The sequence below is a fragment of the Helianthus annuus genome, chromosome 13, assembly GCF_002127325.2.
Source record: "Helianthus annuus cultivar XRQ/B chromosome 13, HanXRQr2.0-SUNRISE, whole genome shotgun sequence".
Lineage (NCBI taxonomy): Eukaryota > Viridiplantae > Streptophyta > Magnoliopsida > Asterales > Asteraceae > Helianthus > Helianthus annuus.
The window spans coordinates 25,103,659-25,175,747 of NC_035445.2; the positions used below are offsets into that span (position 1 = coordinate 25,103,659).

Consider the following 72,089-nt stretch of genomic DNA (forward strand, 5'->3'; position numbering starts at 1 on the left):
CTTCATGGACCGTTTGTGGGTCCCGAGCCAAGATAATCTCCATACCTTGCTTATGGATGAAGCCCATAAGTCTCGTTATTCTATTCATCCTGGCTCAGATAAGATGTATAAGGATCTTCGTACTCAGTATTGGTGGCCTGGTATGAAGAAAGACATTGCCTTATACATATCCAAATGCCTTACTTGTCTTAAGGTTAAGGCAGAACATCAGCGTCCTTCTGGTTTATTGGAACAACCAGAGATCCCAGTTTGGAAATGGGAAAACATTACTATGGATCTCATTACTAAACTCCCGCGCACAAAGAAAGGTCACGATGCCATCTGGGTAATCGTTGATCGTCTTACCAAGTCAGCGCATTCCTTTGGTCAAGGTTCGTTGGGAATCTAAGCGTGGACCCGAGTTTACTTGGGAACGTGAAGATCAAATGAAGGCAAAATATCCGCATCTGTTTCCACGAGTTTCCTCTAAATAAATTTCGGGACGAAATTTCCACAAGTAGGGGAGACTGTAACATCTGTGCCTGTAATCATTGTGAACAGTTCAATTATCAATAAAATAATGTTATTTGATCCCAATGTTTGTTTCATTGTGTTTTACATTTTTCGTGTTTTGACTTTTGTTCAATTTCAAACTCTACATCGCTTTCTGGAGAGTTATACGTTAACTAGTGCGTAAACGTACTCAGTTTAATGCGACAAATACTCCGGAACATCAACATATACTCAACATACCTTAAATAACCTTTACATAACTTAGAAATAAGTTTTGAAGGCTTTGGTATAGCAAAAACAAGTTAATTCGCTTACAGGGACTAAACTTGACAAACTGCGAAAGTATGCCAATTTGAACTGTAACGGACATTCCGGAACATGTCCATAAGTTAAACATACCATAAATATCCTTTACATAGCTTAGAAATAGGCTTTGAGGGGTTTGGTATGCTAAAACAAACTTTTGGATCATTCAGGGACTAAAAGTGTCAAAAAGTGCATAAGTTTGCACTTTCGCGCATAACTTACGTTCTGAATACATCCGGACATCCAAAAATTTATGTAAGCATCCTTATATTATGCCTTAGTGTTTGGCATGAGAAAAATCCATTCGTCGCGTCATTTGGATCGTCTTTCACGCTTATGCGCATTTCGTCGTAATTAAGCGAACATCGCGATCGTACGGCCAAACGAACCGACATCCGACATATTTTTGGGCATGTTTCATGTACCCAATGTTTAGGCATCATTTTAGGGCCTTAAAGATGGCTTTACAGGTCTTAGAAGGGCTGGAAATAGCTTAAACACGCAACAGGGACCAAATGTGTAAATTCTGCAAGTGGTGCAGATCAGAGAGGGCCAGGCGGCCCGCGTGAGTTTTGCCCAAATGTGAGGCGGGCCGCGTGGGGATGTCTGACAGAAAGATTTTGTATTTAATGCAGAATCTGGCCTTTCGTTCGATCAAGGGGCAATGCCTTTTCACCCAATGAAGAGCCAAGAGTCAAGTTCACTGAACTTATCCACTGGACACATGTACGCACGTGATCAAGGCTCGATATTCGATAAAACGATCCTAACGGTTCCACTTTTCCTATAAATACCCCCCCCCTTTAGTGTAAAAATCACAAAATCAGATCCTAAAGCTCTAAGTTGAAACCATTGTTTCATACCTGAGCTGTTTGATCTTGATTTGCACTCGGGGACCCTCCGTAAGTCTTCTTTCGCTCTTTTATTCGCTTTTCGAGTCCGAAAGTCAACGTTTAGTTGACTTTCTGCATTGACCAGCTTATGGTCAATGCGAAGTTCATGGAACTTCATAACGTGAGCGTGATCACGATGGTTATGGTCCATAGTGACCATACCTACTGATCACCACGTTATCTAGGCTCAGTGACGAGTCGTAGTTTCGGCCAAAATGTGCATTCTTGCATATTTTGTAACCAAACTATTCGTGAGCATCAAAGCCGTTTGTTTTGATGTCAAACCTGTTTTCAAACTTAGTTAAGCATGTTCTAACATGCTTAGCTCGTCACTTTTAGTTTAGTGCTTATATAGGGTCGTAAGGTAAGCGATCTAAACCATCGCTTATGCTTTCGAACCCGACCCATTTTGTCGGTCATTAGGACCTGACCAAACACATTAAGTGACCATAGCTATAACCTTCCGAGGTTATACCTTGTGGTCACGATGTTAGGCGTTCCAGACGCGTTCTACGCGAACGACGCTTAAGGTGGCATAAGCTACCTAAACGGGTCGTGATGGACCGTAAGCACTTAGGTTAAGTTTCATTTTAGTATGTAGGCTTTGTTAAACCATATTACACGAGTCTCCATACTCGTTTGGTTTTCGAACCCGCGTACTGTCCGATCCTTCCGATTTGGTCCGGTATATTAACATAAGCTACCTATTAGGTGCCGTTGATATTCCGTGATCTTTAGCATTATCTGGTTATTATACAAGGAACTCAAAGCAATCTCAGGTGAGTACATAGAACCCCATCTTTTACTGTTTTCCAAACTGTTTTGGGGTGAAACATATGTGCCTATCTGTTACATTCATGCTTTCCATGTTTCCACATCATATGCCTGCTATGTTGTTAGTACATTATAGTACACGATTTCATTACATTTCATGCTATGTATGCCCATTGTGTGCGTACTTAGTACATTTGATTTACATTACATTTCTGTTGCATATGTTTACTCAGCATATGGACACATTGATTTACATGAACATTTCTGTTGCATATGTTTACTCAGCATATGGACACATTGATTTACATGAACATTTCCGTTGCATATGTTTACTCAGCATATGGACACATTGATTTACATGAACATTTCTGTTGCATATGTTTACTCAGCATATGGACACATTGATTTACATGAACATTTCTGCTTCGTATGTTTACTTAGCATACTTAGTACAATTGTTTACATCACATGCCTTCATTTTGTTATGACATTTGGTTTGTTTAACATGGGACAATACATTCATTAACATTGATCACGCCGTTCGTTAGTAGGTAGTGGTACCATAGGAATTGACAACTCCCATTCCTGAAGTCCTGGGTTTGATAGGACTGGAAGGAATGACCGAATTCGATATACATAACTTAGATAAACCTTTAATTTGTTTAAGGGTTTATCGCCGCAGTCTCAAGGCTTGGATGTATGCATAGTTTACAATACCACATAAATGTTAATATCAATAGAGCATGCATTTCCCGCAGAACATAACGCTGATTTAAACCACGTTTTACTTCAACGACTTGTTTTGTGCATATGGTTTAAGTTGATACATTTCGCTTACCATACATGATACATTTTGGGATTACACATTACATGATTTACATTGAACATAAACACGTCTACATTGACATATACATTTGGTGGTTTACACTTGAGCATAAACACTTGACATGGATTACAATAACACTTGACATTTGGTTTACACATGAACAATTTACATGGTGGATTGGTTTGGGTAAATGATTCAAGTAACGGGGCGTATGTAATATGATACAAACATGGTGGATACGCCGCTGGTACTTCCTATATATAAATGTTTGTATAATATTACATATCGTGGCGTTATCTAAGTCATTTCAGTTTAGACGCATTACATTTTACATAAATAACATATTCTTCACAAGACATTATTTTCACAAACAACTTATCTTATTCAACTCATTTTACTTGGTTATTCGTTTAACCTTGCACTTATCTATACATATCGTTTGATGTGATCGTTTTTCAAATGATTTACAAAGCAAAACAAATTACAAGGTTCATGACTGACTGTTATTAAACATTCTTTAAAACTCAAGTCATGAACCCCATTTTCACAAAACCTATGTATCTCACAGGCATTTTTATGCTGACGTACCTACTTTCACATGTGTTTTCAGGAGCTATTCCATAGGACGATGATCATGATTCTAGGGCGGACCTGTGCCTTAGAGCCTAAAAATGAAGTTTGAACTAGCTTAATTATGTTTTGAATATCCGTACTCTCTTTCCAAGACAATGTAACACCTTTGTTTATAAATAAAATACAACTTGTATGCCATGGTCATGAAACAATTTAATTCTGTCCACAACACTCCCCGGCGTTTCCGCCGCGGTTGCATGTTATACGCGGCCGGGGTGTGACACTTAATCCAGATTCCGTTTTGATGCATGACATTTTTAACTCATTTTTTGGTTCTGTGTCTTCTTTTGGGCCTGATGTTTTGGGCAAAACTATTAATGCTTGTGATGATCATTTAGATACTGTGCATGATGATGGTTGTTTTTCAGTTGATAATGATTGTGATGTTTCTAGTCCAACAGCTACTGAAACTGTATCAGCAGATGTCCCTGATGATACATCCAGTGGGACCACTGAAACACCTTCTCAAGAAGATCAAAACTGTTCTAATTACTCTTCTGAATCCATCTCAGCAGAGGTCCCTGAAGATGTATGTAGTGGGACGACTGAAACACTTTCTCAAAAGGATCGGGAGATTTCTTTGAAAAACGAAGCTGCCAATGAACCACTTTTGAACACACATGGTTCATGTGTTGATGAAATTTCTAAATCGTGTGAAGCTAAAATTGAACCTGATTTTGAAAAAGAAAAGGTGGGCAAATCAGAAATTAAGCCACAAAATGATTTTCCTGAGAAAGAAATTAAAATTGAATCGTCTTCTAAAGATAAACTCGAAAATGATATAAAAGACGATGATCATCATAGGTCTAAATCTCATACATGTGCTAGTTCTGATCAACAGGTACCTAAGAGCTTAGAACAGGCACATGGAAAACAAGCAAAGAAATCTAAACAAGCTCATTCTTTCAAACCCAAAAGATCAGCTTCTGCTACTAAATATCAGAATTTCCACACACTAAAATGACAAACATGTTTCAACTGTTGAATTGCTGGACATATTGCTAGAAACCGTGTTCATCACCCAAATGTGCAACAAAAGGACAAAAGTGCACAAGATTAGAAGGTCAAGCAGAACCGACAACGTTGTTTAGAGTCCGTGATGACCGCAAAGTCTGAGACTGTGAAGAATAACTCTCGCAAAGCTAAACCTTTTGATCAAGATTGGAATGCGGCTAAACAAAGAAACCAAAATCTACAAAAAGAGTTTCAAAGCAATTCAAATAAAGCTTTTGGTAAAAATGATTATAAATGGTCACATAAACATTGGAAACCTAAAGTTAATGCTGCTCAATCTTCTACATCTCCGCCGAAATCTGCCAATAATGAATTCTCAAAGTTTTTAAATAAAGAAAACTTGGTTTGGCAGAAAGTGTCATATATTGATGCTCAAGGAAAACCCAGGTCTACTATGGGCTGGGTTCCTAAATCTAACTAATCCTGCTACTCGTGCAGGAACAGCTGTGGAGGAATACCGTGCGACTTTGGTACATGCATAGTGGCTGTTCTAGGCACATGACAGGAGACTTATCCCAACTCATTAATGTCAAAGAATTTGATGGAGGATATGTCTCATTTGCGGGAGGAGAATCTAGTAGAATCACCTTAAAAGGAACAGTGCAAAAAGGAGTATTAAGCTTCGAGAATGTGAACTATGTTCCTAAACTGAAACATAATCTGTTGAGCATCTCGCAGATATGTGATAAAGGAAACGCGGTTCATTTTACAAAGAAGGGTTGCTACGTCTTGAAAGTGGGAATTGTGATACCGGAAGGTTGGTTTTTGATGACTGTTGAACGAAGAGGAAATGAATATGTCATCGACATGAACAAGAAGCCTACTGAGGAGATTACTTGCCTCTTCTCAAAGATTTCAGAACATGACGGTCTTTTGTGGCATCGCCGCCTTGGACACGTAAACATGAAAAATTTGAATCGTCATGCCAAAGGTCAAATGAGCTGTGATCTACCGATTAAGGATTTCATGTTGGTAGAGAAGTGTGTTACTTGTGTAAAAGGGAAGGCACATCGAAAGCCGCATAAACCCAAGTCAATGCCTTCGACCAAAGCTGTGCTCGAGCTACTTCACATGGATCTCTTCGGTCCAGTAAATGTACTGAGCATTGGAAAAAAGTCATACTGTCTAGTGATAGTGGATGACTATTCACGATACACCTGGGTATACTTTTTGAGTCACAAGAATGAGACTTCGGGTTTAGTCAAACAGTTTATCACTCTCGCTGAATATCAAGCGAGCAAAAAAGTTAAGGCTATTCGATCTGATAATGGAACAGAGTTCAAGAATATCACTTTGGATACATTCTACGTTGAAAAGGGAGTTGATAGACAGTACAGTACACCACGAACTCCGCAGCAGAATAGAGTGGCTGAGAGAAGAAATCGTACTCTTATTGAGGCTGCACGAACTATGCTGGCCGACTCGAAGCTTCCTAGTTTCTTTTGAGCTGAGGCAGTTAGCACGGATTGTTACGTCCAGAATCATGCTTTAGTCAATAAACGTCATACGAAAACTCTCTATGAGATTCTTGAAGGACGTAAACCCTCGGTATCACACTTTCGCATCTTTGGTTGACCACGTGTATTACTTCTTATGGACGCCAATGGAAAGTTTGAGGCCAAGGGGACAAATGTTTCTTAATTGGATACGCTAAAGGTTCCTCCTATAGAGTATACAATTAAGTGACTGAAAAGGTCATCGAGTCGTGCAACATTGACTGGCTTGAAGAGAATGCCACGGATGCTAGAGTTGGTCCAGACTGGTTATATGATTATGCAGATTTTTTTAAATCTTTTAACATTTTGTCTAGTGATCCTACAGATGCAGGTGTTTCCACTCCATAACAACCGTTACCATATGGTGATACTGAAGAAGACGAACTAGAAGATAGGAGCTTAAGAGCACACACCATAGATCCGCCGGGAATGTTCTTCTTTGAGCACCCTCCGTCTTCGTCTCAACAATCGTCTTAACAAGTGCCAGTAACTCACACTCGTGTTCAAACCCCTGAACGTGCATCACCAGGTGGTGTCATTTCTAATGGTTCAGGATCTGCATTGTTTCCTGACCCAATTCCTGAAGATTGCACAGTTACTGCTTCGGTAGTTAACAGTACCGCTGCACCTAATGAGGGGGAGACGAGCAACACGGCTGCTGATTGTTCAAACACCTCAACCCAAAGCGTGACCGTACCTGGTGTGGCAATTCCAACAAGTGTTCAACAAAATCATCCAATCGAGAACGTCATTGGTTCTGTCAATGTCGGGATTCTAACCAGGAGCCAATCAGGAACTATCAATACATGCTTATATTCTTGCTAGATTTCTGAAATAGAACCTAAAACTATTGATGTAGCTTTGCAGGAACCAGGCTGGGTAGATGTTATGCATGAAGAGCTGAACCAGTTTGAGAAGCTGGGAGTATGGAAGCTTGTTGAGTTACCAAAAGGAAAATGTACCCTTGGTACTCGATGGGTGTACAGAAACAAGCAAGATTCTGCAGGAGTTATTGTTCGTAACAAAGCAAGATTGGTAGTCCAAGGATTCAAACAGATAGAGGGTCTGGACTATGATGAAGTTTATGCCCCGGTTGCTCGACTTGAAGCCATCTGGATCTTCTTAGCCTATGTATCCTACATGGGGTTCACTGTTTATCAGATAGACGTCAAGACTGCGTTTTTGTATGGAGATGTGATGGAAGAAATCTACGTTGAGCAGCCACCAGGTATTGTCTATCCAGACCATCCAGGATATGCCTACAAGCTTGACAAGGCATTGTATGGATTGCACCAAGCAACACGAGCTTGGTATGCTACTCTGACTGAGCATCTTCTGGTTCATGGTTATACTCTTGACACAATTGATCAGATGATGTTTATCAAGAGAGTTGGCAAGGATTTAATCTTGGTTCAGATCTACGTTGATGATATTATTTTCAGATCAACGAGTGAGGATTTCTGTAGAGAGTTTGAAGGGGTGATGAAGAAGAAATTCGAGATGAGTGATCTTGGGGAGATGACTATGTTCTTGGGTCTGCAAGCTCGACAGGATTCTCGAGGCATTCTAATTCATCAAGGAAAATATGTGGATGATATGCTTGCCAAATTCAAGTTTACTAACGCAAAATCGGTCGAAACACCAATGGCAGAAAGACCTTTGCTGACTGAAGATGCAGACGGATCTCCTATCGATCAACGCCTATATCGGTCTATGATCAGATCTTTGATGTATCTGACTGCGAGCCGTCCAGACAACATGTTTGCTGTCTGTCAATGCGCGCGAAATCAGGCTATTCCTAAACTTTCTCATCTTACTGCTATTAAACAAATTTTTAGATAACTTAAAGGCAGACCTCGGTTTGGCTTGTGGTATCCAAGAGATTCAAACTTTAACCTGTTTGTGTTTTCTGATAGCAATTTTGGAGGAACTGACAGTGACAGGAAATCCACATCAGCTGGATGTCAATTTTGGATGACAGACTCATTTCTTGGCAACGCAAGAAACAGCAAACAGTGGCGATCTCCACAGCTAAGGCAGAATACGTTACTGCTTCTGCATCTTGCTCATAGGTGGTATCGATGCAACATCAATTGCAAGATTACGGTTTAACTTATCTCAACACTACTATTTACTGTGATAATGATGCTGCCATTCAAATTGTTAAAAACCCTGTCTTTCACTCCAAAACCAAGCACCTTGATATTAAAGTCCATTTTATCAGAGACCGCTTTGACAGAGGTCTTATTAAACTGGAACAAATCGACACAGATGCAAATGTTGCCGATTTGTTCACAAAACCTGTCAGCAGCTCAAAGTTTAAGGTGCTTGTGGATTTTCTCAAAATGATCCGTTATACTGACTGAGCATGTTTTTGTTTTCGTAGGTAAATTTGTTCATAAAGTTTTCTATTCTTAGATAGTTTTTTATGCACAAATTTAGGGGGAGAAAATTTGAAAAATACAAAAAAAACATTGAAAAATTCGAAAAATACAAAAACATTGAAAACATCGAAAAACACAAAAAGAGACATTGCATGACATAGGAAATGAAATGAATTTTCACTTTGTGGAATATGGCTGACTCATGTAAGACTAGTATTGAAATAGTTAACTCTAGAATGATATGTTGGTAGGCTCTATTGTTAAGGCTGGAAACTTTGGCTGCTTCTGTACAGAACTTAAAATTAGTCTATGACCTATGGAAAGAACGTCACTTGGAATTAGCTCATTTCTATTTGAATGCTTATGTCATGTCCCAATACACACAATTTTGTTCTAGTTCTGAAATCTTTTCTGACAAAATCGTGTATCTCTTTTGTTTTACGTGAGCAAAGACCTGGAGGTGCTAGGCAGCGCCAGCTTCTGTTTTGCGTTAGCAAAGACCTAGTTGTACGTCTGTCGCGCTATAGATCTAATTACACCTGAAAGAGGCCTCAAGTGCCCAAAAGAAACCCAAAAACCTATATCAAACTGAGAAAACTCACTTGATTTGTACATTATATCCATATCTCTGATTATGGTCTATTCTATTCTCTTCTCAATCAAGTCCCAGTCAAGGTTTCAGAATTCTAGGACAAACTTGTGGAAATATGTGGTAGGGAAACTGCTTGCATGATAGAGTGCGCTGATTATAGTTCCAGGATTTGATTAGTATTTGTTTGGGTGTTCATATTAAAATATCGAAAACATGATAATATTAGTTACATACAGTCACATGAAAAAGGTCTAGGGAGATAAGTTTTGATGGACAAATATACTGGCAATCATTCAGATCATTCAGTAGTAGATCGGTGTTGATAAGTGAAGTCTAGCCCGAAACACCGTGATTTGATCCCTGAGCAATAACTGTATTTCCTATCTTTATTTTTGTAAATAATAGTTAGATATTATTTACTTTTGTTTTATAGGTTTTTAGTCTCGTAAAACGTGCTCAGGTTGGTAAAGATTGTTTAAATGATAAAATGATTTTATCATAATTGGTAAACTTGAAAATAATTAAAAAAAATGGTGAGTCAAAATCAAGGAATGAGCCAAAACCAGGTTGCGAGTCGCAATGATGGTTTTGGCCCAAACTTCTTTGAAAACAATGGGCCTAAATCAAGCTGAATATTTGTCATCACTTTCATTCGAATTCTCTCATTTGTCTTGAATTTTTCTCTCGAATTCTATCTCGAAATCAGCCGGTTCCGACTGACAAAAACCACTAATTCAAGGATCATGGAGTTAAAGGTGATAGCTATAATCAAGCTGAATATTTGTCATCACCATCTGAAAAGCACAAGAAGATGTATGCTTCACTGATAAAAGATCTTAATAACTGCAAGATTGTTCACGCTCTCAGGGAGAACCCCATTGTCTACGAAGACCTAGTATTGGAGTTCTGGAAGACAACTAAGTTTGAAGAGCTGGGAGGTGAAGGAAAAGGATCGATAGTGGATGTTATACAAAAGAAGAATATTGTTGTTACAAAGCAAATCACCAGGGAAGTTTTATTATTTGGTGATAAAGAGACAGATCCAATAAATCACTCATCCGAAGTTATTGAAGTTGTATTGCCGCGATTGAGTTATGAAGGAACTTATCCTCCCCTAATAAAGAAGTTTGTTCATCCGTATTGGCGATTATTAATGCACATGTTTATCATGTGCATGACTAGAAAACAATGGAGGAACCGATCAGTTAAACATCACCAAGTCTGCAGCATTTATCTCGCTGATTACAAATCAAGATTACAACTATTCAAAGTACATTGTTGAATGGATGAAGAGGAACATCATTGGAGTACAAAAGGACAAGTTTATGATGTATCCAAGATTTTTACAGATTATTCTGAACGCTCGGTATCCTGATCTAGCGAAGAGTGGAAATACGTTGGAGTTGAAACCGATAGGACCAACTTGCTTTGGATCATTGACACCAAAGAAGAAATCAGATGATGAATCTAAAGGAAAAATACCGTTAGAAAAATTTGGCCAGTTTCCTGAAACTGAAGATGTGGAGGCTGCACCAGTGAATGCTCCAGTGAATGCTCCAGTAAATGCTGAGATTGCCAAAGAGCATGATGTTCAGATAGTCGATATGGAATAGCCTTAGAAAGAGTTTCAAAATCTCAACTCTGACGATGAAGGCATTTTGATTAGTTATGATGGAGATGATGAGCTTCCTCCTGAAGCTGAAGTTGATGCTACCGTGCTAGCTGCTCCTCCGGTGATTACAGCCGAAAATCTGGCTCTGCTTCTAAAGTCAGTTAATGAAAGGATTGGGAATCCTCCTCCTGCTTCTTCGTTACAAAATCAGGAGCCAGTAACCTAGGACCCACAGGATTCTGATTCTTAGCCGATAAAGCGAAAAAGAAGAGGTCCTCGACCTGGAGTCTATGTTGAACAAACACAAGATCAACCAGTTGATGATGAAGATGATGATGGATTGTATAACTTCGACTTCGAAACTGCTGCAACAACAATAGAAACAACATTTGATTTTGAAGCTGCCGATACGCGAATGGATGTGAGTTCCGAGTCTGCTAAAGTTTTTGTTTCTTCAGAGATTCCTATTAGTGTTTCAGTTCCACTAGAAACCCCTATTACCACATCAACTCCGCTAGAGATTCCTATTATTGGAAGCTCATCAGTTGCAGTGTGTGACAACCCATGCAGCTCAAGCAGTATATGTGACAACTCGAATTTCCAAGATTTCTATTTCGCATTTATTGCACATTCGTTGTTTGTTTAGTAGTTATTTGCACACTTAATTCGTTATGGAACGCTAACGTTTTGGTACCAAGAAGTATATTGTGTGAATGTGTTCGGTTACGTGTTATTTGTGAAAAGACTTGTCTAATGCATAAAATTGGTGGTGAAATTGTGAAATTGTTGTGAGATGGTGTGCTTGTGTAAAATGTAACAATTAAGGGTGTGTAGAGTAATTAGTGAAACTTATATGATACTTAACCCTAATTCTTCACTAAATCACACACAAGAAACAAGGCACGTACTTTCATTCTTTAGTCTTCTTTGGCAATCATCACATCATCATTGGCAAGCTATTCATCACTTTTGATTTTTGCATCTTCTCTAGAATCGACACAAGGTTGTGTGTTACGGACTTAGAGATTTATAAACCCTAGAAGCAATAGCATACCGAGCAAACCAAGGTGAGTTCACACAACCAAGGCATGGGGTTCCCAGGGTGGGAATGGGATTTGATTATTTATTGATACTTATCCGTACTGGAATGTAGTGATATGATTTGATGAACTATTGAACATACTCCGCTGTAGAACCACTACTAGACTAGTAACACTTATTGAACTGATCTTCGCACACCTGCCAAGGGTTGGCCGTGATATTATGACTGACTTCGCACACCTGCCTTTGGAAGGCCGCGAACTGTAATTTACTAATCTTCGCACACCTGCCTGGTAGGCCGCGATACGGATAAACCTAGTCTAGAATACTCGGGATGAACATCCCCAAATATCTTCGCATACCTGCCTGGGAGGCCGCGATGGAAACGAATACGATACACGACATAACGAACGAACATACTAATACTCACACTGTACTATTACTGAACTGTTAGCTGTGAACTCGCTCAACTAGTTTGTTGATCCTCTGTTACATGCCTTGCAGGTCGTTAGGTTTATGGAGCTTGCACATGGAGGAGCGGGTCGTTGTGGGCTTGGATCGTGATTATCTTATTAAACACTTATGACATTTCATACTTAATTATGTTGGGTTTTGATTATACGCTTCCGCTAAACGATGATAACTTACTTATGTTTTGGAAACACCTTTCATATGGATTTGGTTTGGTTTATATTACAATTACTTATACTTTGTATAATGTTCTATATGATTGGTGGCTTGATCCTGGTCAGTCACGCTCCCAAGCGGTGATACTCCGCATGTGGATTTTGGGGGTGTGACAGATTGGTATCAGAGCCATTGGTTATAGAGAACTTGGTTTTAATATGGGAAAACGTTTTTATTAAAACCAGACTATAACCAGAACAGTGCTCTCAACGATCCACAACGACGCTTCGCTCCACGTGCAAGACTCGACATCCTAGGTAATAAGGTTTATGTTTATTACCTGCTTACTAGAACTGCATAGAACTTTGCTCGTAGTATGCTTACATTACTTTGCTCACTACTTGTTATTGCTTGAGAACACCTACGTGCTTACACTTTTCTGTCATCACCCTACTCGCGAACCACTCTCACATACATTACTTTTACTATGAAGATCATGTCTGGAAGAATTAGCATGACACAAGCCCAGCTAGAGGCTTTCGTTCAAGCTCAAGTTGTTGCGGCAGTTGCAGCAGCTCAAGCAGGTCAACACGCGCAGCAGCCTGTCTGCACATTCAAGAACTTCATGGACTGTCGTCCAAGCTCATTCAGTGGCACCGAGGGGGCAGTGGGACTCCTCCATTGGTTTGAAAAGCTAGAGTCAGTATTCGAAATGTGCGAGTGCCCTGAGGCTCGCAAGGTCAAGTACGCCACTGGCACTTTGGAAGGAATCGCGTTGACTTGGTGGAACGCCCAAGTCCAGATCTTAGGGTTGGCAGCTGCTAACGCCACACCCTGGAACGATTTTAAGGAACTTATCAAAAGGGAATATTGCACGCGTGAAGATATTCACAAGTTGGAAGACGAGCTGTACAATTTGAAAATGGTTGGATCTGAGATCGAAGCGTATACTAAACGGTCAAACGAGCTGGCCGTGCTGTGTCCAACTATGGTAGACCCTCCATACAAGCGCATTGAGATGTATCTCAAGGGATTGGCGCCAGAGATCCAGAGCCATGTGACATCGGCTAATCTTGATAATATCCAGGCTATACAGCGCCTTGCTCACCGTATTACAGATCAGGCAGTGGATCAGAACAGACTGCCAAAACGTGTCAAGGCTACCCCTACTGCTGTCACTACTTCTGCTACTCCCAGTGACAACAAGAGAAAATGGGAAGGGGATTCCAGTAAGGGATCAGTTTCTGTTCAGTCTCAGCAGCGCAAGACAAATGACTACCAGAATTCGAGTCAGCAATCATCTGGCAGTCAGGGGCAGGGTGGATATCGGGGAATTCACCCACTGTGTAATAAGTGCAACAGACACCACAGCGGAAGATGTCGCAGGGAGCAATGTCAAAGATGCCTCAAGATGGGTCATGATGCTAAAGATTGTAGAAGCTCTCGGCCAGCAAATCAGAACCAGCAACTCCCACCGCCAGCTCCACAGAACCAGCAGCAGCAACCACAGCGTGGAAACCGGGGATGTTTCCAGTGTGGGGCAGAAGGTCATTACAAACGCGATTGTCCTCAGTTGAACCAGAATCAGAACCACAACAATAACCAGGGCAACGGGAACAACAACAACAACAACAACAACAGGGGAAACAACAACAACAATGGCAACGAGGCAAGAGGTCAAGCCTTCGTGTTAGGAGGAGGAGACGCACTGAACGCTAATTGAACTTATAACTTATTTTGGGTTTTCATTATTATGTTTTTCGCTACTCAAACAAAAATTTGGTTTGAACATCAATTGCATTGGGTTTTATGAATTATTTTAACTGCTATACTTTATGTTTGTTATGATGGATGGTTGATATTATTGAGCGCACCTGCCGTATTTATGGACCCCTTATGAACAGGGTGTGCAAACCTTATCTAGACAAGTTCAATCAGGAACTGGCCTGCACCGCGTACACCAACGGAAATACGCCAATTCTTGGGCTTGGCGGGGTACTACAGACGATTCATTAAAGACTTACCGAAGATCGCGCAGCCGCTTACTATGCTGACACAGAAAGGTGTCACCTACTGTTGGGGGAGATTCCCAATAGACCGCTTTTCAGTACCTTAAGGATAGGCTTTGCAGCGCACCTATCCTCTCACTGCCGAAGGGCACAGATGACTTCGTGGTTTATTGTGACACATCGATACAGGGGCTTGGTTGCGTATTGATGCAACGGGATAAGGTCATTGCTGACGCTTCGCGGCAACTCAAGATTCATGAACGGAACTACACGACGCACGATTTAGAGCTGGGAGCTGTTGTTTTCGCGCTTAAGATATGGCGACACTGCCTGTACGGTACCAGGTGCACGATTTACACCGATCACAGGAGTCTCGAGCATATTCGTAAGCAAAAGGTTTTGAACATGTGACAACGAAGATGAATTGAACTACTGAATGACTACGAATGCGCCATCAAGTTTCATCCAGGCCAGGCCAGTAGTGTGGCCGACGCCCTCAGTCGAAAGGACACCCTACCTAAGCGCGTGCGAGCGCTACAGCTTACTATTCAGTCCAGTTTTCCTGCACAGATACGAGATGCTCAGATAGAAGCATTGAAATCCGAGAACGTCATGGCTGAAGCCTTACGCGGTTCAAGGCAACGAATGGAACAAAAGTCTGCACACTTCCTGGCTATAAAGGAAACAGATAAGTTCTCAACTCTCGCAGGCATCTAGTTTAAAGAAGTTGTTTCGAGGCACGGGGTGCCCACCTCCATTATTTCGGATCGGGATGCACGATTCACGTCAGAACTATGGCAGGCGATGCACAAATCTTCTGGCTCACGATTAGACATGAGCACAACATATCATCCTCAGACGGATGGACAGTCTGAGCGAACGATCCAGACTCTTGAAGACATGCTTCAGGCATGTGTTATCGATTTCGGCAACGGCTGGGGAAAAGCATCTCCCGTTAGTGGAGTTTTCGTATGATAGCAGTTATCACACCAGCATTCAAGCCGCTCCATTCGAGGCATTGTACGGACGTAAATGCCGGTCACCTCTCGGTTGGGCAGAGGTGGGGGATAGTTAGATTACAGGCCCAGAAATGGTAGTTGACACTACTGAACGAATTGCACAGATACGACAACGCATGGCGGCAGCACGCGACCGCCAAAAAGCCTACGCGGATAAGCGTAAGAAGCCACTGAAATTTCAGGTCGGGGACCGGGTTTTACTCAAAGTTTCACCCTGAAAAGGGGTGTGGTTAGATTTGGTAAACGAGGCAAGCTCAATCCACGGTGTGTTGGACCGTTCGAAATCACTGAAAGAATAGGCCAAGTAGCCTATAGACTGAAACTACCAGCTGAACTCGGTGCAGTTCACAATGTATTTCACGTGTCAAATCTGAAGAAATGTCTATCAGATGAGACCCTCATAGTTCCTTTTAAGTTGGGGATAATGTGACAACTCGAATTTCCAAGATTTCTATTTCGCATTTATTGCACATTCGTTGTTTGTTTAGTAGTTATTTGCACACTTAATTCGTTATGGAACGCTAACGTTTTGGTACCAAGAAGTATATTGTGTGAATGTGTTCGGTTACGTGTTATTTGTGAAAAGACTTGTCTAATGCATAAAATTGGTGGTGAAATTGTGAAATTGTTGTGAGATGGTGTGCTTGTGTAAAATGTAACAATTAAGGGTGTGTAGAGTAATTAGTGAAACTTATATGATACTTAACCCTAATTCTTCACTAAATCACACACAAGAAACAAGGCACGTACTTTCATTCTTTAGTCTTCTTTGGCAATCATCACATCATCATTGGCAAGCTATTCATCACTTTTGATTTTTGCATCTTCTCTAGAATCGACACAAGGTTGTGTGTTACGGACTTAGAGATTTATAAACCCTAGAAGCAATAGCATACCGAGCAAACCAAGGTGAGTTCACACAGCCAAGGCATGGGGTTCCCAGGGTGGGAATGGGATTTGATTATTTATTGATACTTATCCGTACTGGAATGTAGTGATATGATTTGATGAACTATTGAACATACTCCGCTGTAGAACCACTACTAGACTAGTAACACTTATTGAACTGATCTTCGCACACCTGCCAAGGGTTGGCCGCGATATTATGACTGACTTCGCACACCTGCCTTTGGAAGGCCGCGAACTGTAATTTACTAATCTTCGCACACCTGCCTGGTAGGCCGCGATACGGATAAACCTAGTCTAGAATACTCGGGATGAACATCCCCAAATATCTTCGCATACCTGCCTGGGAGGCCGCGATGGAAACGAATACGATACACGACATAACGAACGAACATACTAATACTCACACTGTACTATTACTGAACTGTTAGCTGTGAACTCGCTCAACTAGTTTGTTGATCCTCTGTTACATGCCTTGCAGGTCGTTAGGTTTATGGAGCTTGCACATGGAGGAGCGGGTCGTTGTGGGCTTGGATCGTGATTATCTTATTAAACACTTATGACATTTCATACTTAATTATGTTGGGTTTTGATTATACGCTTCCGCTAAACGATGATAACTTACTTATGTTTTGGAAACACCTTTCATATGGATTTGGTTTGGTTTATATTACAATTACTTATACTTTGTACAATGTTCTATATGATTGGTGGCTTGATCCTGGTCAGTCACGCTCCCAAGCGGTGATACTCCGCATGTGGATTTTGGGGGTGTGACAGTATAAGGCATGAAGAATCAAGGTTTATGCATTCGAAGTTGCCTTTCGTTGATGATTCAAGTGATGATGATGAGTTTATAAGTGTTCGGGAGCTGAAGAAAAGGACTGTGGTTCTTGATCAAGATTCCATTCACAAAGATGCAAAGATTATTCAGCTACAAGACACAATTGTTCAGAAGAATCAGCAGATTGATCAACTACAAGGAGATGTTGGTCTTTTATTCTCCATTGTATATGATCTTCGTGGAAAGTTGGAGAAGAAATTTGGACAAGAGTTTGCTGATCCAACCGATACTAAAAAATATGAGAAAGCTGCTGAGGATAGAGCTCGAGCTTATGCCAAAGATGACGCTGAGCAAGCAGCTGCTATGGATCTGTACTTCAGAACTCCAGTTGACAAAAAGAAAGATAAAGAGAAAGCAAAGAGGTTTAAATAGAAAAGGGAACTGGTAGTGGTGAAGAACAAAAATTTGAATCCTGATGTTCAAGCTACTCATCATCTGATGGATGTTGGTACTAGTCACTTTGACAAGGTTGGCAATAAATCAGGGAATGTGAGTTGGGATTATAATCACGATCAAAAGATGTGGTGGATAAAGCGAAAGATCGATCCAGTGGAATATTACTTGAAGCAAGGCCAATTTCAGTCATTAACCAAGGTGGATTTGTCCATGCTCGTGAATGCACCATACACTGATGATAAGCTAAATGGTAGAGGATGCATGTTCTTTGAGGGACTCAAACAAGAGGTTGAAAGAGGATTTTTTGTCTATGAAGACTGTGGAATCTATTTTGAGACCGGCTCCAGGAGTACGTGATCCGAGAACCCATAGGCGAATGAAGACTGTGGTTTGGCCGCCTACAGATAAAGAAAAGACAATTCCACTAGTGAAGAAAATACCAGAGGGTGGTCTGAAGAAATTGCATTTATGAGTATATGATGAGTTTGTGGGATAGGTTTTGATGGTTTGGGATGATGATGTGCAGTACAGAATGATAGATCAAATTGATTTGTTGAATGTCAGTCTACAAGATTTGGAAGTGCTGGCACAAAATTAGATACGATCCCCTGAGAAGTATGAAGCGATTGCCAAAGAATGGACTGTTGCTGTGGCTGGTGCTTTGCAAGTCAGAAAACAAGGATTCACTGGGTTGAGAAACATTTCTGGTAGCGGCAGAAGCAGTTGATGATTGAAGTGCCCCTATGCTATAAACCTAGGGGGAGATTGTTGGAACCTGAAGGTTTATGCATAGTGGGTTAATATAGTTAACTGGATTAGGCTTGACATGTGTTTTGATTAGTTGTTTTGGGTCGAGTTATGTAGTGGGTCAAGGTGTTTTTGGCTGGGCTAGTATAGGGGCTTTAGGCCCAAGTGTGATAGTATATATATAAACCTCTTAGTTTGTTTTGAGGTTGATTAGTTGTTCGATAGCTAGAGCCAGCCGAAACCCTTGTTTCTTTCTTGTATCAGACATCAATCGGTGTATGCAAGATAAGTATTTTGGCTATTCTTTGTTTGTGGTTTGTTTATCTTGAATCGTCTTATGTTTGGATTCCGCACAAACATAAGATACGAGTTGATATCATTGAAAGATCCATTTACGGGACTTACACGCAGTATCAGACTTAGTTTAGCTTATGAGTACATATGTATTATATGATTCGATATTTGATATTTTTCAGTTATTGTGTCTTAGTTTATTATATGATTTTGTGATATTGTCTTAGATGATTACTACTTACTTGAGCCTATTATTCTGTACTAGGCATTCAGTTTATTCCGTAAATCTTTTGTTCATTTCAAGTTCACCGGTTACTACTCTGAATCTAAATACACATATATGTTTAATTTTTTTTGTCAATATTCTGACCGAACAAATGATGAGCAGTAACTCGACAACACCGACCGAATAATATCGGTAATAGTGTCAATTGTTAGGATCTGAGTTTGGTTTTGATTGTGTTTTACGTTTGAATTAAGATGAAGATGAATGAGTTGTGCAGCGGAATTATAATGGAAACAAACTTTGTACACAATCAAACAGGAGAATTACTTTGATCAAACATTTTCAACAAAGAACCGAAAGATTGAATTTATTTCAATAACGATTACAATGCATGAATGAATACAAACTCCCCCTCAGCCCGAGCTCATAGTATTTGTTCGTGTAGGAAGAAGATGGTGAAAGAGCTAATAGAACAGTACAGAGCACTGTTCTATTTATAGGCACGAACAAACTACTAAAGCATCTAAGCTGACGTCACCATGAAAGTGACATCTAACCTCCTAACAAACTCTAACCTCTGATCTATACAACCTCTACTATACTAACTACTGTTATTACAATTCATTACATAAAGTAAACAAAACTACTGCTGCATCCTTCCACTGCTGTGAACGCAGCAGTACTTGTCATGATCAGCAGTGCTTGACTCAAGGCAGTAGATTGGGCAGCAGGGCTTTAGTTCTTCATCAGTCTTTGACTTGATCAGTAGTTGTAGGTCAGCAGTTTGTATGATCAGTAGATAGGAGGTCAGCAGATGTTGAAACCACTTTCAAGGGGAGAGACTTGTATGCATAACATCTGCTTATTCTGGATCCACTGACCTGGTCCAGTTTTGGCTCTAATTATATGTTCCTCTGGTAGGGTTCAATCCCAATAATCTCCCCCCGGAACAGATAAGCCAAAACTCTTCATTATTGTAGATCTTTATTGCCTCATCAGTAGTTTCCTTATTTGCCCTTTGAGTTGAAGTTCAAAGGCTGAGGCATCTGTGTCATCATCATCCCTGCTAAGTGGAAGATCAAGGAGATCCTACAAATCTTCAAGACTCAGGCCAAGAGCTTGTTCCCTTGATATATTCTTCACTTCTCCACTAGACTTGAGCAATGTCAGTACGTGGGTCTGTTTGTCAGTTTTCCACTTTAGTACCTTTGAGTCTGATGGGTTTCTTGGGAGATTTTTATTGGATGAGGTGTTTGGTGATGCAGGCCTATTCATGACTGTCTGAGCAGTGTTTACAGATTGTTCCAATTCAAGATCTTCTTTGATCATTATCTTAATGCCCTCTTTTACAAGGTCATCACCAGCTATTAGATCTTGGATTGTTTCAGTGCCCAACTGTTTTTGTGGCCTTCTTTTAAAGATGGCTGCACCAGCTGGAGCAGTGGATCTCCTGATTTGCAGCTTTGATGGTCTTTTTGAAACCTCTGCTTCAGGATAGTCAGGCTTTTGTTGAACTGTTGGATCTTTCTTTCTAAGTTCTTCCAACTTTTTGTAGGTGGCCCTGACCCTATCTTCTCCCCACTTTGACACAGAGTTCTTTGACCCATAATCAGCTGCTATCAGCTCCTCTTTCATTCTCTTCAACTCTATAGCTTTGTCAGTTTCAAACTTCTTGAATTTTTCAGGAGGAGTATGTTTGACCTTATTTTTAATCATTTCTTGAATCCTGGCTGCTTCATTTTCAAGCTCAGAAATGGTCCAGTCTTTGTACATATATTTCTCTCCTTTGTATTTCTTGTAGGCCATGATGTTATCTATGTAGTCTTTTCTCAAGGACTCATCTACCCTTTCTGAGATTTGCTGACATACATTTTTAGCAAATTGCTCCAAAGATCTGACCTGTGTGAGTAGAAACTGATAATTTTGCTGAAATTCTCTATCAGATTTCCCTTGTTTATTCTTATTTGATATATCCTCTGCTTGCTTAGCCTTGATTTTCAAATATTCTTTAATATTGTTTGGCCTAGGGTATCCTTCAACTGATGGCAAACTCCTTTTAGCAGGGTCATCCTCATAATAGAAAGATTTGATTTCTTCCCTAATTGCTATGAGTTCCAAAGGAAATAAAACACCTGCAGGAGGTAGTGGCCTTTGAATTTGAGCTGAAGAGAGAGGAATGGGATTTGGAATTGTGACAAGTGCTAGAGATTTTGAAGATGTTGGTGGTGGTGATGGAGAATCATCATCTGGTATGATAATCCTTCTCCTTTTTATTTTAGGAGAGGCAGATGATGTTTTGGGTGGAACAGTGGTGGTGACTTGAGTGGCAGTGGTTTGTGATTGACTAACAGCTGTTGAAACAACTGGTGTTTCAACCACTGTTGTCATTACAACAGATGTTGTAACATCTGCTGTCTTCTGCTTATTGACAGGAGGTGATGGTGGAGATGTTGTTTTAAGTGGTGATGGTGGTGGTGGTAAGGCAGTGGTTGTAGTGTGTGTTGAAGTGGTGTGTGTTGTAGTGATAGCAGTTGTTGAAACAACTGAAGTACCAGCAGATGTTGATACAGCAGGAGTTTCAGCAGCTATTTGGGTGGAGGTTTGATGTTGGTGGCTTTTGGATGGTGGTTTTGGAGTATGCTTTGTGAGTCTGGATGGTGTGGACTTGGGTTCCCTTACTTTTCTAGTAGGATTTCTTTGGCACAGGATTTTGAACATCCTTTAGCCCAGAACAACCCTGCGCATTCAGCTCTATGTAAGCTCTTTTCTCCTCATTCCACCTTGATATATCCTTTGCCGCTCTATCCCTTTTTACACTTATTACTATTTCATCAAGTGCATTTTGGGTAACATCAACCTTCTTGCTACCATCTGGCAAGGGAATTTTTCCGAGCATAGCATCATTTTCTGGCTCAACATATAGACCATCATCAATCCCTTTCTTCCTCTACACCTGGATTTTCTCCCCCTTTTTGGCATTATCTGGGGGAAGTTGATCAATGAATAGAACTGTTGGAGGAGCAGTGCCAGTGGTTGTCAACAGATGGGCCTTTATAGCCTTGATGTCAGCTTGTGTGTTCTTGAACCTAGACTCCATTGTGTTTCTCAGCTCTTGGACATGTTTTTCATGTTGCTGATCAGCCAGTTGTTGTTGTTGTTGTTGTTGTTGAAGAAAAGGTTGAAAGAAGTTCCAGAGCTCATTTGCAACAGATGCTTGTGGAACAGATGTTTGAAGTGGAACAACTGTTGTATCAGCAGGGGATTGCACCTTTTGTACTGTTAACAACTGTTGCAGCATTTCTTTGATTTCTGCAACCGAAGTATCCAGTTTTTCAACACGTTTCGTCAATTCTTGGTACTTTAAACCATCACCCAATTTAATGGGATCATCTGATTTCCCACTAGCAGTGGTTTTATCAAAGGTTGAGGTAGGGAGTGTACTCCAAAGATCAACAACTGATGCCCCTTTTTCTTGGTACTGGGGTCTTCTTCCTTCAACACTTGATAATCTTTTGATGGAACCAGTGGTCAGAACAAACTCACTAGCAGATATCAGAGGTGTTATAGAAGGAATTGCCTCCAAGGAAGTCTTATTGATGTAACCACTGTCCAAGTGTAAACCAGTGGGTTCAACACTTGTAGTGGCTGCTTCACTTGGAATACCACCAAGAGTTACTTGTAACTCAAGGGGTGTAACCTCCTCAGGTTGTGTTGGTGGGTTAGCAAAGATTGATGCATCAGGCCCAGTCTGTTGTTGAGGCATATTCTCATGAACAGGTGATTGAGAAGGACTGGGTTGTGCCTGGTTCAAATCAATTGCATCCAACAAAATTTTTGTATTTGGTGGAATTGTGGATGTGAGGTTGGGTGTAGAAAGAGAATTTGCCCCGGGTAATGGGCTGTGGATGATGGAAACGAGTGATTCCAGAGCATCATAGAGTGGTGTCCCTTGTTGTACAACCTGTTCTTTTTGAGAAGAGACAGGAGGAGTTTCAGCTATGGTTTGAGATATTTGTACCAACTGCTGTGAGGAAGTAGCAGCAGTGGTTTGTTGTGACTTTTGTGTTGTCACGGGCAGTTGCTCTGGTATCTCATCCTCCAGAGTTGCCTTTTTGATGGGTTTGGGGGGTTTTTGAGTTTTCTTTTTCTGTGGCTTTTTGGTGATTGTAGGTGTGGGTTTCAAAGCAGTTGTTTTGCCACTTTGATCACCTTGAGCAGTGGGCTCAGCAACAGATACCTAAGGAGCAGTGTTTGCTGCTAAATTCTGCTCAGGCACCTCTGCTTGTGTTTTGCAAGGTGTTGACATTCTTGTAAAAGTTTCAGCAGTTAAGCTGTGCATTTGAAAAGAGTCACCTTGGTTTATTAAAGAAAGATCATCCTTACTGAATTTCTTTTCAAAATAGTAGCTTAGAAATCTTGGAAACAGTAAAAATGATTTTGTTTCAACATTTTTAACCATATCATTAAAGATTACCTGGGAATAATTAAAATTTTCTTCTTGAAGAATAGCATACCCCATGTTTTGAATCTTTAATGGTATTTCATTAAAAGCAGTGGTTTTGTTTGAAACACACATAAGGAGGGTATGGAATAAAAACCTTGTTGCAGGAGGGAAGAAACCTTTTTGTAAGGTATCCCTCTTCATCATTGTGTTTGCATACCCTCTTTCAATGAAGTCAACTTTTAACTCATTTTTAGGAAAATAATTTTTACCTTCCTGATCGTTGAGTTGAAAGACCTCCGAGATGGATTGTGGTGTTATTACAACAGCTTTTCCCTGTAGAGTAGAGTTAATGGCTTTGACATCTTCGCCTTGTTTGTCAAGGGTACAATTTTTTCAAAACTCTCTCTGGGTTTCCAGGTAGATGGGAGCATCTTCTATAAGCAAAGTTTTGTACTTTGACGCAGTGATCATATCGAAGATGGAATCAAAGGTATCGATGGTGCCGGGTTTTGTGAGAAGACCCAGAAGATTATGAGAGGGTTTGTGTGGAATTTCTGTGGGTGTAGCCTTTTGAGAGGCCTCTTTTGAAGATGAAGTGGATTTTGCGGAGGACTTCGATTTAGTCATTTTTGAAGAAGGCAATTAAAGAAATTTGTGAAGAAATTTGATGGAAAGTGATGGAAAACTGCTTTGAGAAGAGAATTTTTATGAATTCAATTCGACAGTAGGAACCCTGTGTGGGGTTTGAAAGGGGGTTTTATGGAGAAAAAGTGAATGCTGACGTGGCAGCGGTTACAAAAGGACTGACCACTATGTACTGTCCACGTACCATCCCCTGATGAAGTGAAGGACAGTACTTTCATGAAAGTTATTGATGAAGGCAGTGGATGTAACGGTTCTGAAGGCAGTGGATGATATTTGCTATCAGTGGATACAGCACTGCTTTTGAACAACAGTGTTTATCAAAGAAATGAGAGAGCAGAGGATGATTTTCAGCAGTGGACAGACTTTTGAAGTAGAACAGACTTTTGAACTCATCAGTGGTTATGGCAGACATTTAAGGATTTTAATGAAAACTTCATTTTTAGCTATTTTTAAGGATGGATTTTTGATTTTCTGAAAACATTTTAATGCTTTTATTCATAGAAAAACAGGATTTTGCCTGTTATTCCATGTTTAGCATGCCAATCCTAGAGATCAAGCTTTCAAAGGTGGATGTGTCTAATGCTTTGGTTAGCACATCTGCCAGCTGATCCTTAGTTGGAACATGATGCAGAGAAATCAAACCTTTTTCATAGCAATCCCTCACAAAGTGATGTCTGATGTCGATGTGTTTGGTGGTAGAATGAGAAACTGGATTTTTGATGATTTTTCTGCTGCCTGGCTATCCAAATGAGTGGTGTCTTCAAGGCAGTGATACCAAAATCCAGCAACTGATTTTGAAGCTAAAGCAGTTGGGCTGTACAGCTTGCAACAGCTATATATTCTGCCTCAGTAGTGGATGTGGAAACAGCTGCTTGCTTTTTGCTTTGCCAAGACACTAAGCAATTGCCTAGGAATTGGCACCCTCCTGAAGTGGACTTCCTTGTCTTGTCACATCTAGCAAAGTCACTATCTGAGAAACCTGAAAGCTCAATTTTACCATCAGCTGGATACCAGATGCCAAGTGTGGGAGCACCTTTGATGTATCTGAATATCCTTTTTACAGCAATAAGGTTTGACTTTCTAGGGGCTGATTGGGATCTTGCACAGACACATGTTGCAAACATGATGTCTGGTCTAGATGCAGTTAGGTACAATAAAGACCCAATCATGCTTCTATATAAGGTCTGATCAACCAATTCATCCTTCTCATCAGACATGACTAGTTTATTGGTTGCAATGGGTGTACTGCATGGCTTACAATCATCCATATCAATTTTTTTAAAAGTTCTTTGGCATATTTGCCTTGATGGATAAAAGTGCCATTTTGCAGTTGTTTTACTTGGAGACCAAGAAAACACTGGAGTCCACCCATTGCACTCATTTCAAACTCAGCTGTCAAGAGTTGCTTAAACTCTTCACACATTTTGTTACATGTGCTTCCAAAAATGATGTCATCCACATAAATTTGGACAATCATCAAGTCCTTCCCTCTCCATTTTAAAAACAGTGTTTTATCAATTCTGCCTCTGGTGAAACCAATGGAAAGTAGAAAGGTGGAAAGAGTTTCATACCAGGCCCTTGGTGCTTGTTTCAGGCCATACAAAGCTTTATTCAGCTTGTAGACATAATTTGGATTAAATGGATCCTCAAAATCTGGAGGTTGACAGACATAAACCTCTTCTTGAATCTTACCATAGAGGAATGCACATTTGATATCCATTTGATACACCTTGATGTTGTGGTTGACAGCAAAGGCCAGAAATAATCTGATAGCTTCAAGTCTTGCTACAGGGGCAAATGTTTCATCATAGTCAATTCCCTCTTCTTGTCTGTAACCTTGAACCACAAGCCTGGCTTTATTCTTGACAACAATGCCCCTTTCATCAGTTTTGTTTTTGAAGACCCACTTTGTGCCAATAGGACTTACACCCTCTGGCAGTGGTACAAGCTCCCATACTTGTTGTCTTTTGAACTGTTGGAGCTCCTCTTGCATGGCTTCTACCCAGCTATTGTCTTTCAGTGCCTCTTGGTACTTGACTGGCTGATGGAGAGATAGAAAACCAGCAAAAAGACAAATGTTTTGGGTTTGGCTTCTTGTGAGCACCCCTTCATTGATGTTGCCAATGATTTGGTCAGGTGGATGAGATCTCAAGAAGATTAAATATCCTTGGTATGGTATGATGGCATTTGTTGGTGAAGGCTGCAGATGTGTATCATCTGAGCTAACCACTGCTGGTGACTTTGATGATCCAGCAGTGGCTTCAAAAGGTGGTGGAATAGGAGGTAAAGGTGTGGACACATGTTGACTTTGATCCACTGTTTGAGGACTTTTATGAACAGTGTTTGATGATGTGGAAGCAGGGGTTAAGGGGCTACTTTGGTCAACAACTGTTGAGGTAGCAGTGGTTGAGCTTTGACAGCTGTTCTGAACATCTGCTGCTCTTCCCATTTTGACAGACTTTTGAGGGATGATGATTTCATGCCCATAATCTGGTGTTGAATCCTCTGATGGACCTGCACTGTTAGTCTTGACAGCAGTGTTTTCAAAAGTGAATTTATCAAGATCAAACAAATCAGCAGGATTTGCTGGGATCTTCCTTGATGAAAGTTCATTGAACTTTACATTCAAAGTCTCCTCCACTGCTTTGGTCTGTGTATTAAAGACTTTGTAGGCCTTAGCAGTGGTTGAGTATCCAGGTGATAACCACAGTCTACTTTGGCTGCAAATTTTTAGATGGAATCTTTTAAATTCAAAATAAAACATGGGCAGCCAAATACTTTAAAGTATGAGATCAGTGGTTTGATTTTATACAGAATTTCATAAGCAGTCTTTTTGTGCCTGGGGTTGATTAAAACTCTGTTTTGGACATAGCAAGCAGTGTTTACTGCCTCTGCCCAAAAAGTTAATGGCAAACCTGAATCTGCAAGCATGGTTCTGGCAGCCTCAATCAAAGTTCTGTTCTTTCTTTCAACAACCCCATTTTGCTCTGGTGTTCTAGGGATGCTGTAGTGCCTTACAATCCCTTTCTTCACACCGAAGGCATCCAACTCCTTATTTTTGAATTCTGTGCCATTGTCACTCCTGAAGACTTTCACTGGAAGGTCAAATTGCTTTTCAACCTGTGTCACAAAGTCTTGCAAAATGCCTGCAGTCTCATCTTTTGAGTGTAAAAAGAAAGTCCATGTAGACCTAGAGAAGTCATCAATAATAACCAAACAATATCTCTTCTTTTTGAGACTCATGACTTGAACTGGGCCAAACAAATCCATGTGCAGCATTTGCAAACACTGGGTTGTTTTGGACTCTTCAATGGACTTAAAGGAGCTTTTATGTTGTTTACCTTTTAAATAGGAAACACAATGCTCAGGACATGAAAACAGTTTTTGTGGTAGGCCTCTTACTAGGCCATTTTTTGAAATTTCAGTGATTGTCTTGAGATTTGTGTGCCCCACAATCCTGTGCCAAAGTTCTGTCTCTTTGTTAGAGGCAGCTGAGAACAGACAGGCATCAGTTCTGGGACACTCTTTTGACATATCAACAACATAAACATTGTCACTTCTTTGGGCAACAAGTTTTGTTTTTCCAGATTTTATTATTGCTTAAATCTTTTCAACCATTTCTGGTCCAACAATCCTACAACACTCCTTTGTGAAGAATGACCCATACCCCTTATCACTCATTTGTGAGACACTTAGGAGGTTGAATTTCATATTGTCTATCAGATTGACATTTTCAAATTTTACATTTCCAGACTGAACTGTACCAGACCCCAGAACTTTCCCTTTACTATTATTCCCAAAGGATATATCACCCCCTCCATGGATTTTAAAATCTTTGAGTAGGGCTTTACATCCTGTCATGTGCCCGGAGCCTCCACTATCTACATACCAAAGACTATCTAAGCATGCAGAAGCTCCCTGCACATGAAGTAAAAGGATTAGTTCATTAAGGTCTCCAAAGCCAATAAGGCTTTGGATGGGGTCTCAACAGTGTCTGGGATGGTGACAGATGCATGGACAGTGGTTAGCTCAAGGGTTTGAACATTTTTGGGAATGTTTTTCTCTAACCACCATTGGGGGTCTTGGCCAATCACCTGTTGATAACCAAAAGGATGCCTGTTCACTCTTGGTTTAGAGGGCTTTTTGTAAGCCTCATAAACATGTGGGATCCTTTGGTATGATGGTTGTCCTTTGCCTCTCCTGAATTGATTTGCAGGAGGTGCATCAGTCACTTGAACATCTCTTTGAACAGATGTTTGATTCAGCTGTTTTGTGACAGCTGTTTGGACAGGGACAAACAGTGGTTGTTTCTTGGTGAATTTGACAGATGATGCTGATGAACTTAAGGATGTTTTTGCAATGTACTCATTCTTTTTCTCATCAAAGTTTTTGAGATACACACATTCCTTAGTTTTGTGGTTATTTTTTACCACAGATGGTGCAGCTCTCAGCAGGTACAATGACACTTGTTTTGTTTAGATCATGTGCTTTTAGATGAAAACAGTCTTTTGTTAGATGATTCCTAGGGCTGTAAATGAACCGAACGTTCAGCGAACAGTTCGTGAACCGTTCGGCGGGAAATTCATTTATGTTCGTTCGATTAGCTTAACGAACGAACACGAACAAAAAAATTCGTTTGGTTAGCTTAGCGAACGAACACGAACACAGGTCTCGTTCGTTCGACTGCGTTCATGAACGTTCGGTAATATGTCCGTCTGATTATATTAAAAAAATAATAAATAATAAACATTTTATCTAAACATACTGAAAACTTGAAACCCTATTTTTTCTAAGTTAGCTAAAATTTGGACATTCTAAGACATTTTTTGGGATAATTATGTCTAAGTTAGTTAAACTTTATTCATCGTTTGGTTGTGTGGTATACTTCTTGTGTTTTGATTTATCATTTGATAGTTGTATTTAACTACTTATATACAATGTTTAAGGATAACAATGTTTTCATTTTTTATTTTCAAGTTAAATGTTCGTTTGGCTTCATTTTTATTTGCTTGCGTTTGTTTGTGTTCGAGACCGGTGTTCACGAACTGTTCGTGAACAACTGAATTTCCTTAACGAACGAACACGAACATAAATTTATGTTCGGTATGCGTTCGTGAACAGTTCGCGAACATGCTAATTTCCTTAACGAACGAACACGAACATGGCCTTGTTCGTGTTCGTTCGGTTCGTTTACAGCCCTAATGATTCCTTTTTTCACAAAAATACAAAACAGGTTTTTAATCTTTTCTCTCTTCTTCCTTTTTTCAGATTCCTTTGCAACAGAGTTTTGAACCACTGTTGGGATATATTTGATAGGAATGATCTTTGCTTTTGGAGCTTTAACACCATCAGTGGTTATGAAATCCATTGGTTTGAAGTTTTCCAGGATGTCACACTCATCAGACCATGTGGGTTTAAATTGATATTTCTCAATCTCCTCAAAAGTTGAGGATCCCACAGATCTTTCCAGAGTAATTTTGTGACCAAGTTTGTCAGTTATTTTAACCTCTTGGCCATTTTTGTTGGTTGGTATTATTTCAGTTGAACCAGCTTGATTTTCAGCAGTGTTTACAAGATCATCATATTTTCTATGTCCTATACCAAACTTGACATTGCTTTCAAGCTGTTTTGCAAGCATAACCTCATACCCTTTACAAGATTCCACCCATCTTTCACATGTGATCTGGGTGGACTCCAACTCCTTTTTGCAAACTTGGTATTTTTCTACCATAGTTTGGAGTTGAGTTTTGGTTATGCTCTGCTCTTCTTTGAGACTGCTGATCACTTTATCTTTTTCAGCCAATTTGTTTTTAAGTTCTTTTAATGACTTTTCAAATTTGACTTCATCATACAAGACTTTATCCCTAAGGTTTTCATTTACCTCTTTAATGTTAGCAAATGCAATAATACATTTGTCTGAACACAGTTTTTCAAGAACTTGAGGTGTTACCTTGGCAGCATCCATCATGGCATAATTACATTGATGATCACTTTCTTCATCAGCTCTCCCTTCTTCCTCACCAGCTTTCTTCACTTCTTCTTTCTCTTTGTCTTCTTTGGACCAAGGGTCAGACAGTGGTTCAATCAGGGTTTTTGAATTTTCTCCCAGCAGTAGTTCACCAGCAACAGCACTAACCTCTGCTTCAGCAACTTCATCCACTATTTCAGCACTTAGCTGTTCACCTTCAGTTTCTACCCCTTCTGGTATTGACTCTAATGCCATCAAACAAAAGTTATTATCAAAAGTATCATTAGAGGCATAGAGAGCAAAATTTTCATCACCAAGTTCATCAGGCATGCTGCTCCAATCAACAAAGCCTTGTGTGAAAAAGCTTTGCTGATCTGGTTGTGCCACTGTTGGAGCAGCTTGTTGAGGTGCAACAGGTTGCACTTGTGCCTGAGGAACAGGGGCCTGAACATACTGAATTTGTGGAACAGTGGTTTGAACATAATGCACAGGCACAGGGGTTGCAGCATAGTGAGCAGTGTTAACATGTGCTGCAGGGGTATATTGGGTATAGTGCACAGTGTTTTGTTGTTGTGGTCTAGGGTTTGAGCTAGGATGAGTAATTATTTGACCAGTGGTTTGACTCCTGCATTCCCTAGCAAAATGACCTAGCCTATTACACTTGTAACACTTAATTTTTGACTTATCCAACCCCACCTTTAAATTCCCATGAAGCCCTAGGAATTTTCTTCCTGTTCTTTTGTAGAATTTGCTTGTTCCAACACTAAGCAAAGCCAATTGATGCAAAATATCCATCTCTTCTAAGTCAGTGGGATCAAAATGTTGCAAATCATTGAGTTCAAAACACAGATTATCTGACATCTGGTTTTCACAGTTTGCAGTGAAAGCATAATTTGAAGAGTGAGGATCAGAGTTGTTAAAACCAGCAGTTATGTCAATAAAATGATCAAAACTCTGATCCTTGCTGCTGCTACCAGATTCTTCCTGACCAAAAAGAGCTGTGCTACCAAATGAATAGTCATCTGCAACTTTTCCAGACTCTTGCAACCTCCTTTTATGGTTTATCTCCCTTTCATATGTCAAGAGTCTACCATGGAGTTGGGTCAGGGTCAGATCCTTGAACTCAGCTGAATTTCTAGTAACAAATGCAATTGTGTCCCATTTTTCAGGTAGTGATTTAAGGAATCTGCTATTTTGAGTTGCATTTGAAAATGTAACTTTAACAAGCCTTAGTTCACTAATGAGACAGCTAAAACGTTCAAACTGTTGGGTTAATGATTCACCCTTGATGTGACAAAATGTTTCATACTGCTGATTCAGAATTTCCCTGTTGTTTTCAATAACCTCTTCTGTTCCCCCAAATTGTTCCTTCAATGCATCCCACAATTCTTTGGCACTGTTACAATGTAACAGTCCAGCATAGATTTCATTGGCTAATGCAGAAGCTATGATGCTAAATGCTTTGGCATCGAGTTCGAACTTTTGAAAATCAGTTTCAGTATAGTTTTCAGTTGGTTTAGGGACGAACTTCTTTGAATCCTCAGCACTTGGCACCATAGGAACATGGGGACCAAAGACAACAGACCTCCAACATCCAGTATTCTGTTGAGCAAGGATGTGACCCATCCTTCTCTCCCAGATGTTGTACTCATTACGTTTAGGAAAAATTACAAGTTTTGTCCTTTATCTTTATACCACTTTTCAGGCGGTGTCCTTTTTAACGAATATCGACAGACCGTCCTTTACTAGGTATTTTGTTGCAAGTTTAGTCCTTTACACCCAACCCAGTTAAAAACCCCTGTTAATTGTTGGGTGTAAAGGACTAAACTTGCAACAAAATACCTAGGTAAAGGACTAAACTTGCAACAAAATACCTAGTAAAGGACACCGCCTGTCAATAATTAACAGGGTTTTTTAACTGGGTTGGGTGTAAAGGACTAAACTTGCAACAAAATACCTGGTAAAGGATACCGCCTGTCAACATTCGTTAAAAAGGACACCGCCTGAAAAGTGGTATAAAGATAAAGGACAAAACTTGTAATTTTTCCTTACGTTTAAGCATGGGAGGTTTGAAAAGAGAGCCAATGTTATTCTTATCATCTTGTGATTGTGACGTCATCCTGGTTGTTTTACAGGCACTGATTAATCAACTTTAATGGTGATTAAACCTTGCTCTGTTTTTCAACAAAACGAACAAACTATCAGTATCAACGATTGTGAGCTGAACTATTTATGTCAAAATGATTGTTAAATCAAATTTGACTGTCCAAGCTCTGATACCAATTGTTAGGATCTGAGTTTGGTTTTGATTGTGTTTTACGTTTGAATTAAGATGAAGGTGAATGAGTTGTGCAGCGGAATTATAATGGAAACAAACTTTGTACACAATCAAACAGGAGAATTGCTTTGATCAGACATTTTCAACAAAGAACCGAAAGATTGAATTTATTTCAATAACGATTACAATGCATGAATGGATACAAACTCCCCCTCAGCCCGAGCTCACAGTATTTGTTCGTGCAGGAAGAACATGGTGAAAGAGCTAATAGAACAGTACAGAGCACTGTTCTATTTATAGGCACGAACAAACTACTGAAGCATCTAAGCTGACGTCACCATGAAAGTGACATCTAACCTCCTAACAAACTCTAACCTCTGATCTATACAACCTCTGCTATACTAACTACTGTTATTACAATTCATTACATAAAGTAAACAAAACTACTGCTGCATCCTTCCACTGCTGTGAACCCAGCAGTACTTGTCATGATCATCAGTGCTTGACTCAAGGTAGTAGATTGGGCAGCAGGGCTTTAGTTCTTCATCAGTCTTTGACTTGATCAATAGTTGTAGGTCAGCAGTTTGTATGATCAGTAGATAGGAGGTCAGCAGATGTTGAAACCACTTTCAAGGGGAGAGACTTGTATGCATAACATCTGCTTATTCTGGATCCACTGACCTGATCCAGTTTTGGCTCTAATTATCTGTTCCTCTGGTAGGGTTCAATCCCAACATCAATATTGTTTATTATGGGTTTCGATCGATGTAAACACGTGTTGATATCATTTTAGAGATGTCATGACTTTATTTTATGGTTACATGATACAACTTTTATGCAATTAAACTTAATATCATTGTAATTCTTTTTTTAATTTTGTGATACATATATGTTTCTTTTTGTTTCACGCGAGGAAATATCCACTAATCAATAACAAATGAAAGAGTTTAATTGAAAGTGTGGTTGATTATTTTTCTACTACTTCGATCCATTAATAATTCATATAATCTTAAAATGTAATGTCCGTGAAATTTTCAATTTCACCTCCAACTTTTGTCAAATCTCATTTTTACTCCATGTTAGCCCTTAAGTTTAGTAATTGTCATTTTCAACACCTTAACTTTTATGAACTTTGTAAAATGTCACTTTAACCCTCTTGAGAATATAGATAAGATTTTCTGAATACCTTCGTTCGAATAACTTGTTGCATGCATATTTTTATATACGTGTTGATATAAATTCGAGTTCGTCTATGTCTCGATACAAATTTTGTTTGGAAACGAGTAGGTTCAAATATACTACGTTTTCATGCTTACTTTTTGTGTGCGTTTTGACCTAAATTTTGTTTTTATTTATAATACATTTTCATGCTTACTTTTTTATATACGTTTCAACATAAATTTTGTTAGAAAGCGAACCGTGTTGAATATAATACATTTTGATTCACCAGTTAAATTCAAGTTGGTCTACGTTTTAATGTATAGGGGCGATAATAATTTATACATAGTCATGCCGCATAGTTGGTATAAAATTCGAGTTTGTCTACATTCAACATAACTTTGGTATACTTTTTCTTATAAATTCGAGTTTGTTTGCGTTTCGACGTATTGGTGTACGCTTTCATATTTTGTATGTATCCTACGTGTGAGTCGAGTCGCATATAATACGTTTTGACTTAACGGTATAAATTCGAGTTAGTCTACGTTTTGAGCGGTCACTAATACGTTTTTATTCGATGGTATAAATTGGAGTTATTGTATGTTTTGACGCCGCTAACTCTTGATGCAAAGGTATACTACTTCGATCCATTAGTTACCCTTAAAATTATAATAAACTGATAATGCATTTAACCAACCCTTATACATAACAATAGGTTACTTATTTAGGCAAGACAATACTGAAAGATATATTATTGAAAATACAAAGCACATATATAATGCATAAACTCAAAAACTAGATGTTTATTAACTGGGTGGTTATTCTGTACGGTTGAAGATAAGTTGAAGAGGATTTTCTTTTTGTAAAGTCACACCAAATTTTTCAGTCATGTCAAGTTTTGCTGGATCCTCATCATTTGGAAGAGTCCAATCATATCCAAGAATCAAAGATCCTAATATGGACTGCAAACTCTTAACAGCGGACGGTAAACCAGGACACATCCTCCTCCCACCACCAAAGGGTATGAACTCATAGTCACGGCCTGCAAAATCAATGTTTGAGCCAAGAAACCTTTCGGGTTTAAAAGTATTCGGGTCTTCCCAAACTGTTGGGTCATGACTAATTGCCCAAACGTTCACCCACACTTGAGCATTTTGAGGAATTGTATAGTTCATAACTACACACGCTTCAATGGCACGTCGAGGAATTAGGACGGGGACAACAGGATGCAATCTTAAAGTTTCTTTGATACAAGCATTGAAATAAGTCAATTTAGAAAGGTCGGATGTCATGATAGTGCTATAATTGACTTCTCTTTTTAGCTCATCTTTTACTTTGTGCATGATATTTTGGTTCTTTAACAATTCGGCCATAGCCCACTCAATGGTTGTTACCACAGTATCTACACCTGCTATAAATAATTCCTGCATGCACCAAAAATTAAAAAATGAAAATACAAGGGTTTACCCTAATATCTTGAAGCATTTTTTTTTGGGTAGCGGCGCAACTTGTTGCTCGTCTACCTGCCATTAGTCTGTAATCGTCTCTGTTTTAAATAATTTGATATAAAAAAAAAATACAGACCCGTTTGGTTATAAAGAAAAGAATTAGTTTTGAAAAGTTTAGAGATCTTATATTACAAACACATGTATCTCATAGTGAATAAAAAAATATGTGAATGTGATCTTCCCAGGAGAAAATTGGAAATATAAAAGAATGTTTGTTCTTAATCAAGGGGATGTGTATAAAAGACTTACAGTAACCAATATGTTAATCTGAGAAGTCGTGAAATTATTTTCAAGCAAACGATCCAAGAAATCTTTTTCGTGGTCTGCCACGACCACATTTTTGGCAATTCGAGCTCTCCTTTCTTCAACTATAGCGTCTGAAAAGCTAGCCAACTCCTCAAGATGATACAAGCTGTCCTTCCTTAATCCTTGAAGATCTAGGCCCCCAAGTATGGGGAAAAAATCACTCACATTTGGTGTAATAGTATTTTCTAGTATTTTAAGGAGTCCAGATTTCAACCTGTGAGCAGTTTCATCATCTTTCAAATCAAGAAAATCTTTGCTAAACAAAATGTTGCTTAAGGTGTTTATCAATGTAGTAAAAACTAATTCTTCAATTTTCACAACTTTTCCTTGTGTGTTATTTAAGAAATCTAGCATATGAGCCAACTTTTCATTTCTTAAGTTGGTTTGGGCCTCGATCGCTTTAGCCAAGAACAACTCAGCTCGACACAATGTTCTACATGATTTCCAGTGTTCGTTGCAGTCCCTAGCCCATACAAAGTAGTAGTCTATGAAAGTTTGCTGAAATGCATCGGGTATGGAGCGACCAGAAAGACGACGGTCTTGAGTCTTGAGAATTTCCTTGGCTGCCTCTGGGGAAGAGGCTACCACAAGAAGTCTGGTACCTAAGCGAAGAGAGATGAGTGGGCCATATTTTTTAGCGAGGTTGGCAGCTACGATATGAGGGTTCTTGACCATCTGGTGCATATTCCCAATGATCGGCCATGGTCGTGGCCCTGGTGGAATATTTTTATTGACGGATTTTGGATATTTGCGAGCCACAAACAACAAGAAGAGAGATGTTGCGAAAAGGAAAAGAGACGCTAAGAGATTGAACTCCATAATGTGAATTCTATTCAGATGTTTGGTGTGGCTTCCTTTGTGCATGGGCATGTGTTTTTATAGGCTTTAGGTCCTAGTTAACAAGAATTAGCATCGTTATGAATCGTACTTCTTAAAAATAATTAAATAATTAAATAAATAGCTATGTGTTTTTGTAAACATTTCGATATATATTTTATTGTAAAATTTGTATTCAAATTGGAGTGTGTTCGTTTGGCGTCGTAAACTGCATGTACTATACTGAGTGCTGCTAGCGTATAGATACTATACCGCTACCATAGCAGACTGAACTAATACTGACCTTTTGAATAAATCTATATAATTGTAAATGGCCGATTTAATGTTATAATATATATAAATGTTTCTCGCTACATTGCAAGGAGAATTTCCACCAACTAGCAACAAATAAATAGGGACATGCCTTATATACCCAATAATATGAACCCATATAATTATGTTTGGGCTAATTCGGGTCTGTAGCATAATTGTTTTTCTTGTCAAACTGAGTCGTATGTATTCTTCTCACGGATCATACTCACCGGAAAACAAAGTATAACTACAATGAGTAAAAATAGGCAAAAGTTGTCCACCTACTTTACCACCACTTTTCGATCATAGACACCATCAACCGGTGGTCGTCTCCATCACTACTAGTGGCAGCGTTGTCACCGCTAGTCACCACAAGAAAAAAAAAATATATATATATATACAGGGGGCGAAATTATTATGACTGAACCCGTTTTGACCAGTTACACAATTCAAATCCAACCTAACCAACTAATTTTCCACTCATATACCATAGGGGCCATTGGTTAACTAACTTTTATTAGAGACAAGTTTTTTTTTATGTTTTATAATAATCAACATGATGTTGCCATAACACAAATATGTAATGAAGCTTAACATCCCAACCGTCTTTGTCTTCATCTTTTGCATTTCTACTAGCCTTTTGTATATTATCTGACTCACCAACCCATCACCTGTTTTATACTCCACTCTACAAACAAATCATAAATCATTTCTAATAAAAAATCATAAAAATGAATGTATCACAACATCCTATGGTTGATGTTTCACAGTACAAAGAAAACCCTAACCATTGAATGTTTCGCTATCCATAGTACTGGCCGTGGTCCTAGTAGTGAAAACTTCGTACGCTGCCATCAATTCGTCTATACAACTAAACATTCCTCAACCTATACCAGTTGAAACATTTTTAACGAATGCAAATGACGAGAAGAATTAATCAAAGACGAGCCTTGTTAGTACCTTGTATCCTAAGTCGTGTGCAATACGAATGATGCTCTTTCTAGTAATTCCATCAAGAAAAGTAATTACCGTTGAAGGTTTAGAAATAACATCACCCTGTACGTATAAGACCATGTGTAGTGGGGCATTATGGGGCATTATAGGGCAAAAAAAACGCCCCCTTCTCCATTACATAGGGCATTATAGGGCAAAGAAAAATGGGTTTGGCGTTTTAATGAAAACGCCTAAATGAATTGTGGAAGGTTTGAATGGGTTTGACTAGCCAATGAGAAAATAGTTTTTTTTTTTTTTGTTTAATGATTGGTAGGGCATTATAGGGCATTATGCCCACTACACCACTTTTGTTATAATGCCCAAGTGTGACTAGGATGCCACATGTCAGATAATGCCCCATGGTGAGGGCATTATAAATTGCTACCACTACACATGGTCTAAGAAGAACTAATTATATATATATGCTTACGATAGGTCTGGTTCTTAAAAACTTTAAATTAGTTGGAATTGGTTAAAGGCATTAAAATTTCAAAAAGAAAAATAATAATAAAAATAAAAAAAAACATGAATTTGAAGGAACTGGAATCTGTAAATGGAATCAGAATCTTTTGGTTGACAGTTTGATGGAATTTTAAGAAATTATATAATCTGAAACTGTAAAGGAAAATTAAGCTCTATCCTGTCTTGACATGTCGAATGACCCGGCCCACACGGCTTAGTTCCAATGAATCATGTAAACTAACTAAACGAGGCTTACATTTCTTGGAGAAAAAGTACCTAAACAAGGAAAATAATACAACAACTAACTTCTTAGACGTACTTGCTATGGACTGCACCAAGGTACACTGCATCTGAGAACCCTTGTTTCTTTGCATGTCACACGTGTTCAGTTTCAATGTTTTTCATCACATGTATTTTGTGCGCTAAGGATCATACTGGCGCATAATTTGTAATGCTCTGCCATGAGTTGCACGATGGAACTCAATGTTAACATACAAGTTCAACATTGCACTACTCTTATATACTTTTGTCAATATTAACTAAACCTTTTTTAAAACAAAAAGAAATAAAAACCTTGACGGTTTTTAAGTAAAACTATAAGCCAAACCATTAGCAAAGATTTTTAATCGTAAAAAACAGAAACATAATTGTTGAAAATTAAAATCAAACCAGGCGAACCGTTACTAACTGCTTGATTTTTTGGGCTTTTGTAATACACCAACTTTAAATGCGAACTAAAATTCAACTCCACCTCGACTTGCTCGTATATTTGTTTCGTAAAAGAAGGAAATAATTTTTAATTTCTTTTATAGATAAAGTTTGGTGTAAATTCACCAAATGTAGTGTTGACTTATACTTATGTTTTTTTTTTGTTTTTTTTTTTTAGATGTTTATGTCCGGTTCGATAAGTCAACGCTGCCGACCGGGTCTTGACTCGTTAAAGTTACACCGTGGGCAATAAACTAAAATCCACTTAACTAATTTAACTGGTAATTACGAACGATACGCGGGTATTAAATTGAGAGACGGGTACATGGACCAGGTGAGACAAGAGCACTCTGCTACGCCACTTGTCGCGCATGCACTCTTGCATCGCCACTTGTCGCGCACCTAGATCTCGGCCAATGGCATTACATGCACTATGCATGTCCGCCACTTGACAAACATGCATAGATCTTCATCCCCTATTTATGTGATGGTTGGTCTTGCATTTTGGGGGTTGAAAAAACAAGCAAAGTTCTCATAACACACACACCGCCGGCCAGAACTTCCGGGTGTCACCGCCGCCAGAACCACCAGCAACCTCCGCCGCTACCCGACCCATTCCCGCGTTTCGATAGTTCGTATAACTAGCACTTGTTCGTTGAACCTCGGTGTCTCAACCGGTTACTTACTAACCGAAGGTATATCTAAACCCCCTATGGTTGATGTTTTATTTCGTGTTTGCATGTTGGTGATCTTGTTCCATTACGGGTGTTCCTTGGTATAAAAGTGTTCATGTTATTTTGCTACATACGCTTCCGTTGCTTAAAAATGTATATATAATTTTAACTAGCTAAAGTTTATTTTAAACAACATATATATACATGTACTCTTAATTGTCAAAAGTGTTTTGACTAATCTTTGTAACAAATAAACACATACATATATGAACTGGGTTCATAAAATAAAAGTAAAATTATGCCACGGACATCCTTCAGTGGTATCAGAGCCGATGCTCACCACATGCAAATCGAAACCGGTCTTTTTCACCGGAATAATAAGTCACAAACTTTAAAAGTGTAAAGTTTTTGATTTATTTTATCTTTAGGTTTTATATAATTTTGGTCATATTTTAATTGTTAAATATTTGGTTGACCAAAACTTGCCCAAAGAAACTTTTGGTTATGTTGAATATGCAAATCGGGTCCGACCTTGTGGTTGTGTTTATGTTTGGTTTTGTTCATGGTTTTGGCCCACTTTGCGGCTCAAAGTTGTAATTGACTAGTTTATGGTTTTGGCCCATTTTGTGGTTCAAGGTTGTAATAGATAGGCTTTTTGTCTTTGTTATATTTACTTGTTAAGTATTGTTGATATGAAGACCCGAAGCAAAACCAAATGCCAAAAGGAGTCTTGGAGTTAGTGGGAGTTGCTCAAGACAACAAGATGCACTCAAGTCTATCCTTGTGGTTGTTTTGTGTGTTGTGAATGTGACCCCTTTGATCTTGTTACTTGGCTCTAGCAAGATCATAATCATGCCCATATGATTTACATTTTCATTTTTGCTATTATGGTTGCCTTTTAATAAATGTTATTACACTTCAACCTAATACCAAAACGCATTCTTAAAAAAAAAGTTTTTCTTTTAAATGAAATCGGGAAAAAGCAAGTTCTAGCAACTTGCATATTTTTATAACCACTAGAGTTTTATAACATATTTTTTCTCACATCTTTAAAACTCATAAACTTAATAGTATTCACAATTAACTTTAATTGGTTATTCCAAGTCGCGACAAACTTAGTTTTATAGGTTATCTAAAATTAATTGTCCCGAGAGGTGAAAGGGTCTTTTGATTATGTCGCAAATTTAATATCTAAATTAAAACCGACTATAACGAACCTATTTGGTAAAAATTAAAATCCAAGATTTTGAACAAATTATAGGGACCATTTTTGTAATTTACTCAAAATAAAAAACTCTCAGAGGCCCATTTCAATTAATCCGTACGAAAAATGGATCAACTTAACTCACTTAGTCCGATATGAACTAAGCCTAACATGTGTATAAATAATATTTAAAGAATCTAAGCGGGTGTTTAGGATTGAGTTTTGAAAATAGATTATGCGTTTTGAATAATCAGAATCAGATAATTAACTGTAACAAAACGTGATGTTGAAAGATACTGTTTGGATTTGATTATGTTGCTTGATATCACAATAATTAGATAATCAACTATTTGAATGTTTGGCAAATATATATTTAAAAAAATAAACAAGTGAAAATCCTTTTCTAGACGCAAATAATCAATTTTTGAAAAACTGCGTTTTGTTGCAGTAGGGGGGAGCTGCTTTTAGAAAACTGCGTTTTGTAACTTTCCAAACGCAAATAATCAATTTTTTAATTTTTTTACCCAAACAATCAAAACTGATTATTTACAATTTCAAAACTCAGTAATCTAAAAATCTTCTTCAAAACTCAACCCCAAACACCCTCTAAGTAACACAGCTTTATGGTCCGATCCGTTTTATACGGATTGTTTCCATGTAAAACACAAATCAAACTAATTGCTACAGTTTAATAATTTGGAAAATAGCTGGCCAAAAAATAAAACAACAAACCAACCATGAAATCAAACAAAAAATCAATTTTGATGGTTTTGCGGTTTCAAACCGAACCGTGAACACCCCTACTCATGAGTGTGAGATAAGCCCAATATAGGCCAGTAGGGCTGTAATCGAAGGGAACGAAAACGAACAAGGCCATGTTCATGTTCATTCGTTAAGGAAATTAACATGTTCGCGAACTGGTCACGACGCATATCAAACATAAGTTTATGTTTGTGTTCGTTCGTTAAGGAAATTCAGTTCGCGAACAGTTCGTGAACACTGGTCTCGAACACAAACGAATAAAATCGAACATTTAACTTGAAAATAAAAAATAAAACATTGTTAACCTTAAATAAACATTTGACAAAAGTAGTTAAATACAATAATCAAATGATAAATCAAAACTTTGGACAAAAGAAGTCTACTACAACCACCAAATGATGAATCAAGTTTAACACTCTGTCCCTGGGTCTCATTTAACAGGGGGTGGGAAAGAAAAGAGATGAAAATATGAAAAAAAAAATTCTCGAGATTTTTTAAGGATAGAATGGGAGGGGAAAGGAGGGAAAAATGGAAGAAAATTTGTTAGTATATTCATCCACCCAAATCAGAGAGATTAGGAGAGAAAATCTTATTAATTACTAAATTACCCTCATATCTAATTAAAATGTTTTATGTTTAAACAGTATAGTGGGTGTTTAGTTTTTTTTAGATTTTTTTTTAGGTTTTTAGGGGGTGTGGGGTTAGGTTTTTTGGAGGTTTATTTGGTGAGGTATAGTTTTTTTTTTTTTTTTTTTTTTTTTTACCGTGGGGGAGGGTTAGGTTTTTGGGTGTGTGTGTGTGTGGGGGGGGGGGGGGGGGGGGGGTTTAGGTTTTTGGGTGGGGGTGGGTGTTTATGTTTTGGGTGGTGATGTAGTGGGTTTAATTTTAGGTTATTGGACACTTGTCACTCTATAAATCTTTCTTACACTTCTTACAATTAGGAGCCTTTGTAGAATAACTTGACCCCTAAAACATAATTATCCCAAAGAAATGTCTTGAATGTCAAAATTTTAGTTAACTTAGAAAAAAATAGGGTTACAAATTCAGTATGTTTAGATAAAAGTTTTATTATTTATTATCTTTTAATATAATCAAACGAACATGAACGAACGTAACCAAACATATTACCGAATACACTCGAACGAAAGAGACCTTTGTTCGTGTTCACTTGCTAAGCTAACCGAATGAAATTTTTTGTTCGTGTTCGTTCGTTAAGCTAATCAAATGAACATAAACGAACTTCCCGTTGAATGGTTCACGAAATGTTCGCTGAACATTCGGTTCATTTACAGATAGGTCAGTTCTAAACATCTATTGAATAAAGGCCCAATGTAAAGTGACCCTTTGAGTCTTTGACTGTGAGTGGCCTTTTCTCGGGGGTAGAATCTGGCAAAGCCCAAAACTTAAAATAAAGTCCAAAACAAATTGGATCACATTTTACCACATGGGCCAACGTCAATAACGAGTTGGTTCATTTTAAAGTGACAAAACATGGGTTTTTCTAAAGTTTAGTACACTTTTTAAAACCACCTTTAAAATAGGTGAAACTGTGAAAGTGTACACCTACGTGCCGGTCTTAGTCTCCAACACCACTGCCACCATTACTAGTGGCACTTTCGGCACTTTCACCAACGTTGTGGCGGCTAGCCGTCATACAAACAAATATAAGTATAGCGGGTGAAATCACTATGACGGAACCCGTTTTGACCCATTACACAATCCAACCCGACCCACTCATTTTGTCACTCATATATTGTATAATTAACTCTGAAAATCATTAGAGAGAAGTACTTTTTTCTTTTTATTTTACAAATCAAACATTACATTACCATTGCACATATCTTTATTAAATATCAACTATCCAGTTGTATTTGTCTTCAACTTTCCCAACTTGAATTCCTACTAGCCTTTTGAATAAATTCTGACTCACCAACCCATCACCTGTTCTATACGCCACTCTGCAAGTAAATCATAATCATTTAAGTCATTATATTAATGAGTCACAACATACTACGAATCTACGATTGATGTTTGACAGTACAAAGAACAACCTTCGACCATTGTATGTTATGCTACCAACAGTGGCAACAGTAACCGCGGTTCCAGTAGTGAAAACTTCGTCGGCTTCCATCAATTCATCTACTGCAACTAAACGTTCTTCAACCTATCACAATTGAAACGTTTTTTGAGGAAACGAAAGAATATAATGAGAAGAATTAATCAAACACAAGCCTTGTTAATACCTTGTATCCTAAGTCACGTGCAATATCAATGATGCTCTTTCTGGTGATTCCTTCGAGGATAGTACCTACCGTTGAAGGCGTTGAAATAACATCACCCTAAGAGTACAACAAAAATTAATTACATGAATATGATCAGTGACGAAGCTTGAGATTTCCGACGAGGGGTCGAAAACGTATATACCTAAAAAAGTTATAAAACCGGGGGGTCGAAAACGTATATACCTAAAAGATTCTATACAAAAACTACATACCGGACACTACTGAGCGAAAAGTTCAGGGGGTCGCCCCCCCCCCCCCCCCCCCCCCGGCCCCTTCTATCCTGCGCCCCTGAATATGATCACTAAACGTCTACACGTTGAGTTCATAGAATTCTTTTAAGAAGCTGGAATTCGTAAGAGGTACTAAAAAAATAAAATTCTAAGGAAATGGAATTTGTAAAGAGGATCAGAATCGTTTAGTCGACAATTTGAAGGAATTGGATTTGCAACTTTTCATATATTGCTCTGAACCCTTTTGACTTAAACTTAGACCCAAGCCGACCTGCTCGTTTTGCTAGGCTTAGTTTAAACGAACGCCAATGAATAATCTAAACTAGAACGAGGCCTTACATTCCTCGAAGGGAAAGTACCTTAACAATGAAAATATTACAAGAACTAACTTCCTCGATGTACTTTTTATGGACCGAATCAAGGTACACTACATCTGAGAACCCTTGTTCCTTTGCTCTTAATAACGGTTTCAATACCTACACATCATAAATCACGTGTTAAATTTTCGTCACATGTATTTCATGCACTAATGATCATATGGAGCTAGCAATAGAGTTATCCTAATACCGGGGCATAATTTGTAATGCTTTTGACCCCTCCCGCTCCACCACGAGTTGTACGATGAAACTCGTTGTTAACGTATAAGTTTAACGGTGCCGTACCTTCCTGCATTTTTACCATACAGATTGTATAAATGTAAAGTGACTACTATGCATTCAAAACAAGTGATTAATTAAACATTAAATTAAATAAAACCTTGAAATAGTTGCCAACTGGGGAGGCATATACTAAAAATGTGTACTCATGAGCAGGAGATAAGCCCAATATAGGCCCAGTTCCAATGAGCAAAGGCCTGATGTAAAGCGACCCTTTTCCTGGAGGTGGAATCTGGACATAGGCCCAATAAGTTAAAACGAAGACCCAAAATTTAATTGTATTTTTTTTTTTTTAACGGCAAATTTGGATCACTGACAGACTACTGGGGTATTATCGTGTCACCAGCGGAACCACCCGATCATATCCATCTCCACTAGGCATAATGCCTATATACCAATTCAGAAGGAAACCCAATAAGTTTGTTACAATTGTATAGTTGTAACCAGGGACGAAGCATAGTGGAAACCCGGGGGTGCATCCCCCCTCCCCCCGAATATTTCGGTTAAAAGTGTAAAATTTTCGATTTTTCGTTCGAAAATTTTAAAATTATAAAGGATCCCCCCCCCCTCACCCCAAATTATTTTGCCTAAATATTTATATAATATATAAAATTGGGTCCCATGAATCCCCCACCGCGGGAACTTTTAGTCAAGCTCCGCCACTGGTTGTAACAAACTTTACTTTATGGCGCATTACCGTTGGGTTAGATCATTTTTGATGTGGCAATATGTACTGTACTTTTCAAAACAATCTTTAAAAACTTATGTAATGTAATTCTTTTAATTTTTAAATGTGTAGTAACGGGAAATGAAATATTATTTCTAAAGAAAAACTATATTAATGTTTAAAAATTAAAATTACATATTTATATTTAAAATTATACATTAAAAATTATAAAACTAAACTATATATATTAAATGAAAATACAAATGTATTCCACTTCAAATTATGTAAACCCACTTTGAAAAAAAAAACAAAAGGGATTTTAATATATATTATTTTAAAACATACTACTTTAAAAAAAAAGCTGATTCTAAACACACCCCCCTCCCCTCCTGATTATACCCCCCTTGGCCCCTTGTGAGAGGAAAACTGCCGGTTCCACGCGGGCCCCACCTATAAGTATGTGAGAGGAGGGGGTGTAAAAAGTAATTAGGTGTGTAGAAAGTAGCACTCTAAAAAAAAAGTTTGTGGAAATAATAAAAAATAAATAAATTCACCCATTATAATGCAATTTAGTTTTCTATTTTTGAGATATACCCAACGTTTATTGGCTAAAGCTGTTTGTTTAACTGCATCTACAAACTGTTCTATAGATGGGGATTGCATGCACATTCGCTCGGCTCCGATTTGCATTCGGATGGCGTTTTGATCGGGTCGAAAAAGCAAAAGGCGACCGTCTTCTCCCCTCACAGCTTTTGTACCTTCGAAGAGTCCCTGCACGAATAATACCCTCTTTAATTGTGAATCTAAAGTAGATTTAGACAAGAAGAATTAAGTGTTGAAAGAAAGAAAGAAAGAAAGAAAGAAAGAAAGACCTGGCCGTAGTTTAAAACTCCAGCAGCCGGGCTCAATTCTAAGTTTCCATAATTAACTAGTTGTCCTTGCTCAAAAGTGTTGTTCTTTGTGCATTTAGACTTGTACATGTAATCGGTTTGTCTTAGACCAAAACCCAAGTTGTTCCAATCAATATCAGCAGCATATTCCTCGTGTCTGAAAACCAAAACATCTAAAACTTTAACAGAACAATTATATCAAAATACGACATTGCAAGAGCTCATATATTTTGTTCCATTTTTGTTTTGTACGACATATCACAAAGAACTGAGACATTTAAGGTTCGTTCAACGTTAGATCATCTCAATTCTCAACAACGCCTAAAATTAGGCCTTATTCCTTAATCCATTATGTTTGTTTATTGATTTGGGTCAAGTCATTAATCTATTACACACTAAAACAGTTAAGGCTTCTGAATTTGATAGGCAAAACCAGTTGGTCTTCGAAACATTTGGGCTTCTAAAAAGTTGGACTTTAACGTTCTTGGTTCATAAATCCAGACCCTTTAAGTTTTTTCTTTAAAAACATACAGATTTATTATATATATATATATATATATATATAAATTTATTAATTTTTTTCGGGCTCTATTTTGATTTGGGCCTTGCTCTGGGCCGGCCATGCACCAAACCCCGACATATGTGTAGTTTTGGCGGTTTTAATGAATAAATGTTCCGAATGGCGATTTAAAACTTTTGAACCAGCCGTGTAAGAGCATTCACATCCATTCCACTATATTTTCACCCTAAATTACATTAAAAAACACTACATTTTCTCTCTCCCTTTCAATTAAATAATGTTTTTTATACCTTTATCATTACGTTTTCTCTCTCCTCCACTCACAACCACTTTCAAAATATATTAAAAAATTATAGGGGGTGAACAGTGTCCCCCTAAATATACAGATGAACAGTAACATTTTCTCTCTCCTCCACTCACAACCACTTTTTATACTTTTTATATTTTAAAAACACCCCACAGAATTTGGTTCTTTGGATGTGAATGCTCTAATATATCGAACCAGTCATTTAACCTTTTATATAATATGTATGTATTTTATTTAAAACCATCTTTACCATAATTTTTTAGGACATGTTAATTGATTTGAATTAAAAAAAAAACAAACAAACAGGGGCGGACCTACTGTGTATGGTGGGGGTGCGGGCGCACCCTTTGAGAAAAAAATAATTAGTGTTATACGTACAAGAAAATCCTGAGCGCACCCCATAAAATTTTGTAGTCGCACCCCTTAAATCTTCAAATCCGACCCCAAGCATTTAAGGAAAGAAAGGATAAAGCATACCGGATTTTTTTCCGGTCAGCGGCAACTGTATGCATATACAGTTATAATATGAAGAAGATAAAGATTTATCCTATTTATTTTATATTTTATTGTTAGGTGGCCTATTCTAACTGTAAGGCTAAAGGCCTATTCTAACTTTCTTTAGCAGAGTAACTTTATTAGGTATTTCAAACAATTTACTCATTTGGATGTTTGTTTTATTTTGTTTTAACATTTGAACCCGTAAACCTAAGTTTAATAATAAGTTTACTTATCACATTATTTGATTTATTATATACATTTCCAGATCTTTTCTTATTTAATTTTAGCTTTATTTAATGGCTTATTATTTTATAACATTTATCCTATTAATTGCTAATTATTTTATAACATTTATTCTATTATTTTCTAAAATTTTAAATAACATAGGTAATAGTTTTTATTATGTAATTATGTGATTTTTAAAAGGATATTTCAGTAAAATAAAACCAACCATATATTAAATTAAAATTCCATTATATTCGCTAAATACTAGTAATAGTTGTAGTTATTATATTAAAAACGACATGGTTAGGATTGTCTTGCTACATGATGTTATGGCTAGTTTTCAAAAATTAAAAACCCGGAAAAAACAACCTTAGCTTTATTAGATTTCCATTTGTAATAACGTTTGACATACTTTATTTATTATATAATATTTAATTTGATTATATTTTATTATATGACCCGACCTGAACCGAAAAAAATATATTATATAGCGATAGACAACCAACCCTATAAATTTCCGCACCCCATGAAAAAATTTTCTGGGTCCGCCACTGAAAACAAACAAACAAAGACGATTCAAACTGTCAAACCAAACAAAACTTTCAACGAGTCCACACAATCTGACCGGTTTTGTTTGTAGTTTTTCGAAACTGTAAACCAACTGAACCGGAGCATGAACACCCCTAACCCAGATTACCTGATCATAGGTTCATTTTCCTGAAGCGCCGAGGCAGCCTGTGCCGTCAAACATCTTGCAGAAACCTTAAAATTCACAACAAAAAGTCTAACTTAGGATCTAAAAAAATATTTTGGATTTGATTTAATTATCCAGAAACAAGCTTGTTCGAACAGATTGTCAAGGTTTGATCTTTAATGCATTTCGAAAAAGAAATTAAATTAAAAAAAAAAGTAAAGAAATATGGTTTTGCATGTCACAGTCTGAGACTCACAAGAGTTTTATAATTTTAGAGTAAATTACGTTTTTGGTCACTGTGGTTATATCACTTTTACTATATTAACCCAAAATAAGAATTTTTAACATATCTGCCCCCATGGTCTCTATAACTAACCATCTTGGCCCCTAAGTGTAACCATTTTGGCCCCCATGGTCTCTATAAGTAACTATTTTGGCCCCCATGATCTCTAGACTTAGGGGTCAAAATGGTTAGTTATAGAGACCACGGGGGCAGATATGTTAAAAATTCTTATTTTTGGCTAATATAGTAAAAGTGATATAACCACAGGGGCCAAAAACGTAATTTACTCATAATTTTATTGCAGTTGCCAGAAGCTCGCACTTCAAAGATAAGAAGGAAAAAGAATTAAACTTTTTTTTTCTTCTGTTTTCTTCCTAAATAATTTAAAAATAATGTTATATTTTTGTTAAATTCGTATGAAGTTACCCTTAACCAAACATTATCATATGTTGTTATGGTAATCAAGCATAAAATCTACTTTCTTTCTTTTTTTTTTCTTTTTGAAATGAAGGCCTAAAGCGGATTATAATTTATAAATTGGTGCCATTTTCGTTAAAAGAGATTTGTTTTTTTTTTTACTTCTATGATGAGGACATGACCATTGACCACACATATTTGTTTAGCCTTTTTAAAAAGTTAACACATATTTTTGTATATGATACAGTATGTTTCTAGAGACCCATTAACTTTTCTATTTAGTTTTTGCTCATTTAGTTTTAAACAACAAACCCCTTTTTGATTTAACTCAATTACCTAACTAAACCCAATATAGTGTTTAATCTTAATATAAGAGGCGGCATCGGCATTTAGCAATTCGGAAAAGGAAAAGAATGATGATGGCCCTATTCTCATCGACGATTGTGTTTCATCGAAGATTTGAGTTTCGGATCAACAATTGGGTTTCTAATTGACAATTCAGAAAAGGAAAATAACGACACGAGCCCTAATAGTGATCGGCATTAAATTATCATTGTATTATTGTTTTTTTATTTATAAATCTATACTATATAATAAAAGAAACCATTTGAGGGACACATGTCGCTCTATGAGATGGTCTCAATTTGATAAAAAGTTTTTTTTTAAATATTATTTGAGTATGATTATATCTTTTGTTAAAGATAAATTAATCAATTAAAAAACTTAATCCAATAAAATAAAATATGAATTCGGTGGTTGGGAAAAAAACAAACTTTATTTGTTTTTTTCAACGTTGTCAAAAAAATCAATTTTCATTTTTTTCTTCTAATTTTTTATTTTTAGTTCCTTTTCTTTTGTTTAATTCATTCTATTCTAACTTTGTTGATTCACTTTCTTTTTATTAATGTTTTTGAATGGCAAATGTCACAATAACATACTACTAAATTACGTCAAATAAATCCTATATATTTCATGCTAAAATTTGAATCCTAATATTCTCTTTAAAAAACAAGAATTTCTGACACCTAGCCAAAGCTCAAATGACCTTTTTATTAATTTTAATCTGTCACTCATTATACTAATTCCAATTTAATAAGCCTTATGGGGTGTTAAAATTCACACACCATTCCCATCTCTATATCTCTCTCTATACATGGATATATAAAGAAAGAGATAGACTGAAAAAGGGTGTGGCATCACAAGTTTTGATCATACATAAACAAAATTTTGTTGGGTTGTTAAAAAAATGTCTTAAAATATCGTTTTATAATTGTTAAATCTTCGTTATTAACTATTTGATATTTTATTTACTTAACCCGTGTAATACACGGGGTTATAACCTAGTAAGTTTATATTTTAGGGACCAGGTTTAATGGTACGGGTCTTCGATTTGTCAGGGATGATCTGCGGTTGATGTTTATAATATAATAAAATAGGTAGAGGATCTTGTACATTAATCCATAAGTGTGAGCATTGTATTATAACACTATATATAACACTATATAACACCATATAAACACCGTATAACACTAGGTAACACCATATAACATTATGTAACACTATATAACAAATATAACACTATATTTTGTCTGATAGCATGTCTATGGTAGATGTATAATGTTATATATTGTTATATAATGTTATATGGTATTACATAGTGTTATACGATGTTTATATGGTGTTATATAGTGTTATATATAGTGTTATAATACAATTCTCACACTTCTTGATTAATGTACAGGATCCCTATCCTAATAAAATATATGTTTTACTATCAACTAAATATACACATACTTTATATCACAACTAGGTTAGAACCCCGTGTATTACATGGGTTGAATAAATGTAAAAGTTAGATCTTTATGAACCCCGTATATTGTACGAGTTAAATAAATGTAATTTTATATATCAAATAATAAAAAAAGTTATATCTTTAAAAACCATGTGTATTACACAGATTAAATAAATGCAATTTTGTATACTAAATACTAAAAACGTCGTATCTTTAAAAAAACCCGTGTATAATCGGGTTGAATAAATCTACCAAATAAAAAAAATACTTCCTTAAAAAACCCCATATATTACACGTATTAAATAGATCTAAAAAGAGATATATTTTTAAAAACCATGTGTATTACACAGATTAAATAAATGGAATTTTGTATATTAGATACTAAAAACGTCGTATCTTTAAAAAAAAACTCATGTATAGTCGGGTTGAAAAATCTACCAAATAATAAAAAAATATATCCTCAAAACCCCGTGTATTACACGTATTGAATAAATATAATTTTACATATCAAATGATAAAAAGTTATATCTTTAAAAAATTCGTGTATTACACGAGTTATATAAATGTAACTTTGTATAGTAGATAATAAAAAAAATATTTTTAAAAACCCTGTGTTTTACACGAGTTGAATAAATATAATTTTGTATACCGAATAATAAAAAATTGTATTTTTAATAAATTTGGATAACATTTAATACTAATTTATTATTTATATATTTAATTAAAGATAAGTAAGAAAGAGAGGTATTTGTTTTAAAAATATATTAAATTAACAATTTAGATTTGAGGATAATATTTTATTAAAGTATGATAAGATTTAATATTAATTTATTATTTATTTAATTAATATAAGATAAGTATAGATTTGAGAATACCTTTAATAAATGACACGTGTCTAAAAGTTTGTTTCTTTTATTTCAGTAGTACATATTAAAACATTAATATTCGAAAGTTACTGGTTACTATAAAGTTTATATATAGATTGACGGCTTTTCTTTTAAGGAGGTGGATCACACATCACTAAGCGTGTAGCTTGTTTATCATGTTTCTATATGATGTGGGTGTTTGGGTTAGCTTATTATGAAGCTACATTTAACTTATTAACTTAGGGTGTACAGGGCACTAGCGGGGAGGGGTATCGGTGACCCAATTCCTAATCGGGGAGGGGTTTCGGGGTTGGTTCACCGCTTGAATGTGCCCATGGATCGAGAAACGGTCATCTTTCAAACGGTCAAATTTAAAAAAAAAACAATTTTTAAACAAATATAAATAACCAACTTCACTAATTTTTTACAACACCCACCACTCTCAAACTTTTACCACACCCACCACTCTCAAACTTTTATACTCTCAAACCGAGCAATGGAGAACCAACCCCGCGAAGCCAAGAAAAAAACTAAGGGACGGGGCTCTCAACCGTCTCGTGCTGGTTCGAGCGGTGCAAGTGCACAACCACAACCCCCTTTCGGATATGCTTCACAATCCCCGTTTTTTTTTTCCAACAGCCTTCACACCCCTCCTTTTACAACACCCAACCACCCAACCTTCAACCCAATTTCGGCTATTTTCAAAATTTGTTATCAATGGATCCTCCTCAATCCCCCGCCTTCGACCCGTATGGTTTTCGTTCCCCACAAGTTCCATCTACACGAGGAAATGTTGAACGTCCTCTACCTATTTACGACGACGAGGACGAGGAGGTAGTGCCCGAAACTCAAAATTTGGGCGACTATGAAGATGTCACCGGCGACGACGAATATAATGTGGATGAAGACACCGGCAACGAAGAAGATGACGCTCGGGATAAAAAGGGAAAAATGGAGAGCCAAAAATGGACAAAGGTCCAAGAAGAGGCGTTGGCGAAAGCGTGGGTACATTGCTCTACCAACAAAAAGAAGGGCAATCAACAAAACCGCGATAGTTTTTGGCGTAAAATTTTAGATCATTTTAACGCCACCGTTGGTGGAAGTAACCGGACCGTGCATCAAGTACGGTCTAAATGGGGCCCGATGATGACGAAAATAAACCTTTTCAACGGCCTATACCAACAAGCGGTAAAAATTATATTTTTTAACGTTGTATATTTTTTAATTTTCTTTACTAAATTCATATTTTTTTAACACTTATTATTTTATAATATGTAGGATCGCACACAAGGAAGCGGGTGTAGCGATCTCAACGTGATGAAAGTCGCTTTAAAGGAATTTAAAGATAAATATCCGAACGGTTTTCAACATGTCGAGGCTTGGGAGGTCGTTCGAAAACACGACAAATGGGCCCAAGTCCCATTGTTTGGTGAGGAAGGGGAAGGTTCGGCACAAAAAAGAAAGCCCGTTGACGTGGACCCTTCCATACCCGATATGAACGAAGACCCCTTACCACAAAGAACACAACGGCGAGACAAGCGTCAAGCGACATCGTCCGAGGGCTCGGCCGAGTTGGCGGCACAATTCAAAGAGTACACCGCCATGAAAGAAGCGAAGCACGCGATTGAATTGGAGGCGATTGAATTGAGGAAGAAAAGAGAGTCGGAGGCTCGCGAGCTCATATCGGAACAACGCGAGACGATGAGAAACTACAATTACGATCGAGATATGAAAACATTCCTCAAGCCGCACGACGATGCTCCGCCAGAAATGTTGCCGTTCATCCTCGCCCGAAAACGCGACATCGCTAACAAGTACGGGTGACCGTGCAATTTCTAAAATTTTTATTTTCTAGTTTGAATGTAATTTTCAGTTTCTAGTTTGAATGTAATTTTTATTTTCTAGTTGAATGTAATTTTTATTATCTAGTTTGAATGTAATTTTTATTTTTATTTTCTACTTTGAAATGTCTTTTGTTAAATTTTATTCAATTTTTATTAATATTTTTTTAATTTATAAACATGCATAATTTTACAACAAATAAAAAAAACAAAAAATAAAATAAAAAAACAAGTCCGCTAAGAGGGGAGTCCCGCCATCAAATTGGGGTGTGAGGGGAGTTGACGTGGCATAACCTGATTGAGTGTGCGTAAGAGAGGGGACTCCCCTAAGAGGGGAGTGCCCCTCTCACCCTTATAAAAAGTTAATAAGTCATTTTGATAGTGTTTGAATAAGGGTTGACAAAAAGTTTTATGACTTGAAAAGAAGAAAATAAGAACTTAGAATTTCTAACTTCTAACTTATAAAAAGTTAATGAGTTATAAATTAAAAGAAATGTGAAACGTATACACTAAAAGAGACAAATGACTAATGAGATGACCTTTTTTAAGTTTATCATGTATCTATATCATGTATGGACTAAAAGAGACAAATGATATAACTTTAAGTATGTATAGGTAGGATTCGGTTCAATTAAGAACAATCACGGGTTATGAGAACTATAAGAACTTCTATTTTCCGCGTGAGTTTGATCAAAAATTTTTGCACAAACATAGATGAAAATATTATAAATATCTCTGAAAAAAACAAAAAAAAAATTGTCGAGTCGGTAGTTACGCCCAATGTAAGTTTTATTTACGCCTATTTTGTTACGACGATGAAATTTTTTTTATACCTAATGTAAATTTTTGCATGCAACATTTAAATTTTTTTTTTTTTTTGATAAAACAAGTGATTTTTTTAAGATTTTTGAGAAAAAAAAATTCAAAAAACATTTTGAAAGGCCTAGTTCTCATGGTTCTCACAACTCATGGTGTTTTTCGTTTTACCCTTTCCCTGTACATGTATTATTATTATTATTATTATTATTATTATTATTATTATTATTATTATTATTATTATTATTATTATTATTATTATTATTATTATTAAACATAAAAAATAGTTTAAGTATTTAAATATAGCCCTCTATTTCATCTAACGTTGCTGTATTTGGGGTATGGCAAGCCATATTATATGGATGACAATTGTTGACTTTGATGTTGAATACCAACACGTGGTTTTAGCTTTTGTAGAACATTTGTTTTTTTTAATCTATTATTATTAAAATGAGGTTTGTCACTTTGTCTTACTATTTTGTTTGCTTCATATTCAAACCTCACTTTAAGCATTTCTTTTTCTCTTTTTCTAGGAGTAACTCATTGTAAAATTTGTAATATTTTGTAACCTGGCCAGGGAGTAAGTATTTATCAAAGTATTAGGCTTCAATGTCTAAATTGGACACCTAACTTCCGACTTCAAAACTTGTAAAACGATACGTACAACATATAGTTCTATTGATAGAAACCTGAGCAAAGCATCAAGGAGTGGCAATACTCCCTTGAGGAACTAGTTTGGAAGAGAATGTAAATGATAATACGAAAACAGATCAAATACAAATACCATTATCATATAAAACGTACGAGTATGGTGAAAATATAAAAAAAAAACACGGTGACATTTTCGTAATTATTTACTCGTAAAGGAATTATCAAAATTACTCTACAAATGATCTTGTAGGGTATTTGTAGAGTAATTTTGATATTGTAGAATAATTTTGCAAAATATTCTTGTAGGGTAATTTTGATTTTGTAAGGTATTTTTGTAGAGTATCATAATTACTCTACAAATGATTTTGTAGAGTAATTTTGAATTGTATGTTGTTTGATAACTTTGTAGAGTAATTTTTATACACTTGCATAGTAATTTTGATGCAGAGTAATTTTAATACACCTATAGGGTAATTTTGATAATTATCCTACAAACAAATAATTATGAAAATGTCAGCGCGTTCTTTTTTTTTTTTTTTACTTTTTCATGTCTTTCGTACGTTTTGTACGATAAGATACTTTACGTGAACTTAACCCTGTGACAACATTCCATACAATTTCTGATATGCACAAAAGCAGACAATTTCAACATAAAATTCAAAAGACTTTGAGCTAAACATGTTGTGTTCAAGTTGTGTTCGAAGAGAAAGAACTTGAAAATCGGATGGTAGTTAAATATATGTCCCCAAAGCTCCAGCTTATTTTTAGATAATTTTACTTTTAAATATACAACTTTGTCTACCACGAGAAGCGATGCATTTCTATCACACCTTAATGCTGCTAGACGACAGACCCTTTGGTTAATGATATTATTTAAATTTCTATGAAGTTCTAACTAAAAAACATTATCTTATGTATTCATGCAAATCAAGCATAAAACCCACATCATAATTTCCTCAAATTTGCAACTAAATTGGGAAAAAAATAATCAAAGAAGATGAACATAAAGATACAGATAGTAAATAGGAAACCTTTGATATGGAAGTCTGAATCAAACCAAGAAGGAAGGGGCTTTGTCGGATCATCATGTATGATTGCAGGAAACCAGAAAAAAAATGAAGAAATAAAGAGTGAAATTTATGTGTGGAAGAAGAGGGTTTGGCCAGAATTTATAGAAAGTGAAAGGGTGGATAGAGACTTAAGTTACAATCTAATTTTTATTTTCATTTTTTTTCTTGTGTTTTTCACTTTTTTCATATTTATAATATAAAAATATAAAAATAGAAATGTTAAAAGGTGATTGAGTGCGTGTCGTGTTTATGATGTGTATGTTTTATCCGACTGCGTGTCGTGTTTATCATATGTTTATGATATATATCTTCGTGTATCTTCCTATTACGTATGTACAAGTATTTCATTTAGGTGGTGTTTGTTTTTTAGATGTAAAAGGTTTGCAGTTTATGGATCACATCTGTAAATGTCTGTATGAAAAGAGATGGACCAAATGTCTGTAGAGCATAATAAAAATAGTGTTTGGTTATCTCAAAAGCCCACATCTGCAAACCTCCTATTCTCCCAAACCCCTTTCTCTTCTAGATCTGCAAACCATCCACCACCTCCACCACCCCCATCAGTGGCGGAACCATAACGATTTAGTTAGGGGGTCATCATAAGCTTATATTCTATACTGGTTCAAATTAGGGGGTCCATCTCTAAGTTTGTTCTTCAAAAACTCAAAATTTATAAATAAAAATTCAAAAAGTTCCGGTGACCAGAGGGTCAACGGACCCTCTTGACCCCCTCTGGTTCCGCCCCTGACCCCCATCAAACCCGCTAATCCACTCCATCTCCCATCACCACAACCAACACGATGTAGAGAGAGATCGTTTCGATTCAGGTTTCAGATCATACCCCTAATTTCACATTTCCGATTCACCCACTTATTCTTGTTTATTATACTAGATCTTTCAACTTCATCAATGGCAGAAACAAAAGATCTTGACCATCATCTCGTCGAAATCCCGGCTGACGGAGACCACCACAAGAAACTAATCGCCGTCATACAAGACCACCCGCTAATGGAAATATCTGATTCCCCGGGCCATCTATTGCTCCTGAGGCTGTCACAAAGAGAAGAAGATCTCTCCGGCCGCATAATCGTCGGAAAAGAAAGAAGATTGGATACTCTCAAGCGAGAAGTTTTCCAACTTTGCCTCCTTTTCTCCGCGTTTCACGGTCTATTCTTGACGCTTTTATTCGGGTCATCTAGTGACGATTTGGATGTTTTTGTTTGTCGAAAATAGTGGATACCGATGATTACTTCGTTATCGTTTTGCCTCTTTCTCTTTCAGATCGACGGCAGAAGTAGCCACCGGAGTCCGGCAGTTTCGTTTCGGTTCAGGTTTGGATCAAGTTCGGGTTTCGGGTCACTCAGTTCAGATTCAGTTTGGGTCTCGGGTCAGTCTCGGGTCAGACTTGGTTCGGGTTGGGTCAACAGTGGTTCCGGCAGGTTCCAGCAACGGTGGTTGAGAGGAGGAAGATGTGGAAGAGGTGGGAAGACATTAGACCATGTCTGCGTGGGGAAGAGGATGAGCAGATGTTTGAAGACATTTTTTTAATGAAATGTCTTCTAAAAAGCAAACAGTTTGCAGAGCTAAACGTCTGCGCGTGGTCTGTGCGGCGCAGACATAAAAGGCCAGAAGAGGTTAAACAGAAAAAACAAACACCCCCTTAGTGATTTCATTTTATATATCTAAAAATAATATATATATATATATATATATATATATATATAGAGAGAGAGAGAGAGAGAGCTAGAGAGAAAAAAAAGGTTTTAAATACAATAGCCCTTAACCAGAGGCGGACCAATCAGTGGTGGATCCATAAATTTTTTCATGGGGGTGCGAAATATTTTTAAAGATTTTAGGGCCCTAGGTATATAAAATATTCGGTTCATATCAGGTCGTATCAGGTCGGGTCATGTAAAAAAAGAATATCAAGCTAAAATTTATATAATTATCAAAAACATGTCAAACGTTGTTACAAACATATTTAAAATGTCGCTCTACGGGTTTTCATTTTTTAAAATCTATACAAAACATTTAGAGCTACTTTTTTAAAATCTATACAAAACATTTAGAGCTACTTTTATAAGCAAGTCTTTCTTAATATAACATATACAACTAATTTTCAATACTAAACACTTAAACATTCATCACCAAACTTTATAATTTTCAACCTTAAGCCTTTTTATATATATGTTTTTTTTTAATTATAAACACTCATTTTCTCTACTTGCTCCGGACCCTCGGATTCTGTATTCCTGGGGACGAACCTGACAATGGCGGATTCATATTATACGGAGGGTGGGTGGGCACATGCCCATCGTAGAGACCCAAAAGTGAAGGTTAACTATCTTATACGTTCTTTTTTATTTAAAACAGTTAAGGCTAGTTATGTTTTCAATCTATTGTGTTATTTCTTAAAACAATATGGGTTAGGTTAACGTATAAATGCCCTTATCGTACAATATGTACGCTATCATCTCAGCCGTCCGATCTGCTGCGAATTCACTTTTGAACATGCGATTTGTGCTGAAAAACCAACATGCGAAATTGCTACAAAAAAACCAACATGCGATTTCATTAAAAATACCAACATGCGATTTCGATCATGCTTTTTTTATAACGTTCGATTTCACAATATCATACGTATTGTACGTTAAGGGATATTGTATTTTACATTTACACAAACAATATAAGTGAGCCTACATCTCTATACATAGGCTAAGATAGGATTGCCAACTATTGACGTTGGACTTAAAACTACAATACAAATCAACAGAAAGAATTCCTTAAAGTCAACATGGGACGCATATGATGTAATTGAGATTAGGCTATAGGGTGTGGTCATGACCCTCATGACTATCATGACCCTCCATGTTAGTGTCATGTAACTCATCTTTAATCCACCATCCAAAACCACTACCCTAAGACCATATGTAATGGGGCTTTATAAGGGCATGAAATGTGACAACCCTCTCAAAACCAGGTATCCGTACGACTTAATTAATTATTAATTGATGCCTAATTACTGTGCTTTACTGAGTTTGCTGATAAACTGCTACTTGATTGTTGGTACTTGTACATATCTGCATCATACTTTGATATTCCTGTCACTACACTACTTATTTATTGAACCTTAGTGACAAACATGATGCACAAAAGCACAGTAGCACTAAACGGATACACAGTGAACATGCTGATATAGCCAGCATCAGGCAAACACTGCCTCCAAAGGCCTGAATGAGCCAGAATTATTTTACTACACCCATAGTGTGTGTAGGGATACAAGGGTTGTATGATTACGTCTCTAGGAATAAGATATAGAGATTTGGATGTGCCTAAAACATACTTTAAGCACGAAACACAGCACTTTTATCAACACACTAGCTTCTAGCTAATTAATAAAGTGCCAAAATATGAGGAATTATTCCCGACACTTTGCAGAATAAATTGTGTCGCTAAAAATATTATTTATGACGCTTAACGGATATCTTAAGCACTTTAACGGATTACTATCCGACCGAACAACCGGACAATACCCAGAACATAAAAATATTGCCAAAATTAATATTGGTATTTTTCTGAGCCAGTTAGGGTCCCTGATTACCCTAACACCCGCTTCCTAATGCATTAAACAACTAACGGGGTTAGACCTCAAACTTAATGCACTTAACGTAACTGAACCGTAACTGAACGATTGAAAACGAACCGGATGTCATTACATCCTAAGGAAATCGGCCAACTAGTGGGACCCGGGGAGTACGTCCTTTATTATATTAAATTAGATTACGCGAAGAACGAGGCAACTTTTTCTATAAATTCACTCATCTCTCACACACTCAAGAACACACACTTCACCTTCACATCTCTCCCTCCCCCTCTCCCTCCTCTCGGCCGAGATCACCACCACCCCCACATCCGTTTTTCGGTTCAAGTCTTGACATTCCAAGGGTATACAAGTGTCGGTGGTTACGTACAACGGAGCTCGGAACAAACGGAACGCGGAGGACCTCTACCGTTTGCTATTATCCACTCAGTTTTCGCCATAGATCTTCCCTAGCCCCGAGCTAGAGGTATAACGTTTAAAACTCATTATTAATCGTGTTTAAAGTGGTTAAAAGGATTTTTGATGGTTGAATGTCGGTAACCCGCTAAATGAAACTTTAAAGTCTTCAAAAACGTGTATTTCGTTGGATAAAAGCACATAACGCGTGTAAAAGTCGTAGTACTTGAATATGTTGATTAATATGGCCCGATCTACGATGTGGTGGCTCTCATCATCGTTTAACCCGACTTTGTCCGGATCGCGTATCTTGACATACACTTGTTTCTTGTGTACAAGGGTTAAAAGGTGAAACTCCACCACACGGGAAACATGAACTTGTGTAAAAATGTTTTGACATGAAAAATAGTATCTAAAACAAGCCGATCTACGGATGTACAAGTGGTATATTCGTAGGACCGGGTGTCGAGAAAATCACGTTTTTATAAAAATGGGTAAGATATGAATAAGTATGATTTTCTATAAACTACAAGTGTAGAAACACTTGTACATAAAAGATCCGACAAAATATTGAGTTTTCACAAAAGTTGTCGGGAAGTTGTGAAGAGTGATTGTTTCTAAAAACGGGGTTTTTACAAGACTAATTTATTATATGAATAGATCCACTAAAAATAACGAGATCTACACCGGAGATTTGGTAAAAACTACAAGTTCATGAAACGACGCGGTTTTACATACTAGTCTTCTATTTGAAGTATTGAAAATTGATTCGGTTGAATTGATAAATTGTTGAGATGTTTTTGTAAAAGAAAATGATACGCTTGAAAGCGTGGCCACCTCCAGTTACAGGGGAAACTCTGGCGAAATTTTCTAAAAATCTAACACTTAGAATATTTACAAGTGTTGGAATTATTTTTGAAGTATTTACAAAATATATTTCGCCATGACTTTATTAAATATTCGGAGGTGGGATTTTCACAAAAATAAACGTGATAAATATTTATTCAATAAATATACTTTTCACAACACTGTTTATGATTATTTTGTGAAAATGTATAAATATTATTTTTAGAGTAAAAATAATATTTACAAACTTTGTCAAACTCAAAATAATACAAACGCTTATACGACAAGCATACAAGTTACAACGGTAATTTCTATTACCACCTAATCATTAAAACGTAACTTACGCCTTATTCGGAAGTATTCATAAGCACGTATGTTGTCAATATATTATTTTGGGAAAATGTTATGAGAAAAAGGAAATATATTATTTTTGAGAAAAATAAATATATTTTGGAATAAGAAATAAAATATATTAAGTGGGACTTAATGAGATAATATGAATACACATGTATTTAAATCCCCCATCCTTGGGAAGGAGAGTAAAATACCAAGTATACACACGAAGCGGTTGTCTAACCGTTTCCCAAAAATATCGACTATGAAGCTAAAGCACGGCCATCCGTCTAATAGCATTAGCACATGTAGGTCGTTGCGCAGCACACGGATATTCGGATTACTGATTTAGTGACGCCTTCACTGTGAGTTCATGTCCCCCTTTTCTCTTAACTGTTTTCAGTTTTATAAACTGCGGGGGTGAAATACATGTTACAATGATTATGGATATGTTATACATGGTATGGTTAGCGTAAGGAGGGTTACTTAGATCATGTGAATGGGTAGGCGGAAACTTGAGGTCATTAATCCTCAGGGTAGGACCGAGGGGCAGGAGCGGTAGATCTATTTGGGTGTAGCGAGCCCAGTCCCAGGTCCAGCAGAACGGACCTTGGGATGACTTTGTTCCCGACGCATAAATTTGCTAGGTTTGAGCCTTCCTACTTGCATTTACACATATCAATGGCCTTGCAAACCATTGGTGATCTCTTTTTCCTTATTTGCTACATACCAGGGTTGTTGATAAAGATAAAGGTTTATTTACTCATTTTCGCATGAACTCGCTCAACATTATTGTTGATTTTTCAACTTACATGTATTTCAGGGAATTAAGGATCTGGCACGGTTTAGCAGGATTTCCCGCTGCATTTAGATTCAGAGTCATCCGGGGTTCAAGGCTCATGGCTCTTTCCTGGACAAGCCATGGCCCCTGAACCATGTTTATTTGTTTGCATTATGGTAGTAGTTGTACTGTTTAAGACAAGTAATGGTTATTGGGTGTTTACCCATTTAGAAAATGTTTGACAGTTTTATTTTCAATGGATGACTTTGCATGATTTTAAATTCATATAGCTTGTTATGGTTAAGCTATGGTATTAAGAAGTCACACCAAATTAACCACGCTTCCGCAAAGCCAGGGTGTGACAGCTTGGTATCAGAGCTCTGATCATAGCGAACTAGGGTTCATTTTGAGTCTAGACTATGATCACTAGGGCTCTCACGAAAATGTTTTTCTGCATACCACTTAAGTCCAGATCCAAAACTTTTTATAAACAAATGTTGAGCATATTTTATTATTTTAGGCTCAGTCTGGGAGGCTGAGGCTCGGTCTGGGAGGTCGAGGCTCGATCCAATCGATCGAGGTAGTTGTCTAGTGGGACTAGGGAGTCAGTCTGGGAGGCTGGGAAAAGTTGGCTAGTGGGACTAGGAAGGACAGTCTGGGAGGCTGGGAGGCTAGTGGGACTAGGAAAGACAGTCTGGGAGGCTGGGAGGCTAGTGGGACTAGGAGGAATATGTGATTATTATGTGGTAACTTGTGTGATTACCTGATTTACTGATATTTGTACATACTTGTGATTGTATTACAGACTCATGGATACCTCAGATACAGGAGATTCGGACACTACTGGACCCCGACCCATGGAGTCAGACGAGAGTATGTCATCAGAGCACGAGGTGCACACCTCGGATTATACCAGTACAGACGACGACGACTTTCAGCCATTCGCGCTACCTGACGGCGTCGATGAGCCCATCGTTGGTGGTCCTGCTGCGGATCTTCCTCTCGCTGTGATTCCCGCCCCGATTCCTCTTGCATCCTACCCAGCTTATGAGCTTATGCTTGATGCCGAGGCTGGTGACGATATTGATCTTTTCGATGATGAGCTATACGAGGACGAGGATCCTGACCCAGCTCTTTTGCCCGCTGGCGGTCTTTTGATGATCGCCGATGCTCCTGCCGGAGACTCGCCTGTTCATTCTCCAGCTCCAGACTCCTTTGAGTCTGTGGCATCTGCTCCATCACATGTGGCGAGCACGCAGCTTTTCGTTCATGACTCGGATCCTGACCAGGCGTCATCTGCCGCCCCTATGCCGAGCTTTGTTTTTGAGCATGACGATATCGAGGATTCTGACCCTGTATTTCCTCCTGGATTCGATCCAGACCGTGATATTGAGTTCGTTCATATGGACCAGCCTGTAGAGGACCCCGTTGACCCTGCCGACCCTTTTGATCCTATCGATCCGGACTTTGACTTCGATATGGCGTTTGACGATCCCGAGCCTGCAGTAGCTCCAGAGCAGGCCGCTGCTTTCGATCCCGCACATGAGCATGGTTTGGCACATGCTGATGTTCCTGTTGATCCTATTTTGGCGGGTCAGCCACTTGGCGATGTTCCTGTTGATGATATTCCTTTGTTAGATGCTGACCATGTTGTTGATCCTCTTGTTGACCCTCTGATCGCTGACATTCCAGTTGACCCTCATGTCGATCATATTGATCCTGTTGTTGCTCACGTTGATCCTGCTGTTGCTCACGTTGATCCTGTTTTAGCTCCTGTTGATCCCTTACCTATTGAGCCCGAACATGCTCTGTTTGCAGAGCACATGGATCCCCCTGACGAGGAGGCTCAGCACGGTTGGATACCGGCTGACGAGGATGTTCCGCCGCTTCCTCCTCACCGCATGGATGCTCACCATCCTGAGTTCTCGTTTCAGATTCCTTCTGTCATACCTCCAGCGGGGCCTGGAGAGGGCTCTTCCGCCCATCCATTTGGCCATGTACCGATGCCATTACCTGTCATGCCTCAGATAGCATCCATCCCATCTTCTGTTGCACCTATCGATCTTACCAGCACGCCATTACTTTGGTCCTCTTCCTCACCCATGCCACCCACAGATCCATACCACCCATTTCATTTGGGCCATACTATTGAGGATCTTTTGATGTCATTTGTACACCAGCATGATTCCCATTCTCAGCGTTTGCAGGAGCTCGAGAGAGCTCAGATGCCTCCTTATCCATATCTTGGTCCGTCATCCTCATCTGCTCAGCCATTTCGGTCTTTTCCTCCTGACATTGTTGCTCGACTTTCGATCCTAGAGCAGCAGATTGCATCCGTGATCCGCACCCAGCAGGCCTTGGAGGAGGATTGGCTTCTCTTTCGCCGCCTACATTATCCTCCACCACCACCACCCTTCTAGAGATCATCGACGTTACCAGGGTAGACACCGGTGAGACAGCCGCGATTGTTATGCACAGCTTTTGAAGACCATTTGACCACACAGATTTTTGTTGATACATGTGATGTATTGTTTGTATGTAGCACTGATATGATGTATTTTGTACAGGGGTGATGTAACCCCTATGTGATTGATGGATGTACTAACACACTTACTATGCTTATGGTCTTGATATATATGCAATCGCCGCATTCTCATCATATCTGATTTACTTGATTGATTATTTTTATATTTGGACATGGGATGTTGGACATGGGATGTTGTGTGTGATATATTGATAACATGAGATGTTATATGCTATTACTATTACTATATACGTATGATTTCTATGGCCTAATCGACGTACGCAACTTTAGAAAATGGCACCAAGACGTCAACCGCAGCCGATGCCCACGACTCAAGAAGAACTGCAAGGAATCATTGCTGCCGCGATTGCTCAGTATGCTGCATCGCAGGGAGGACCCAGCTGGAGTAGCTCCAACGGCAATGGCAACCAGAATCCCACTCATGGTAACCCTAAGTCCTTACGACGTACCATGGTCTAATCGGATTCCTGTAACGATTGCTAATACAGTTCCTATGTTGAAACGAATGTGCAGGGTGCACCTTCAAGCAGTTTCTGGACTGTAAGCCCACAAACTTCGACGGCACGGGCGGTGCTGTTGCCTTCGTTCGTTGGGCAGAGAAGACTGATTCCACCATCCGTATGAGCAAATGTGCGATCGACCAGCAGGTCACTTACATTTCAGGGCTGTTTCTAGATGGAGCCCTATCTTGGTGGAACCTTCAAGTGCAAACTCTAGGCGAAGCTGCCGCCTACACCCTGTCTTGGGCCGAATTGAAAGAGCTTATGCGGAAGAAGTACTGCTCTCGCGCGGAGATTCAAAAGCTTGAAACTGAGTTTTGGCACTTAAAGATGGAAGGGTCGAAGATAGCGGAATATGTTCAGAGATTCCACGATCTGTCTCACGTGGTACCTTATATGGTAACACCCGAGTTTAAGAGGGTTGAGCGCTTCATCTGGGGATTGGCTCCTCAGATAATCAGTATGGTGACTTCTTCCAAACCCGCAACCATCACAGAAGCCATCGATCTGAGTGTGGCTTTAACTGAAGAAGCGATTCGGTTAAACAAGTTCGATGAGATTGAACCCAAGGGAAAGGAGACTCATGTGGAGTCATCTAGTGGCAATAAGCGGAAGTTTTCAAGTTTCAAGCAAAGCACCGGGACGGTGGTCAAGAAGGGAGAAGCGAATGCACCAGCTCAAGATTCAGTTGGTGGTGGAAAGAAGAGCAGGGGATACATGGGTGCACAGCCCAAGTGCAACTCATGTCAAAAACATCACTCCGGTCGTTGTGGGTTGAAAGTTTGTGAAGCATGTGGAAAGGTTGGCCACCTGAAGGAGACTTGTTGGGCAAATGCTGGCCGGGGAGGTCAGGGAGGAAATGGAAATAGAAATACCCGTGGTGGTAATGGGAACCGCCCACAAGGAAATCAAGGAGGAAATGGAAACCGTGCTAACCAAGCAGGCACCGCGAACCGAAACCAGGGAAACCACCAGGCTGGGAACAATGGTGGAAACGGGCAGAGGCCCGGGTGTTTTAATTGTGGAGATCAAGGGCACTTCAAGAGGAACTGTCCGGAATTGACCCAAGCTCGTGGAAGAGTTTTCAACATGGAGGCCAGGGAAGCGCGCCAGGATCCCAATGTTGTTACTGGTACGTTCCCTGTAAACCAACGCTATGCGTCTGTTTTGTTTGATACTGGTGCCGATTATAGCTTCGTATCGCTAGAATTTAAGAACATGCTTGGTTTAGCCGCTAGTAAGTTAGATATTCCTTTTTCGATCGAGCTAGCTAATGGGAAGTTAGTAGAAGCCAATGAAATGATTAGAGGTTGTGTAATCGAGTTAGGAGAGCGTGAGTTTGCTCTCGATCTACTACCAGTCCAGTTGGGAAGCTTCGACGTGGTAGTAGGGATGGATTGGTTAGCAAGTAACAAGGCGGAGATTGTTTGTCACGAGAAGATTGTTCGTATTCCGACCGACGATGGTGAGACCATTGTTGTTCATGGAGAGAAGCGGGAGACGCCGTTGCGAATTATCAGCTGTCTGAAAGCAAGAAAGTGTTTGAAGAAAGGGTGTGTTGCTTTTCTAGCACACATCGTGGATAAAAAGGCTGCTGAGCCGAAGATCGAAGACATCCCTGTCGTAAGGGAGTATCCGGAAGTCTTTCCAGAAGACTTGCCTGGCTTGCCGCCTCAGAGGCAAGTGGAATTTCGCATCGACTTAGTTCCAGGCGCCGCGCCTGTGGCTAAGGCACCTTATAGACTTGCCCCGTCTGAGATGCAAGAGCTATCAACGCAACTTCAAGAGTTGTTGGATAAGGGTTTTATTCGACCAAGCTTCTCGCCTTGGGGAGCTCCAGTTTTGTTTGTCAAGAAGAAGGATGGTAGTTTCCGTATGTGCATTGACTACAGAGAATTGAACAAGCTGACGATCAAAAATAGGTATCCTTTGCCAAGGATTGATGATCTGTTCGACCAACTTCAAGGTTCAAGTTTCTACTCCAAGATCGATCTTCGATCTGGATATCATCAGCTTCGGATACAGGAGGAAAGTATCCCGAAGACAGCCTTCAGAACTCGTTATGGGCACTACGAGTTCCTTGTCATGCCGTTTGGTTTAACAAACGCACCTGCAGTGTTCATGGATTTGATGAACCGAGTTTGTAAGCCGTATCTGGATAAGTTCGTGATTGTATTCATCGACGACATCTTGATCTACTCAAGGTCGAAGGCAGAGCACGAGCAACACCTCAGAGCTATTTTAGAGCTACTGAAAAAGGAGCAGTTGTACGCCAAGTTCTCTAAGTGTGAGTTTTGGCTGAGAGACGTGCAATTCCTTGGGCACGTGGTAAATGAAAGTGGAATTCATGTGGATCCAACCAAGATCGAGGCGATCAAGAACTGGGAAGCGCCAAAGACGCCAACCGAGATCCGGCAATTCTTGGGTTTGGCTGGTTATTATCGAAGATTTATTGAGGATTTTTCAAAGATCGATCAGCCATTGACGCTCCTCACGCAAAAGGATAAAAAGTTTGATTGGGGAATCAAACAGGATGAAGCATTTCAGTTGTTGAAGGATAAGCTTTGCAACGCGCCAATCTTAGCTCTACCGGAAGGTACCGACGATTTTGTGGTATACTGCGACGCTTCGCGTCAAGGATTGGGTTGTGTGTTGATGCAACGTCAAAAGGTTATCGCCTACGCATCACGCCAACTGAAGGTACATGAGAAGAACTATACCACGCATGATTTGGAGCTAGGCGCAGTGGTTTTTGCTTTGAAGATTTGGAGACACTACCTTTACGGTACGAAGTGTACGATCTTTACAGATCACAAAAGCCTCCAGCATATATTCAACCAGAAGGAGTTGAATATGAGGCAAAGGCGATGGGTTGAGTTGCTGAACGATTACGACTGCGAGATCAAGTATCATCCGGGGAAGGCGAATGTGGTCGCCGATGCCCTAAGTCGCAAGGAGAGAATCAAGCCCATAAGGGTTAGGGCTATGGAAATGATTATCCAAACCGATCTTTCCTCACGCATTCGAGCAGCGCAAAAAGAAGCTCTCAGGGAGGGAAACCTTGAGAAAGAATATCTCCGTGGGATGGAGAAGATATTGGTTCCAAACAGGGAAGGAACGTTATGTTTTGAGAAAAGGATTTGGGTTCCTTTGTTTGGTGATTTAAGAGAAGTTATTTTTGATGAAGCTCACAAGTCACGGTACTCTATCCACCCGAGAGCGGATAAGATGTACCAAGATCTTAAGGATTATTATTGGTGGCCTAGGATGAAAGGCGATGTTGCTATTTATGTGAGCCAATGTTTGACTTGCGCTAAGGTTAAGGCAGAATATCAGAAGCCTTCGGGACTTCTGCAGCAACCGAAAATTCCCCAGTGGAAGTGGGAAGATATATCCATGGATTTTGTTACAAAGTTGCCAAGAACGCCTAAGGGCCATGACACTATCTGGGTGATAGTGGATCGCTTGACGAAGTCAGCACACTTCTTGCCCATCCGTGAAAAGGATCATACAAGCAAATTGGCTGAAATTTACATGAGAGAGATTGTCACTCGCCATGGAGTACCCCTCTCGATTATTTCTGATAGGGATGGAAGGTTCGTATCGAGGATATGGCAATCCTTCCAGGAAGCTTTTGGTTCGAAGCTGAATATGAGCACCGCGTTTCACCCGCAGACCGACGGCCAAAGTGAGCGGACGATTCAGACATTGGAAGACATGCTGAGAGCATGTGTGATGGATTTAGGCGGTAGCTGGGATAAGCATTTACCCCTGGTTGAGTTTTCATACAACAACAGCTACCACACCAGTATTGGTGCCGCGCCATTCGAAGCTTTATATGGACGCAAGTGCAGGTCGCCGCTCTGTTGGTCTGACGCAGGTGATAGACAGCTGGTAGGTCCCGATGTGGTTCAGGAAACTACAGATAAGATCGCGCAAATCCGAGATCGCATTAGCGCGGCTCGTGATCGCCAGAAGACCTATGCAGATCTGAAAAGGAAACCTCAAGAGTTCGAGGTTGGGGATATGGTTTTGTTGAAGGTATCACCCTGGAAGGGTGTAGCACGCTTTGGGAAGCGTGGGAAGTTAAATCCACGCTACATTGGTCCTTTCAAGGTTTTGAAAAGAATTGGAACAGTAGCATACAAGTTGGATCTACCTGCCGAGCTGAATAACGTTCACGATACATTTCATGTATCCAATCTTAAGAGGAGTCCAACTCAAGTTAACGTTGCCATTCCTACCGACGAGATTCACATTGATGACACGCTCCACTTCGTTGAAGAACCTGTTGAGGTCACGGATTGGAAAGTTAACAAGACCCGCAGGAGCAGTGTCAAGCTCGTCAAAGTTCGCTGGAATGCTAGACATGGTCCTGAATTCACCTGGGAGCGTGAAGACCGAATGAAAGAAAAATACCCCCACCTGTTTCCTAAGAACCCTGCTTCTTCAAGCAGAACCTAAATTTCGGGACGAAATTTATTTAACGGGGGGAGAATGTGACAACCCTCTCAAAACCAGGTATCCGTACGACTTAATTAATTATTAATTGATGCCTAATTACTGTGCTTTACTGAGTTTGCTGATAAACTGCTACTTGATTGTTGGTACTTGTACATATCTGCATCATACTTTGATATTCCTGTCACTACACTACTTATTTATTGAACCTTAGTGACAAACATGATGCACAAAAGCACAGTAGCACTAAACGGATACACAGTGAACATGCTGATATAGCCAGCATCAGGCAAACACTGCCTCCAAAGGCCTGAATGAGCCAGAATTATTTTACTACACCCATAGTGTGTGTAGGGATACAAGGGTTGTATGATTACGTCTCTAGGAATAAGATATAGAGATTTGGATGTGCCTAAAACATACTTTAAGCATGAAACACAGCACTTTTATCAACACACTAGCTTCTAGCTAATTAATAAAGTGCCAAAATATGAGGAATTATTCCCGACACTTTGCAGAATAAATTGTGTCGCTAAAAATATTATTTATGACGCTTAACGGATATCTTAAGCACTTTAACGGATTACTATCCGACCGAACAACCGGACAATACCCAGAACATAAAAATATTGCCAAAATTAATATTGGTATTTTTCTGAGCCAGTTAGGGTCCCTGATTACCCTAACACCCGCTTCCTAATGCATTAAACAACTAACGGGGTTAGACCTCAAACTTAATGCACTTAACGTAACTGAACCGTAACTGAACGATTGAAAACGAACCGGATGTCATTACATCCTAAGGAAATCGGCCAACTAGTGGGACCCGGGGAGTACGTCCTTTATTATATTAAATTAGATTACGCGAAGAACGAGGCAACTTTTTCTATAAATTCACTCATCTCTCACACACTCAAGAACACACACTTCACCTTCACATCTCTCCCTCCCCCTCTCCCTCCTCTCGGCCGAGATCACCACCACCCCCACATCCGTTTTTCGGTTCAAGTCTTGACATTCCAAGGGTATACAAGTGTCGGTGGTTACGTACAACGGAGCTCGGAACAAACGGAACGCGGAGGACCTCTACCGTTTGCTATTATCCACTCAGTTTTCGCCATAGATCTTCCCTAGCCCCGAGCTAGAGGTATAACGTTTAAAACTCATTATTAATCGTGTTTAAAGTGGTTAAAAGGATTTTTGATGGTTGAATGTCGGTAACCCGCTAAATGAAACTTTAAAGTCTTCAAAAACGTGTATTTCGTTGGATAAAAGCACATAACGCGTGTAAAAGTCGTAGTACTTGAATATGTTGATTAATATGGCCCGATCTACGATGTGGTGGCTCTCATCATCGTTTAACCCGACTTTGTCCGGATCGCGTATCTTGACATACACTTGTTTCTTGTGTACAAGGGTTAAAAGGTGAAACTCCACCACACGGGAAACATGAACTTGTGTAAAAATGTTTTGACATGAAAAATAGTATCTAAAACAAGCCGATCTACGGATGTACAAGTGGTATATTCGTAGGACCGGGTGTCGAGAAAATCACGTTTTTATAAAAATGGGTAAGATATGAATAAGTATGATTTTCTATAAACTACAAGTGTAGAAACACTTGTACATAAAAGATCCGACAAAATATTGAGTTTTCACAAAAGTTGTCGGGAAGTTGTGAAGAGTGATTGTTTCTAAAAACGGGGTTTTTACAAGACTAATTTATTATATGAATAGATCCACTAAAAATAACGAGATCTACACCGGAGATTTGGTAAAAACTACAAGTTCATGAAACGACGCGGTTTTACATACTAGTCTTCTATTTGAAGTATTGAAAATTGATTCGGTTGAATTGATAAATTGTTGAGATGTTTTTGTAAAAGAAAATGATACGCTTGAAAGCGTGGCCACCTCCAGTTACAGGGGAAACTCTGGCGAAATTTTCTAAAAATCTAACACTTAGAATATTTACAAGTGTTGGAATTATTTTTGAAGTATTTACAAAATATATTTCGCCATGACTTTATTAAATATTCGGAGGTGGGATTTTCACAAAAATAAACGTGATAAATATTTATTCAATAAATATACTTTTCACAACACTGTTTATGATTATTTTGTGAAAATGTATAAATATTATTTTTAGAGTAAAAATAATATTTACAAACTTTGTCAAACTCAAAATAATACAAACGCTTATACGACAAGCATACAAGTTACAACGGTAATTTCTATTACCACCTAATCATTAAAACGTAACTTACGCCTTATTCGGAAGTATTCATAAGCACGTATGTTGTCAATATATTATTTTGGGAAAATGTTATGAGAAAAAGGAAATATATTATTTTTGAGAAAAATAAATATATTTTGGAATAAGAAATAAAATATATTAAGTGGGACTTAATGAGATAATATGAATACACATGTATTTAAATCCCCCATCCTTGGGAAGGAGAGTAAAATACCAAGTATACACACGAAGCGGTTGTCTAACCGTTTCCCAAAAATATCGACTATGAAGCTAAAGCACGGCCATCCGTCTAATA

The 72,089-nt window shown here is 38.3% G+C and overlaps 2 protein-coding genes across 3 annotated transcripts; both read right to left on the bottom strand.

Annotated features, from left to right (window-relative positions):
* Positions 1-34,326: 34,326 nt before the first annotated feature.
* LOC110897574 (probable (S)-N-methylcoclaurine 3'-hydroxylase isozyme 2) lies at positions 34,327-36,265 on the bottom strand. The gene is made up of 2 exons (XM_022144341.2): positions 35,382-36,265; positions 34,327-35,048 (listed from the first exon to the last, which is right to left on the bottom strand). The coding sequence occupies exons 1-2, from the start codon at positions 36,255-36,257 to the stop codon at positions 34,443-34,445; spliced, it is 1,482 nt and encodes a 493-aa protein (XP_022000033.1). The 5' UTR covers positions 36,258-36,265; the 3' UTR covers positions 34,327-34,442.
* Positions 36,266-43,122: 6,857 nt separating this feature from the next.
* Positions 43,123-56,168, bottom strand: LOC110897576 (branched-chain-amino-acid aminotransferase 2, chloroplastic). 2 transcript variants are annotated; one of them, XM_022144342.2, is made up of 10 exons: positions 56,036-56,158; positions 48,342-48,406; positions 46,077-46,251; positions 45,799-45,975; positions 44,638-44,769; positions 44,449-44,547; positions 44,241-44,357; positions 43,613-43,708; positions 43,421-43,533; positions 43,123-43,327 (listed from the first exon to the last, which is right to left on the bottom strand). In XM_022144342.2, the coding sequence occupies exons 1-10, from the start codon at positions 56,090-56,092 to the stop codon at positions 43,216-43,218; spliced, it is 1,143 nt and encodes a 380-aa protein (XP_022000034.1). In that variant the 5' UTR covers positions 56,093-56,158; the 3' UTR covers positions 43,123-43,215. The 2 variants fall into 2 exon arrangements, with proteins under 2 accessions (XP_022000034.1, XP_022000035.1); XM_022144343.2 differs by lacking the exon at positions 48,342-48,406 and having other exon boundaries at positions 56,036-56,168.
* Between the last annotated feature and the right edge of the window lie 15,921 nt (positions 56,169-72,089).

What these genes read in the sequence shown, in the direction of transcription:
- LOC110897574 (XM_022144341.2), bottom strand. Translation starts at nt 36,257, where the DNA reads ATGGAGTTCAATCTCTTAGCGTCTCTTTTCCTTTTCGCAACATCTCTC. An exon ending in AGATTAACATATTGGTTACT is followed by an intron (nt 35,049 to 35,381) that starts GTAAGTCTTTTA and finishes TGGTGCATGCAG; the next exon opens with GAATTATTTATAGCAGGTGT.
- LOC110897576 (XM_022144342.2), bottom strand. Translation starts at nt 56,092, where the DNA reads ATGATGATCCGACAAAGCCCCTTCCTTCTTGGTTTGATTCAGACTTCC. An exon ending in GTAATATTTTCATTGTTAAG is followed by an intron (nt 43,709 to 44,240) that starts GTACTTTCCCTT and finishes TTGTACTCTTAG; the next exon opens with GGTGATGTTATTTCAACGCC. An exon ending in ATAACATACAATGGTCGAAG is followed by an intron (nt 43,328 to 43,420) that starts GTTGTTCTTTGT and finishes ATTTACTTGCAG; the next exon opens with AGTGGCGTATAGAACAGGTG.